Raw genomic sequence first — 72,089 nt, forward strand, 5'->3', positions numbered from 1 at the left:
GTAAATCAGGTCGACAAGATGTGAGCTATCGAAGATAGTTCATGCGGGTGCATGATAGAGGATGGCATATTATTCTGCTGTGAAGATATTAAACATAATCCAGCAGTCATCCCGGGAACAATGTCGGGAGAAAATCGGTTGTGTATCCCCCCCTCCAACAAAGAATTTCAAGAAAGCGATGCACAGCAGGAACGTGAGTGCAAGAGTGACCTCGAGTCCATACCAGATATATGATCATTATTATATTGATGGGGAAAACACTAAACCCACAAGGCTCATACAGTGCCTGGGAAATCACAGTGGAATTTTTGGTAGTCATTTTGACGATAGCATTGTCATGGGTACTGTGTAGTAGCCAGGGGCAGTGTAGACACTGTACTTCCCACCTCCAGGCAGGACTCTAAGTCTGACTAACCACTTTCCATTAATCTTGCCATATCAGGTTCACTAAAAAAAACACTAAAGTTGTCCTTGTGTAGTTATTTCTGTATTTCCAAGACCCTTCACTAGTTCTTCCTTAGGCTTGATGCGAGTGATAATATAACAGTACAGTGGACCCCCAGTTAGCAATATTTTTTCACTCCAGAAGTATGTTCAGGTGCCAGTACTGACCGAATTTGTTCCCATAAGGAATATTGTGAAGTAGATTAGTCCATTTCAGACCCCAAACATACACGTACAAACGCACTTACATAAATACACTTACATAATTGGTTGCATTCGGAGGTGATCGTTATGCGGGGGTCCACTGTACTTATTCTTGTATTGTTTACATTGTCTGATATCCAGCTATGTGTTCACTCTTTTATCCCCACCTCCATCAATTATTATTATAATCAAGGGGAAGCGCTAAACCCGGAGGATTATGCAGCGCCTGGGGGGGGGATGTGGAAGGCATTCAGGCTTAATTCGGGGAACTGGAGCACAGATGGAGGGGCCACCTCCATCAAGGGTTCCTTCATTCTGGCGAGCAGCGCTCACTCGCTCTCTCTTTTGAGGGTTCCTTGATGCTTATGAAGGGCTCTATCAAGGGTTCTTTGACAGACAAGAGGGGGTCTCGAGGGTTCCATGATGTTGGCAAGGGAGGTCTCTCAAAAGGGTTCCTTGATGTTAGCAAAGGGTCTGTGAAAAGTGTTTGATGCCAGCAAGGGGATCCTTCTTCCTCAAGGGTGCCTTGATGCCAGTGAGGTGGTCTCTCTTAAACTTAATCTGTTTTGTTTCACTTTAGAGGAATTCTCTTACGTGTGGTGACTTATTTTTGCAAGTAATTCACTATATTCAGTATAAATCTGCCCATAAATCATCTAAACCCAGCACCAATTGACTTTTAACTATATCACATGAAATATTACTAAACTTGTGTATATAAACTTATAACACTGCAATAAACCTACTGGCCAGTAGTATTAGGTAAATCCTACTCTTCCTAACCATACCAATAATGCATGTTTCCTTAAGACACCTGCTGTCCATGTTCACCTAGCAGTAAGTACATATCTGGGTGTTAGCTGACTGGTGTGGGTCACATCCTGGAGACAAAATTAACCCAATTTGCCTGAAATGCTGTGCATAACAAGGGGCTTTCTATATAGTAGTATATTATTGATGTCAGCTAGGCCTGTATACCTTGTGCATGTACTTGTAGAAATAAAGATTATTCTAGGTAGGTTGGTTAACAGCAACTGCCCAGGGAGTTACTACCGTCCTGCCAAGTGAGTATAAAACGAAAGCCTGTAATTGTTTTACATGTAAGATGGTAGGATTGCTGGTGTCCTTTTTCTGTCTCATAAACATACAAGATTTCAGGTATGTCTTGCTACTACTACTTTAAAGCCACACTACACATGCATATACATGCACACCCTTTTGGGTTTTCTTACAAGTTCTTGTTCTTGTTTATTTCCGCTCATCTCCATGGGGAAGTGAAACAGAATTCTTCCGTAAGCCATGAGTCTCGTAAGAGGCAACTAAAATGCCAGGAGCAAGGGGGCGAGTAACCCCTTCTCCTGTTTATATTACTAAATATAAAAGGAGAAGCTTTCATTTTGGGCCACCCTGCCTTGGCAGGATACGGCCGGTGCGTTGAAAGAAAAGACTATTATTAACTCTGCTAAAGCACAGCTTTCTAAAAGAATAAAGGAGCACTGCAGTGGGCTTGCTGGCTCATGCTATGCGAGTTTTACTCATACAGTATAATGAAAACCAGTTCTACTTTCAACCACACATTAACAACTTGCTAAACCAAAGTTTTCCTAAATGAGAATAAAAGGAGCACTGCAGTAGTCTGCTGCTCTACACAGTGCAGAAACATTGCCCAGTAAAAGCTTACAAACCACGGTACAGTACAGGTGGAGCTCGAACTCGGTGTCGTAAAACTCTAGGTCGGTACGTTCAAGCTCCACCCATACCATGGTTTGTTTCAATCATGTTATTAAAATTTCATGAGTCAGTAAATGCTTGTAGAGCTAAATGTCTTTACTTCACTATTATTATCAGCAGTATTTTATTTGAATCCATCATTTTTCTGCCTGTAATAGCAGATAGTATAGGACGACCAGCAACAAGCAGCAACTGGACACATTATTTAAGACAATGTTTTTAATTCACAGCAAGCTTTTAAAAGTCTCACAAATTATACTTGGTAATAGTGCAACATAAAGGCAGAAGACAGACATTTTCAGGTGTGAATACAAAAATTTAAGAAATATTGAGCACTGCAGGATCACTTATCCATGTTAGTTAAATCTTGTTATATTGAGTAGCAGTGTCATAGTATATTAGTAGTAGTAGTAGTGTGGTTCACAACAGTGTTTTATTGCTTAACTGCATTTCTAAGGGTTTGGCCAACTGAAACCCAACTTAGTTCTTGTGTCAGTTGTTGTGACAAGTGTTGCGTCATAAAATTTTCTACTATATTTGTTACTACAGTGGACCCCCGCATAACGATCACCTCCCAATGCGACCAATTATGTAAGTGTATTTATGTAAGTGCGTTTGTACGTGTATGTTTGGGGGTCTGAAATGGACTAATCTACTTCACAATATTCCTTATGGGAACAAATTCAGTCAGTACTGGCACCTGAACATACTTCTGGAATGAAAAAATATCGTTAACCGGGGGTCCACTGTAATTCTATTTATTTATTTATTATTAATTTGGACATGATACATAGATGTACAAAGAAATACAGTGGTTAAGTGTAACATGCCAAAAGCTCCTTGTATGCAGAGCAGGCTTAAAATCAACTTAAGATTAACTAAGCAATGATATATTCAGTGGTAAAAATTATAGTAAACAAATAACAATTAAGCACAAATGAGTATTTCAAAGACAGGTCATATGGCCATTTGCTGAGTTGCTGTGCATTAGGTAATGTAATTAAAAAAAAAAAAGTTTCATAGGGTCACAGGTTAAACATTTATGAGATACAATTCAGTATTTATTTAGTTGTGGGTAAGTGATTTTTAAGAAGAGACTTGAATTTATAAAGAGCATTTCTTTTATATTCACAGGTAATGAATTCCAGATTTTTGGGCCTTATGTGCATTGAGTTTTTGCATAGTGTGAGATGGACATGAGGAAAAAAATCAAAGAGTGATATGTGCCTTGTGTTATGGTCATGTGTTCTGTTGAGGTTGGTAAGGAGACGTTTGAGGAGAGGGTTTATATCCGAGTTCAGTGTTCTATGTATGTAGTAGGTACAATAATAAGTATGGATGTTTTGTATGGTGAGTAGGTTTAGTTCTGAATATTGGAGGAGTGTGCTGCCTATAGTGGAAATTTATCATTCTGACTGCAGCCTTTTGTTGGGTAATTAATGGTCTGAGATGATTTATTGTTGTTGAGCCCCATGCACAAATTCCATAGGTGAGATAGGGGTAAATAAGTGAGTGATATAGGGCCAGGAAGGTTGACTGTGGAACATAGTACCATATCTTCGATAGTATGCCTACAGTCTTGGAAATTTGTTGTACATGTGTTTGAAATTTGAGTCTATTATCAAGGTGGACTCCTAAGAATTTTCCCTCTGAGCTTTGTGATAGGTGATCCATTTATCATTATGTTAAGAGGGACATCTGTAGCTGAATGAAGTAGGTTTTGTCAATGTTGAGAGTAAGTTTGTTGGTCATCATCCAGGTAGATATTTTCTGTAATTCGGTATTCACAGTATTGGCTAGCATGACTGGGCTTGGGTGAGAGAAGATGTATGTAGTGTCACCTGCAAATAGTGTGGGTTTGAGTAGTTGCGATGCATTTGGTAGGTCATTTATGTCCCACACTTCCCTGTGGGACACCAACTGTAATTGGCTGTGCAGAAGTTTGCTCCATTTGTGTACACATATTGGCTTCTGTTGCTGAGGTATGACTTTAGGTAGTTGAGGGAGTGCCCTCTTATACCATAGTGCAACAATTTTATGTGGAGCAAATCATGGTCAACTGTATCAAAAGCTTTACGTAAATCAATGAAGATCCCCAGTGGGACTTCTTTTTTCTCTAGTGCAGTGTATATTTGTTCTAGCATGTGTATAATAGCATTCGTATTTTTATTAGGCCTGAACCCAAACTGACAGGGGTTGATTATGTTGTGGGAGATGAGGTAGGAATAGATTCGCTAATGAATTAATTTTTCGTAGATTTTAGAGAGAGGGTGTAAGTTGGATATTGGCCTATAGTTATTCAAGTCTGTTTGGTCTCCTCCTTTATGGATCGGGGTGACCCCTCGCTATTTTGAGAACTGTAGGGAAGGTAGAGGATTCGATGGATTTGTTAAAGAGTGTTGCAATGATTGGTGACAGCACTTGCGATGCTTTTTTGTATATAAAGGGTGGTAAGGTATTTAAATTTCCTGTCTTGTTTTTTAGCATGTTGATAATAAGGGAGACTTCTGTTGAGTTAGTCAGAGCTAGGAACAGTGTGTTTGGGTAGGGCATTTAAGCTTGGGATTTTATTGGCAAGGTTTTTTCCTATGGTGGAGAAGAAATCATTGAGTCTGTTTGCTGTTTCAGTTGGGGTTCATCTGGTTTTGTTAGTTCAATTGCGCTATTTCCTGATATCTTTTTTATTCGTAGAATTTCTGATAGGGTTTTCCAGGTCTTTTTTATATCACCTTTTAAGTTGGATAATCTGTTCTCATAATACAATTTTTTAGCCCTTCTTATCAGGCTGGTTAGGATTGACGAGTAACGTTTTGTTTGGTCTCTGGTTATGTGGCCCATTCTGTACTGTTTTTCGTATAGGTGCTTTGTATTTATGGGTTTGAGGATGCTGGGTGTTAACCAGGGACTGTTCAGTTTTTTAGGGCAGCGCTTGTTATAAAGGTATTGGGTCTTTTTTAGAAAATTTATTTTATTATTAGCACACTGGCCGATTCCCACCAAGGCAGGGTGGCCCGAAAAAGAAAAACTTTCACCATCATTGTCTTGCAAGGGTGCTTTACACTACAGTTTTTTAAACTGCAACATTAACACCCCTCCTTCAGAGTGCAGGCACTGTACTTCCCATCTCCAGGACTCAAGTCCGGCCTGCCGGTTTCACTGAATCCCTTCATAAATGTTACTTTGCTCGCACTCCAACAGCCCATTAAGTATTAAAAACCATTTGTCTCCATTCACTCCTATCAAACACGCTCACGCATGCCCGCTGGAAATCCAAGCCCCTCGCACACAAAACCTCCTTTACCCCCTCCCTTCAACCTTTCTTAGGCCGAACCCTACCCCACCTTCCTTCCACTACAGACTGATAGTCTTGAAGTCATTCTGTTTAGCTCCATTCTCTCTACATGTCCGAACCACCTCAACAACCCTTCCTCAGCCCTCTGGACAGCTATGATTAGTTTTGAATCAGAAACTCTCATGTACTCAATGTATGCATTGTTCAGTTTAATGGTTTGGGTCACACAAGGTGTTCAATTCTTGGCGGTGTCATATGGATTTTATAGACTCCAGCATCTGCTATTTTTGTGCCTTAGTGTTGTGAATGGTAATGAAAGCTGTAACAGTGACTTACTGCCAGTTTGACTAAGCATTTTTATGTTAGAAGTTACTGTAAAACGAAAGCCTGTAATTGTTTTACATGATGGTAGGATTGCTGGTGTCCATTTTTCTGTCTCATAAACATGCAAGGTTTCAGGTATGTCTTGCTACTTCTATTTACACTTAGGTCACACTACACATGCATGTACAAGCATATATATACACACCCCTCTGGGTTTTCTTCTATTTTCTTACTAGTTCTTGTTTATTTCCTCTTACCTTCATGTGGAAGTGGAACAGAATTCTTCCTCCGTAAGCCATGCATGTTGTAAAATGCCAAGAGCAAGGGGCTAGTAACCCCTTCTGTATATATTACTAAATGTAAAAGGAGAAACTTTTATTTTTCCTTTTGGGCCACCCCGCCTCGGTGGGATACGGCCGGTGTGTTGAAAGAAAGAAAGAAGTTACTGTATTAGGGAAGACTATGTTTTGCTTTCAGATCTAGAGATCTCAAGATATTTTTTGGTCACCTGCAGTGCTCCTCAATTTATTAATTATTTTATTAACACACTGGCCGATTCCCACCAAGGCAGGGTGGCCCGAAAAAGAAAAACCTACACCATCATTCACTCCATCACTGTCTTGCCAGAAGGGTGCTTTACACTACAGTTTTTAAACTGCAACATTAACACCCCTCCTTCAGAGTGCAGGCACTGTACTTCCCATCTCCAGGACTCAAGTCCAGGACTTGAGTCCTGGAGATGAAATTTGTGTATTCACACATGGCACTATGCCTGCTTTCTGCCTATATAACACCACCACCAGGCATAATATATCAGGCATGAAAAAGTCTGCTGTCAAGGTAAAACGTTGTCATAGTTTCCAATTGCTGCTTGTCTTGACGAGCTGCATCTTTCATCAGCACCAGACATCCCCTGTCTATTAACACTTTTTTTATAATGAAAAAAAAAAAAATGGGGGGAATTTACTTGGTACAGGAGCGCCCAACTTATACAGCGGGTCAGGTTCCAGGCTACCTCTGTAAAGTGAATTATAACTTTTTTTTTTTTTTTACTTTCAAATGCATTTAGAAGCCTGATAACATGTTTACACTATCATATATTGAGAAATAGAGCTAGGCCTAAAACAATTCATATACAGTACACACATTACGTATCTTAAAATATTTTCGTCTTTAGCTGATAGCGAGTTGTGAACATATTTATTGTAAGAAGTCTGAATAAATGAAGAATGGGTATAATTAAGAATATGTACCTATATTAGCAAAAATGCTCTAAAGTGGGAACCTCTTGTAGCTTTTAATTAGTCATGCAAAGTTTTAAGGTAAAAACTAAGTATGATGTCAACAAGTTGAGGAAACAACACGTGTCAAGACTTAAAACATTGACCAGGAAACTTTTCAATCTTGGGACCTTATTCTTATGATACAAAATGTATAGCAATACTATAGTATGCACTTTGGCTTTATATACTATGCTTCTTGTATCCTTCGTATCGTAAGTGTGAACAAAAGTCCCAAGGCCAGAACATTTACTAATATATTTTTTTTAAGTACATGTATTTGCATACAAAAAACCATTAAGCTTGTGAGAGTCAGTAGTACTATTAGGCAAGCACAGCCATTTTTAAATCATACCAGTTACTGAAATGTGATTAAGTGAAAATTATATAAAGTTTTGAAAGGGAAATGTACCAGGATGAAATATAAGTAATAGATACAATTGCAGAACTTTAATGTTCTGCCAAAGGGGAAAGGAAACAAGAGTGAATATAAGAATTACAGGGGTATAAGCCTAAGTATACCAGGTAACATTTACGATAGAATTATCGAGTTATGGGTATGACAAAAAGTAAGATGCAGAGGAGACAGGAGAATTTAGGAACGATAGGGGATGTGTAGACCAAATGTTTACATTGAGGCACTTGAGTGAGCAGTACTTGCATAAAGGTAAAGAGCTGATTGTTGCATTTAATGATTTAGAAAATGCATGTGACTGGGGGCAGAAAAGGAAGCAAAGTTACAAATGTATGGAATAGGTGGTAGGTTACTAAGAGCAATTAAATTTTTTTATGCAGTGAAGCTTAGGTTAGGGTATGTAGGAGGAAGTATTTCTTCATGAAAGTAGGAATGACAGGGGTATATGACATGGCTATTTAACATATTTATAAATGGGGTTGCAAAAGAAGTATGCTGCAAAGAGATGTTGAAGCCAATACAATGCGAGTCATCCTGCCTGCTCTTTGCTGATGACATGGTTCTTGTTTTAGGGGCTGTGATGACCAGTTTTAAAGGTTGGTGGATGAATTCAGGAGGGTATCTACAAGAAGGAAATTAAGGGTAACAAATAGGCTAGGCAATAACATATTAACTATCAGGATGAAGGGAATGAGTATGAATATATATTTTGGAGTGTACATGTCAGAACTCTGAAGGACAGGTAGGGATGTTACAGAGGGTTAATATGAATTGTAATATACACTTCTGGAAAGACAGCAGTTGAGTGAATGAGTTTCCTTCTTTGGGTCAGCCTGCCTGGGTAGATGATGGCCATTGAAGAAAAAAAAAAAAAAAACTAAATTCCCTATTAGTGGCTCTTTCTTCCCTAATATATGAAAATATGGTTGCCAATCTACTACAGAAAAAACTAAACTATTATGTTGTTCCTTTACTGCTGATGGTACTTATTACTAACAAAATATTGTCAGAATCTGCAAGGAAATTCTCTAACCAGAAAGAAGCAAATAGCTTCAGATAGGAAATTTGAAACAATTTTTTTTTTCTGCATTATGTATCTGTTGTCAAATTATAAAAGTGCATGATGTATATAACCATTTCAAAACTTATACATGGGAGCATTATTTCTTTTAAAACAACAGTACACAGACCTCAACAACATACTGCAAGAAGCTGCGCTATAAACACTGATGAAGTGAGAAACCACTTGGACATCTGCCAGTGCCTCTGAGGCAAAAATACACAGATCTCTTTCATCTTTTGTTCAAGTGGTTTCTCACTTTTTCATGCTGCAAAAGCTTTTTTTCTTTTTTTTTTTTTTAATGAAAAAGGAGTAAACCTGTTGTGGTGTCAGTCACAAAATTTTTGAAGGGGAAATATTCTCTCCATTTAAATAAAAACACTAGGCTCTTCGTCCATGGACTGTGCTTGAGAGAGTGGTCAGCCAAGCAGTCCACAGAATCCCCTCCACCACGTAAAGGTGGCCCAGCTTCATTACAGAGGGGGGAAAAAGGCAAAAAGCTTAGTCATACAAAAATGAACCATGCATACACCTGTCAGGAACTGTTTCAGAACTTTTCTGCATATATTAAACTTGCTCACATATGTATTCATTTTTAATTGCCCACCATGACAGACCACACTAAGCTTGAAACTTACCATCGTACTCACAGGTGTGTTATTTAAATTACCGACTATGCACAGAGCATTTACAAATTAACCCATGATTCTGATATCTCACATTACAAACAGGCTTAAAAAAAAAAAATGAATTTTCCCATTGATTCCTTGAGGAGACAACATTGAAAGGATAATGCATGAATATTGTGAATTAATTTTAATTAATTACATAGATATTAATCATGGGTAACACAAAATGAAACTTAGGTAGAGGTCTACACAAAATGAAAAATCTATTAACTAACACTGACCATAACATACATAAATAAGGAGAAAAATCTTTGACAAAGTCATTAAACAACATAAATGACTGAAAAGAGATCAAGTATTATGATGTGCATTTTTGACCCTAAAAAAATTATATAAAAAATTCATCCAGCATATCTACAAAAATATAGGAGACAAAACATGAAATTAGAAAAATATTTAAGCACAAATACTATTAGTGTAATAGCTCAAAGGTATATAGTTATAAACCTATTTAGGAATCCTGTATGTGAAACAGCATGTCCAAGATTACAAAAATCCCTGAAGCTAAGACATGTCGCAGAATGAGCGTCTACCGAGACGAGGTTTAGAGTTTCCTTTTGATAATTCTGCCAAGACAGCTGCATGACCATTCCCCCCCCAAAGGGATTCAGTGTTCCCCACATCATTGTAGTAATAATTTTATTGGGAATGTTGTCAAAGATAAAAAAAAACATCCCAATAAAAACTCATTCTGTAATGTGCCTCACCTTCACTATTGTTGGAAGTATGTCATTGTGATCCATGGAAACACTTGTATGTACTTCAGCTCTGTAAATTCAATTTTCAATTATCTTAAGGTTGAGGAAACCACATTTTAACATCAGTCATTTACCACTAATCTTCACATACATTTTATTGACTAAAAAATAAAAAAAAAATTCATGAGATAAGAGCATCTAAATTAAAAAGTATTGCATCTATACATAAGGAATTTGACATATATACTGTGTAGTTGAAGATTTTTTCTCAATTCTTTACAAATGCACATTTTTTCCTGTTAAGCACCTCAGGTGTGGCAAAAATCATGTTTTATTCTTACTGATTACAAATTTGTCTATCCTTATACATGACCTTACTGAAAATCAAGGCATACAAAGACCATGGAAAAATTAGTGCCAGTTTACTACATTTTTGTATTCTAGGCTTATATACTATTATGATAACATGTACACAGAAAATATTCAAATTCCTTCCGCGCACTGATTGTTCCTGTTATACGATTTCTGTGAAACAATTTTCAATTTTTTTTTTTACTTTATGAAAAAAAAAAAATTAAGGCTCCTTAGCTTAGTAGACCTACACTAATTTTGAGGAGGTAACAAAAGTAACTTAATCTTTTATATATTTTGATGTTAATTAAATCAAATATATAATTTCTTAATAAATAAAAGCAAAGAAAACAATGCAAAATTCTTGTTAAATAACAATCATAAAATTTAATTGCAACAGCAATGCAGCACATTCAACTGGGGTGATGCAGTTTAAAGTGAAACTGCAATGCTTACTGTGATTTCTTGAGTTACCTTACAACAGCTAAGCAAATTAGCCATTTAAAAATATAACAGATTTAGAGCCTTGCTCCTTCCTGTCTGCACATATCCTCACTTCTCTGTATACAGTATGGGCAGTTGATTTATGAATCAAGTAATGCACACAGATTGACAAAATTCACAAAACTCAAAGAGCAGAATGAGGCACTTTATCCTTACCATGATATTCAAACCTTCCTCATTCACTATTCATGACTGGCCAAAGACCCAACTTCTTGATGATGGAAGACCTTGTCCATACTCCATAGTGCAGTACAGAAAAAAAAAAGTAAAAAGCCTATTAAGGCTTATTTATGGAAAACTATGCATCTTGTATAAAATGTCACACACATTGTAGAACATGATATTCATGTTTTTGCTGCCATGAGTACTATTTTTACATATATGCATGCTGCAAAAAAAGCTTTAAAAGAGGAAGTCTTTTTCAATTTAAAACATTATATTAAAAATTTATGCCAAATTCAGGGCTCAATGACCGGAATGGAGTTAGCACATTTTTTCTATTATTATTATAATCAAAAAAGAAGCGCTAAGCCACACACTTTTTTTTTTCTAGCATGTCACATCAATGTTTTCTGTACAATAAAGGAAGAAAATATATCAACCATCTTGTTGCCTCAACAGAATATAGCACTCTGAGATAATCCACTTCTAGCTTACACTAGTTTCAAATAATAAATACATAATATTGTTTCAGTTCAACAGCAATATTTTGTCTTGACAAAGGAAAATATATTAACATGACTAGAGATCTATGTTGACAACCTTTATTGGAGGCCAAGATAGTTGTTAATGCCTTGAACGAGGAAAATAATCGCTGGCTGCCATGCCACTAACAATCTGATCCAGTCTAGTAACTGCCCATAAAATACATGAGGCTTTTCCCATGGGTTGCAAAACATTTTCTTGAGATCCACCTATAAGAAAAATCATGATTAAAAAAGTTATTAAATTGCACTACAAATAAGTCCACAGAGGAAATAAGAGATGGTAAAAGAACATGGGTTGTAAACAAAGACCATCAGACTGATGAAGTCCTCAGTGTGATAACAAAATATACAATACCAGTATTCATTCCTTCAGCCTTCTTTAAAGTTATCTATTGTTTTTTCTCCATGTGGGTTTGTTTGTAGGTAATAATTGTAATCAGAGTTTATCAGTACTTAATATTACATAGGAAGAAAGTTTAAATAGGTAAACTTGCTTCATATAATTACAGTACTGTACAGTAGGCATCATAAATATGCACGCACATACAGATTACGCAGAAAATGAGACTGCTTACCACAGCCTATTGTTTTAAATATTTAATGTTGAAATATGTACATGTTCCTCACCTAAACTAGTATTTCACAGGCTTACCCTTCCTCTTGATGCACTCCTCAGGTCTCCTGATCACTGATAAGGCCACCTTATGGAGGACAGAAGTCAATACCCTCTCCATATTTAATGGCACTCAATATTTTGGAGTTACAGGGCACATCCATGCCATGAAGCTTATACTTAACCCTTTCAGGGTCGACAGGCCCTCTCAGAAACTTGTTCTCAGGGTTGCCCAAATTTCAAAAATAAAAATTATTTTTTCGTATGAAAAGATAATCTTTTCCCGATCATAATGACACCAAAAGTATGAAATTTGATGGAAAACTTACGGAATTATGCTCTCGTGAAGTTAGCAGTCTCGATGATGTTTACGCATCAGCGATTTTGCCCACTTTGAGCCCTATTTTTGGCCAATTCCACTGTACTAGTTGACAAAAATCATGAATATTTCGCTAGAACTCCATTTTTTCTATCGAATGAGTGCAAGAAACCACCCATTTATCGATTTTAACTATCCAATACAGTGGTCAGAATTTAGCAATTTTCAAATAGGGTCCAGAATAAACAAGAAAGACATTCCTCGCACTAAAATGACATTTCCTCTGTTCATTAGTCATGTCCCAACACCCCTCTGACATTCTTTTGCTTTCCACTTTGAACTTTTATTCTCACAAAAAATAGAAGATTTACTGTTATGCAGACTACTGCATTAGTGTAAGAAATGGTATAAATAATATCGGCGCACTTGTGAAAGAATATTAGACTCACCAGTTGATGTGTATTGGACGCTTAGCATGATTTGTTTACTTTTGAACTTTGGTAAAAATCGAACATTTCTGCTACTTTGAGCTCAATTTCAAGGTACTTTTCATTGTAAAATCAGTCAAAATCATCTCAATTTCTGCAATATGTCTTCCATTCTATAGAATGAGACCAGGAAAACCAGAATATAACAATAAATACCATACGAAAATACAGTGCAAAGTCGCTGTTTTAATCCAAAAACACGGTCAAAGTTTTTTTTTTCTCATTAAGCACTGTGTGCTGCAGGATTTTTTTTTTTATACTGACCACATAGACCCATTCTTTCATATGCAGGCCTACCAGCTTTCTCTCACTAGATTTGAGGGCACTAGAATTTAGCCGTACTAGTACGTCAAAAACCCTGGTGCGTAAGCCGTACTAGTACGGCCTGAAAGGGTTAATAAGCTTCAAAATGTTCCCTATTGGATTTAAGTCTACTGAGGTCCCAGGCCAGTCATTAAGCATGAATCACAATTTATCTAATTTTTTGTCTTTGGCAGTATGGCAAAGACAAAAGTCTGCTGAAGGTGCACTTACAGACGTGCACATTTATATGCTTACTGTATTACTAAACAAAAATTTTACTGAGTGTTTAGAAATTTGTCAAGCAAATTTAAAATAAATACTGGCTAAATTCTTTATAGTGTAAACCCTTGACTTAATGTATTGTGGAAATACAAGACAAAATCTGGGGGTTACATTATTTCTGTTGTTAGAATAATGGCAAAACAATTTCAGCTTTATCCCCCATAATTGTCAATACCAGCCATCCACTAAGCTCTAATCCATTAAACTAATGATTTACTATAGTAAAACTATTGCAGGCAACACAAATAAGTTTAGAGTGAATAGTGCTACCTCTGCGACAATGTAAATATAATTATATCTTACCTTTTCTTTACAGTATGGGCAAGTCTGTTTCTTGCCAACAATGCACCAGCCTCGAATACAAAACTCATGGAAGGTATGACCGCAAGACAGGCGATAAGTGTTTTCAATGATGCCCTCCTCACCCTCTGGGACTAACTGTGGATTACCACACACAGCACACACTCCAGGTTCAAGAGTGCGAGTAGGCATGCCATGTGGAGTATAATACTGAAAATAAAGGTACATTACTACGTCTGCTCTCCTATGCTAAAGATTTCTTGCTAATTAAAGTATTTTTTTTTTATAAAAGCAGGATAGGTTTACCAAGGTGGTTTATAATTTCAAAGGAGATGGATAGTGTAGGGAAGTCCTAGAAAAGACTGGAGAAAAGGATATTTTTAGTAGTAGGATCTTGAGGATCCAGCAGGATCACAGTGGAGACCAGTAGTTTTAGGAAGTTAACACTGAGTGATAGCAAGGTAATACTTATGAAAGGATTCAGGAAAACCAGTTAGCTGGATTTGAGTTTTGGAAGTGGAAGTACAGTGCCTGCACTCACATGGATAGGTGGATAATCTAAATTGTGATGTCTATGCACTAAATGAGTGATGGTGAATGAATTTCCTTGTTACCCCGCCTTAGTGGAAATGACAAATGTGAAAAAACATAGCTACTCATTTCTTATAGCAATTATTTTATCTATTATTTTCACCTATCTTTTCTTTCTTGATTTTCTTTTTATGATTGCTAAAGAAGTCCTCAATTTTTCCAGATATTTTTCGACAGGTGGTGACTGCTTAACATTTGCGATAGACAAACTAGCACATGAATTATATTAATCGTGGAGAAGCATTAAACATATAAATGCCATACAGTGCCTTGGGAATGGTAGGTAATCCAGTCTGATCCATGGAAGGGAAACATCACTCCAATATCTTTGATTAGGAACCCTTCACCTGAATAAAGGCACCCACCTGCAAGGTGGGATTGCTCAGCAAATTCTTGAAGTCTTGCTCTGAATCATAATGTCTGGGCCGTTTCCTTAAGGAAAACAAAAATCAAGACTGGAGAAAGCAAAACTGTTAGTATTAAAAGATTACAATATCAGCGCACTAACCCCAACATGGGAAGCCATCTTGTCTGCACACACTTCAGCAATATCTCGCCCAAGAACCCCGTAATACAGTCCATAGAAAATAAATAGAAGTCCACTGTCCATCCACACATTGGGCTTGACTCCAAACAGGAAGTTAAAACCCATCATAGTTATCATTATGATCACGTAACCCACCACTCCGAGGCCACAGCAGATCTTGTAGATGAGAAGAAACCATTTATATACTTGTCTGCAATAACAAAGCAACATTATTAATAGCAAAGAAATGTAATTTACTATCAGTAATGGATAAATGATTATCAATGCATCCAAAGTAAAAAATAAAAAAAGGATGCAGCTTCATACAGAAACAGACTTAGTAATAAACATACTTAGATTCAGCACTTTAATACCTAAATTCTCTCATATTCTTTACTGATTATCTTTCAGGGTAACAAGTATGATATTGTTCATTTCTGCCATGTAAAGAAATCTAAGGTCACATTTATATTTTCAAATACTTACCAAAACTTTTTGTTCTCAACCTTTTTTATACAAGTAGACAAAGAGTAATCACAACATTTTCACACCAAACCTCTCCTGTCTCCAAATAAAACTACATTCTTTCTTAAGCCTTCATTTTTCAAAAAGTCTTGTGTATATTTATTCAATAAAATCCAGTATCCATTTATCCCTTCAAGATAGGCACCTTGACATCAGTGAAGGGCTCTTGATCCAAAGAGTCCTTGGTTGAACTTAAAATTGTCTGGCTCTCAAAGCCACTATCAGGAGTGTGTTCCAGGGTATAATGTAATGGGACAATGCAAATGACACCTTTCACTTATTGGTATTTGAGTGTATTTCACTCATTGAACAGACGACAAAGTATCATTTTGTAAATAAAGTATTTATAGGGATAAGCCTTGTGTATATGATAGTGTATGTTAAAGTACATAAATACTAGTGAGTGATAAAATGAGTATCCAAACTACTTGACTATATTTTTAACCAATCTCCCACACAGGGCTCAAATGATTCACAGGGTAAAAGGAAGGCCAGGCCAGTAGGTACTGCCATCTGTCACCCAGACTTAGAATCATTGTACAAAAAGCAGTGAATGTACATGCCACCGTGCTTAGGCTTGCAATACACAAAAAAAAGAAAAGCTTGTAGCCGAGCAATGGACATGCACATCATGGAAAAGAAGCAAAGAGTTGGATTACCAATCAGCTGTAAACTTGATGGAAGAAGCATTATATGCAAGACACTAAAACAAGGTTCATGTAGTTATCAGGAGGAAAAGAAACAAATCGCATGTATCCTGACATCACCCCTCACACTTCATGTGTATCCCTTTAACTTTTTAAATACCTCCACATTGTTTTCAATATAAAATCACTATAATCACTGGTAAATTTAATACTTAATTATTACAATCAAAGAAAGCACTAAACTGATAAGGGTTATGCAGTTAATACTTACAGAAATATCAACTACTACTAGAAGAAAGGTAGACAAGAATACAGCTAATGGAGATGAAGAGGTATGAGGAAGATTTAAAACTGCAGCACTATAGTGAACAGCAGAAGTTCATGAGTTTAGGAGGGTAGGTGTTGGTGGAAAGAGGAATGATAGGTGGAATAAGATAAAGAGGATGGTGAGAAAGTTAGCACATGCGAGGCTCTTGCAATGTAAAAATGATATACGAAAGGCAGAGTGAATGGGGAGGAAATGAGAGGTAATAAGAGCGGTGAGGCAGCGCATAAGGAAAGTGAATGAGAAAATAGGCAAGTCTTTATCAGCAAATTTTGATGAGAGATTAATAAGTTGAGAAAGCCTGCAGAGCAGACAGAAGTGGAATGTTAGATGGGAAGTTAGAAGTACAGTATTGGAAAGATGGAGAAAACATTTTGAGGAGCTGTTAAATGTTGATGATGTCCGAAAGGCAGTAATTTCATGCATTAATAACATAACAAAGGAGGAACACTGCAATAGGCCTCGTGGCCCATACTATTCAGGTCCGTCACAAATCCAACCCACTAACAGAATAAATGATACCCAAGCAATAAGCTTTGAGAATTCTATTTACTCACATGCAAATCCCACTCAAATCCAACCCCCTCTCACTTATGTATTTATCCAACCTAAATGTGAAGCTACCCAAGGTTTTAGCTTTGATAGGACCTTGGGTAGCTTCAAAAAGAGATTGGACAAATATATGAGTGGGAGGAGCATGTACATATATACATGTACATACATACATTATTTTATTATAATTCCCTACAATATATTGGGGCACCAAACATTCGCGAGGCTCTTGATCTCCTAACCCTCGCGAATATTGAGGGAGACTTGTATATATATATCTCCTCCATGGGGAAGTGGAACAGAATTCTTCCTCCGTAAGTTATGCGTGTCATAAGAGGCGACTAAAATGCCAGGAGCAAGGGGCTAGTAAACCCTTCTGTATATATTACCAAATTTAAAAGGAGAAACTTTCGTTTTTTCTTTTGGGCCACCCCACCTCAGTGGGATACGGCTCGTACGTTGAAAGAAGAAAGATATATACATATATAGGTAGTAGGCTGGTAGACAGCAACCACCCAGGGAGATACTACTGTCCTGCCAAGTGAGTGTAAAACGAAAGCCTGTAATTGTTTTACATGATGGAAGGATTGATGGTGTCTTTTTTCTGTCTCAAAAACATGCAAGATTTCAGGTACGTCTTGTTACTTATACTTAGGTCACACTGCACATACATGTACACGTTTATATATACACACTCAGATGAGTTTTCTTTGATTTTATATTAATAGTTCTTGTTCTCATTGCTTTTCCTTTCATATCCATGGGGAAGTGGAATAAGAATGGGCAAGAAGGAATAACAGCTTGTAGGAAGATGTGAGGAAAATGCACTAGGCAGTGGGTAGAATCAAAAGGGGTACAGCAGCTGGGACAGACAGGATTAAAGCTGAGATGTTAAAAGCAGGTGAGTATATGGTTCTGGAGTGGTTGTTGTATTTGTTCAATACATATACGAAAGAAGGAAAGGTACTTAAGGACCGACAGTGTGTGTGCTTACTTCCTTTGTATAAGGCACAAAAGGTAACATAAAAGTGTACGAATTATAAGGCAATAAACCTGTTAAGTCCACCCAGTAAAATGGCAAAATTACCGAAAAGAGTTTAATAGCAATTGCAAGGTACAATTATGGCAATATTTATAGCCAAAAGCACTGTGTACATGCTAGTGCTTGGTAAAGCACATGTACAGTGGTAATTACCAGTGTGTGTGATAAATGAGTATCATATAATTTAAATAAAGAAAAACTGGATATCACATTGGAGAGAGGGAGTATGGAAGAAGTGAATGTTTTCAGATATTTGAGAGTTGACTTGTCAGCAGATGGGCTTATGAAGGATGAGGTTAACCATAGAATTGATGAAGGAAAAAAGGTGAGTGGTGTGTTGACGTATCTGTGGAGACAAAAAAACGTTATCTATGGAGGCAAAGAGGGGAATGTATGAAAGTATAGTGGTATCAACACTCTTATATGGGTGTGAAGCTTGGGTTGTAAATGCTGCAGCGAGGAGGTGGCCAGAGGAGGGAAGATGTCCTAAGGGCAATGTGTGGTGTAAATATTATGCAGAGAATTCAGTGTGTGGAAATTAGAAGGTGTGGAGTTACTAAAAGTATTAGTCAGAAGGCTGAAGAGGGGTTGTTGAGGTGGTTTGGTCATTTAGAGAGAATGGATCAAAGTAGAATGACTTGGAGAGCATATAAATCTGTAGGGAAAGGAAGGAGGGGTAGGGGTCATCCTCGAAAAGGTTGGAGGGAGAGGGTAAAGGTGGTTTTGTGGGCGAGGGGCTTGGACTTTCAGCAAGCATGTGAGATAGGAGTAAATGGAGACAAATGGTTTTTTGGACTTGACAAGCTGTTGGAATGTGAGCAGAGTAATATTTAGTGAAGGGATTCAGGGAAACTGGTTATTACAGATTTAGCCAGACTTGAGTCCTAAAAATGGGAAGTACAATGCCTGCACTTTAAAGGAGAGGTCTGGGATATTGACAGTTTGGAGGGACCTCTAAACTGTCGTATCTGAGCGCCTCTGCAAAGACAGTGATTATGTTTGCATGAGGTGAAAGTGTTGAATGATGATGAAAGTATTTTCTTTTTGGGGATTTTTTCTTTCTTTTTGGGTCACCCTGCCTCAGTGGGAGACCGCCGACTTGTTGAAAAAAAAAAGTCTTTAAACCTTACCTAACATATGAATTACATGCTGTACATACACATTACAAAGATATCAGCTACAACCTTTTTATGGATTTTAACAGCAATTTTTGTCTTACAAATTTTTCATTGAAACTTGCTCTTATAGTTACTTGTGAATTTCAGTCAGATACTCTGAACTCATTATTATTATTACATTCAAAGGGAAGGGGGAAGCACTGAACCTATAGGCATCATAATGCCTGGTGGAATGCAAGGCAATCAGGTTCAATCTAGGAAAAGCTAGATCAGGTCCAATTTCTTGAAAAGACCCAACATCAAGGAACCTCCCTTGAACATTCAAACATTTCCAGTCTAGACTGAGCCAACTGTGCAGTGTTCCACTGTCCATTCATGAGAAAGGGATCAGACACCATTCACTAGCATCATGGCAGCTCCTATGAAGTACTGAACTAACAACAACCCACTTAATTACAACATGTCTACCAAACTTGATGTATGTTATCCAACACTGCATACCTAATTTTGAAAAGAATAAAAGGCACACATGGAAAATAACAATAGGGAATTGAATGATAGCTCTAGGCCTTTTGTATCATAATCAACACATCATCAGAAGCTTGCAATGTTGCAGAAACACAGTAGGAAATCCAGGCAGATTCATTCATGGAAATGATTCCCCAGAATCTGGAGAGTGGTTCCACTGAACGAATTTGCTTGGATTTACTACTCTATTTCTGCAGCACTGCAAGCTCCTGATGTGTTGATTGCAACACATCAGGAGCTTTTATTCAACTCCCCCTGTGGTTATTTTGCATTTTTTTATTGCTCATTCACGATTATTGCATAAAAGGCATACGTTAACGTGCAGAAAAATAAAAACACGTAACTCACCTGGGTGTAGTTTGTTCTAGTGGTCTCTCGAGTGCTTTCTTTACGACAATAATGGTGATGGAAGAGAAAAGCAGCCAGATGAAGATGAAACGCCACCAGTGGTTATGCAGGCATAAGATGAAGGGAATTACCCAAACACCTATCATGCTCACTAGCTGCAAAGAGTAATGATTATGAGCTGAAAATTGAAAACGAGCAAATGGAACAATTTAATGGAGGTCTAAAGTTACTTGCCCACCATGGTGCAGTGATTAGCGCAAAAGGCTGATAATTTCAGATCAGTTCGAATCATGTTATTCTAGTGAACTAATGGTCATCTACCGTATTCTACGGCAAACAAGATGCTCCGGTGTCAAAGATTCCCCCCTCCCCCCATTCTGATTGGCTAAATTTTGGTACTTCAGCCTCCAAGATGCTGGGAAAATATTCGACTTATTCTGGAAAAAAATAAAAATAGCATCTTCGACGCTATAAAATACAGTATACCATAAGAGAATTACAGTCATAATGAAGCAACTGGATTTTTTTTTTTTTTCAACAAGTCGGCCGTCTCCCACCGAGGCAGGGTGACCCAAAAAAGAAAGAAAATCCCCAAAAAGAAAATGCTTTCATCATCATTCAACACTTTCACCACACTCACACATAATCACTGTTTTTGCAGAGGTGCTCAGAATACAACAGTTTAGAAGCATATACGTATAAAGATACACAACATATCCCTCCAAACTGCCAATATCCCAAACTCCTCCTTTAAAGTGCAGACATTGTACTTCCCATTTCCAGGACTCAAGTCCGGCTATATGAAAATAACTGGAAATATTCACAGTAATTAAAAACTTTAAGAAAAGACTAGGTGAGATTTCAGTCCATCTTGGACTGTCATCAAGTTACAACCTTATACAGTAATAATCTAGATCAGACCAAAACGCTGTCTAAGGTTTCCTCTTGAAATTGTGAGTGTGTTGTGAAATATATACCTCCAATAAAACAATTCAAGGAATGCCATAGTTTTTCCTTAAATTACCTTATACATTGCACTGTATGACCCTTATGGGTTCAGCACTTACTTTTGATTGTAGCAGTAGTACTGTATATACTGACATTAAAATATTTATACAGCTGTTTAACACAACACTGTCAACCATTCCTTCCAACAATTCTTTACTCCCACAATATGCTTTTTTTTTTCTTTTTTTGCAGATGAGCCAAAACAGGACAATTCTTACACAAGAGTGACAGAACTGCAAATTATAATACAGACAAATGTTAATGAAGCTTTCTCCCACCTGATATGATTTGTAGTGATTTTTTTTCCAGGCCACGAGTCCAATTTGTGCTATAATAGTGACCACCATTAAGATGAGGACCATTTCTGCGTGCATCTCATCGTGGCCCTTATGTTTCTCATGTAGCCGTAGGTGTTCTAATCTACCGGTAAAATCATATTAGCCAAAGATACAAAATGTTGCAAGCGAAACAAAACAATACAAAATCCTACAACACTTATTCTTCTTAAGACTGTTAATAATATTTATTTCTATAAGTACAAGGTATACAGCCCTAGATGACATCAATGACATACTACTATATATATATAGAGAGAGCCCCTTCTTGTGTAGAGCATTTCAGGCAAATTAGGTAAATGTTGTCCCCAGGATGCAACCCACTCTAGTTGACTAACACCCAGGTACCTATTTTACTGATTGGTGAACATGGACAGCAGGTGTCTTTAGGAAACACATTCCAATGTTTCCACCCGTACTGGGGAACAACCCCTGTGAGGAAGGACTAAACCAGTAGAGGCCATACAGCACCTGTGGAATGGGAAGTAATCAGGTCTTATCTATGGAAGGGGAGTGTTACCTGTGATATACTTCTGACTGGTTTCCCGAGTTTTTCTACCCTTGCAGAAAATCTCTCGAATCCAATAACAATTCGATGGGTCAAGAACCCTTCACCAGGATCAAGGCCATTCCCCCACCTCCAGCAGGGACCCAATTAATAAATCTAAATCATAGCACTACACTTCAACTTTTGTAAAAAAAAAAAAAAAAAAAAATCTAATACAGCGATAACTATTATTCATGGACCCCAATGACAAGAAGTCACATTGTCTGACTTTAACTGGTAATGATAGGATAAACATAATGAATATTTTGTGCCCATAATACCTGTGTATCCTCAAGAACATTGTAAAAAAGTTTATATTACATACGAGTAGAATAAATATGAAAGTTTTTCGTAGTAGAATTTTTTATTTTTATAACTGAAGCAAAGTTCGAGACCCGAAGCAAAATTTCACACAAAAAATGGTCTGAAAACCAAAACGTCCAATAACTGGAGCATGTAAAAACCGAGGTTAAACTGTACAGTCCCTCCTCACTTAGTGACATGCTCATTTACTGATGCCTCGAACTTACGACAAGCTCTGACCGGTATTTATAACTAAATAATGTATATTAGAGCTGATTTCCTCAATTCTGTTTATTACAATATACAGTACACTGCTATATAAACATTCAAAAATATACCAGAAATGTTATAAATGGTGTAAAGGTGACATTAAAACAATATCAAAGATGGCGGACACAAATCCACAACCATTATAGCATGCTCCTCGTTTAGCAACGGGGTCTTAGGTCCCTATCTCCGTCGTTAAGTGGGGAGAGGATGTATGTATGTATATATGTATATAACACACACACACACACACAGGTGTATTTTTTTTTTTCAACATGTCAACCGTCTCTTTTTGGGTCCCCCTCCCGAGGAAGGGGGACTCGATAAGAAAATACAGTGGACCCCCGGTTAACGATATTTTTTCACTCCAGAAGTATGTTCAGGTACCAGTACTGACCGAATTTGTTCCCATAAGGAATATTGTGAAGTAGATTAGTCCATTTCAGACCCCCAAACATACAAGTACAAACGCACTTACATAAATACACTTACATAATTGGTCGCATTCGGAGGTAATCGTTATGCGGGGGTCCACTGTACTTTCATCATCATTAAACACTGTCACCTCACTCATACATAATCACTGTTTTTGCAGAGGTGACCAGATACAACAGTTTAGAAGCATATATGTACTATAAAGATATACAACATATCCCTCCAAAATGCCAATATCCCAAACCCTTCCTTTAAAGTGCAGGCATTGTACTTCCCATTTCCAGAACTCAAGTCTGGCTATATAAAAATAACCGGTTTCCCTGAATCCCTTCACTAAATATTACCCTGCTCACACTCCGACAGCTCGTCAGTCCCAAAAACCATTTGTCTCCATTCACTCCTATCTAACACACTCATGCACGCTTGCTGGGAGTCCGAGCCCCTAGCCCACAAAACCACCTTTACCCTCTCCCTCCAACCTCTTTGAGGACGACCCCTACCCCGCCTTCCTTCCCCTACAGATTTAAACGCTCTCCATGTCTTTCTACTTTGATCCATTCTCTCTAAATGACCAAACCACCTCAACAACCCCTCTTCAGCCCTCTTGACTAATACTTTTATTAACTCCACACCTTCTCCTAATTTCCACACTTCGAATTCTCTGCATAATATTTACACCACACATTGCCCTTAGACAGGACATCTCCAACTGCCTCCTAGCTGCAGCATTTACAACCCAAGTTTCATATATAATGAAGCTCTAGTAACAAGCTTAAAAAATTAGCTAGTAAAGAATAACAAGAGCCTCGTACATAACTGGTAGCTATAACCTATAGACAACTTTTACCAGTGAAATTAAAAATAATTTCTACCAATGTTCTTACCTCCATCTTTCTTCTTCAGATAAATGCAACTCCTGGTCTGTCTGAAAGAGAGAAAATAGAACTGTAAATATAACTCTGGTTTAGGTTATGATTTGAAAAATAGGTTATGCAATGTATACAGCCTCTCCTCACTCATTTACCAATGACTCAGACTTACGACAGGCTCTCTGACCAGTATGCAAACCTAAGTAATGTGTATTAGAGCTGATTTCCTCTACTCTATTTTTTTTTTTATCACACTGGCCGATTCCCACCAAGGCAGGGTGGCCCGAAAAAGAAAAACTTTCACCATCATTCACTCCATCGCTGTCTTGCCAGAAGGGTGCTTTACACTTCAGTTTTTAAACTGCAACATTAACACCCCTCCTTCAGAGTGCAGGCACTGTACTTCCCATCTCCAGGACTCAAGTCCGGCCTGCCGGTTTCCCTGAACCCCTTCATAAATGTTACTTTGCTCACACTCCAACAGCACGTCAAGTATTAAAAACCATTTGTCTCCATTCACTCCTATCAAACACGCGTGAGCGTGTCTGATAGGAGTGAATGGAGAGTGAGTGTCGTATGAGGCGACTAAAATGCCGGGAGCAATGGGCTAGTAACCCCTTCTCCTGTAGACATTTACTAAAAAAGAGAAGAAGAAAAACTACTCTGTATATGTATTACAATATACAGTACACTACTCTATAAACATTTAAAATTACAGTGGTACCTCGAGTTTCGAACAGCTCCCAACTCGAACAATTATGTAAGTGTATTTTTGTAAGTGCTTTTGTAAGTGTATTTTTGGGGGTCTGAAATGGACTAATCTAATTTGCATTATTCTTTATGGGAACATATTTGTTTGGTATCGGCACTCGAACAGCTTTCTGGAACGAATTAAGTTCGTAACTCGAGGTACCACTGTACAGTGGAACTTCGAGTTTCGACCATAATCCGTTCCAGGAGCTAGGCCTAAACTCGAAACAGTCACAAGGTGAAGCAATATTTCCCATAAGAAATTATGTAAATAAAATTAATCCATTCCAGACCTACAAAAATACATTTTTTTTTAAAGAATAACTATAGTTTTACATACACACAACACAGATAAATACGTACATATATGTACTAGTACTATTATACAATATATAAGTTAAAATTTAAATAAACATTTAAAATAACATTTACTTACCTTTATTGAAGAGACTTGCTGACATCTGGAACATAGGGAGGACTTATTGTTTGGAAGGGGAATCCCCTTCCATAAAGACGTTTGGTACCAAGTCCTTTTCTGGGGTTACTTCTGTTCTATGTCTTTTAACCCTTTCAGGGTCCGTGCCATAGATCTATGGCTTTACATTCAGGGTCCAAACCGGAGATCTACGCCATGAGCTCATCTCACTCTGATAAGCTGTGAGTGGTAAATTTGGGCCTAGATATGAGAGAATACATCTATGTGGTATGTGTGCACCACATAAAACAAATCCTGCAGCACACAGTGTATAATGAGAGAAAAAAACTGAGACCGTGATTTTCGATTAAAACAGCGACTTTGCAGTGTTTTTTCGTATGTTTTTTATAGTTGTATTTGCGATTTCTTGGTCTCACTTGATAGAATGGAAGACATATTACAGAAATAAAGATGATTTTGATTGGTTTTAGCACTGGAAATGGCTTGAAACTGAGCTCAAAGTAGTGGAAATGTTAAATTTTTGCTGATGTTCAAGAGTAAACAAACTACCTCACACGTCTAATACACGCTTGCTGGTGGGTCTAATATACATTCACAAATGTGGTGATGATATTTATACAATTATTACAATATTGCATAACAGTAAATCTTCTATTTTTTGGTTTGAATAAAAATTCATTATGCGAATAAAAAATAAAAATGGAATTCATTTGTAAAGCCTCAAAACGTAACTAATGAACAGAGGAAATGTTAGTTTAGTGCCAGGAATACCTACATTGTTTATTCTAGACCCTATTTTGAAACTGGAATATTTTGAACTTTGTATTAAATTGGCCAAATTACCAATTTCCGATCACTTTATTTTGTAGTTGAAACAGTTGACTCGGCGATTTCTTGTGCTCAATCGAAATAGCTAAGAATTTGGTCAACTGGAATAATGTAATTGGCCTAAAATGGGAGTCAAAGTCGGCAAATTCGCCGATTCGTAAATATCGCTGACACATCAAAATTCGCGAGAGCTTAATTTCGTAAATTTTCCATCAAATTTCGTACTTTTTGTTTTATTACCTTCAGAAAAAGATTCTCTACCATTTCATAAGAAAAAATAACCAAAAAAATTGTTTTTGAAAATTCTTGGACCCTGGTGCACACTTTGAAATTTGGCCTCTGGACCCTGAAAGGGTTAATGGCACTAGGACCAGCTTGAGAGTCACTGGACCCCTGTCACACAAAATAACTGTGAAGAGTGCTCTGTTTCTGGCATATCTTTAAGGTTTCCCTAAAATTTGACATAGTTCTGTCACTGAACTTGTTGCAGAGATGGTTTGTTTCAGCTTGCTCAGGGTGGTACTTCTTGACAAAACTTTGCACAAATCTCCTTAATCAATGAAGAAGGCACCTCCTTCACTCCCTCTTCCTCCTCCTCTAAAGCAAGTTCCTCAGCTGTGGCCTGTTGCTGTTCCAGATGAAGCTCTTGCAGCTCTGTAGTGGTTAGCTCTTCCCTGTGGTCCCCCACCAACTCTTCCACATCCTCGCCACTCACCTCCAACTGCATGGACTTGCCCAATGCCACAATAGTCCACAGCAGGCAGAGGGTCGGCAGGGTCAGGGTCAGCCTCAAACCCTTCAAAATCCCTCTGGACGACACATTGTAGCCACAATTGTCTCCAAGCAGAGTTCAAAGTCCTGAAAGCAACTCCCTCCCAAGCCATACACAATGGAGGATACTGAAGTGCTTCCTCCAGAAATCTCTTAGGGTCAGCTGAGTGTCTGAGGTCACTTCAAAGCACCTTTCAAACATTGCTTTGGTGTAGAGTTTTTTGAAGTTAGAAATGACCTGCTGGTCCATAGGCTGGAAGAGAGGGGTGGTGTTAGGAGGCAAGAACTTCACTGTTATAAAGCTGAAGTCCCTAGACAATAGGTCTTCCAAGTTTGGAGGCACCAGGAGGCACATGAGTTGCAAATTATTTTCCAGGAGGTATTTTTTCACACTGGGGCCAAACACTTCATGGACCCACTCTTTGAAAATTTGCTTCGTGACTGAGGCCTTATTATTTGCTTTCCACAAGACACACAATTTATTCTTGATGACATTGTTTTTCTTGAATACTCTGGGATTTTCTGAGTGATACACTAGTAAAGGCTTCACTTTAAAATCCCCACTAGCGATAGCACAGAATAAGAGTTAGCCTGTCTTTCGTAGGCTTGTGTCCTGGCAGTGTCTTTTCCTACTGAGTAATGTAGGTCCTCTTTGGCATTTTCTTCCAAAACAGGCCTGTTTCGTCACAACTGAACACTTGGGGTTTTAATTTTTCAGTCTCTACGTACCCTTTAAATTCATGCACAAATTTTTCAGCTGCCTGTTTGTCTGAACTGGCTGCCTCACCATGCCTTACAACACTGTGTATGCTCCTATGTTTCTTAAATCTGTCTAACCAGCCTCTGCTGGCCTTAAATTCACTAAAATCAGCACTGACTCCAGGCATTTTCTTTATAAGATCAGCATGCAAGTGCTTTGCCTTCTCACAAATGATCGACTTTTGAAACACTATCACCCACTATCTGTTTACTGTTGATCCACACCACCAACAACTTTTCAACCGTTTGTGATCTATTTTTGGCTAACATGTCAACACCTTTTGCAACATCAGCTTCCTTGAATTCTTTTCTCTTCACCAGGATAGAAGTCATAGTTGATTTATTTTTGCCGTACATCCTGGCAAGCTCCCCCACACGTACGCCACTCTCATATTTTTCTACTATCTCCGTCTTCACTGCTATGGTGTTCCTCACTTTCTTTACCACAGGGCCCATGGTGGCTTATTTCACAGTCACAATTAATGAAGAAGCATTGGCTGGCTGGCTGGATGGCTGCCTGGCTGGCTGGATGGCTGCCTGGCTGGCTTCCTGGCTGGCTGGCTGGATGGCAGGATGAGCACACAGCGTAATGTTCACTCAAGGATAAACAATGCTAGAATCGCTCACGACGCCTGCGTGGGGGGGGGTGCAAGCGTGGGCAGATGGACAGATCTGGTACATCAGCTGGAACTCAGGGCAACGGGCGAAACTCAGGACAAAATTTGGCCGAAAAAAGAGGTCGATACTCGAAGCGGCCGATACTCAGGGTGGCCGAAACTCGGGGTTCCACTGTATACTAAAAATGTTATAAATGGTGCAAAGGTGACAGTAAAACAATATAAAAAATGGTTGACACAAACCCACTACCATGATAGTATGCTCCTCACTTAGCGACGAATTCATTTACTGATGTGGTCTTAGGAACGAAACTCTGTCGTTAAGTGAGGAAAGGCTGTAGTTTAAAAATCAAGTGAAGCCAGTGGAAGTTATTCAGTGTCCCAAGTCAGTATTTTTTTTTTTACACAAGACTTAGAGGATGTTAATTGTGTTGCTGTAGAGCCACTAGTTGGGGATCCCTACTGTACAGTATACTGTATAGTACAGTAAATCCATGATATAATGGACAAATAGGGAGGATTGTCCGAGTGTCCATTAAATTAGAATGTTAAAAAAAAAAAAATTATGCCCTTTACTGTATAACTATAAATTACGTTCAGTATGGAAGTAAACACAACTTATAGTTATATTGCAATAAATACTGAAAATATGATAGTTAAAAGCAGTCTAATAGGGGTGTGCCAAAGTATCATTATTAGTGGGTATCAGTAAATTTTGATGGTATTGGTATAGACCTAAAATTTGCCCAAAGAATCTTTCCCATTACAGTGGACCCCCGCATAACGATTACCTCCGAATGCGACCAATTATGTAAGTGTAATTATGTAAGTGCGTTTGTACGTGTATGTTTGGGGGTCTGAAATGGACTAATCTACTTCACAATATTCCTTATGGGAACAAATTCGGTCAGTACTGGCACCTGAACATACTTCTGGAGTGAAAAAATATCGTTAACCGGGGGTCCACTGTATTTAAAAAGCCCATTTTAATGAGAGTTTACTGTACACATGTATGATGACAAAATTTGTTCAAAAACTAGAATGTAGATAATCACTCATTTTTGTTTTCAAAGAATTAGAAATTACTTAACAGAGATTGTTATTATTTTGATATTACAAATTAAAGTTTGCTGTTGAAGATCCAAATACTGAAATGTCATGAAGGTAAGACAATACTTGTCACACTACATTTATGTAACCTCTTCTGGTTATTGATAAAGCATAAATGTATATGGAGAGTAAAAGAAAAGTGAAGAGAGTGCAAAAGGAGAGCAGATGAAAGAGTGGGAGAGGCACTGTTAAGAAATTTTGCTGAAAATAAGAAAAAATTTTGGAGATAAACAAGTTAAGAAAGCCTAGGGAATGAATGGATTTGTCAGTTAAAAACAGAGTAGGGGAGTTAGTAGATGGGGAGCTGGAGGTATTGGGTAGATGGCGGGAATATTTTGAGGAACTTTTAAATGTCGATAAAGAAAGGGAGGTGGTAATTTCATGCACTGGTCAGGGAGGTATAACATCTTTTTGGAGTGAAGAAGAGCAGGATGTGAGTGTGGGGGACATGCGTGAGGCATTACGAAGAATGAAAGGGGGTAAAGCAGCTGGAACTTACGGGATTATGACAGAAATGTTAAAAGCAGGGGGGAAGATATTGTGTTAAGAGTGGTTGGTATTTTTGTTTAATAAATGTATGAAAGAGGGGAAGGTACCTAGGGATTGGCAGTGTGTGTGTATAGTTCCTTTATATAGAGGGAAGGGGGACAAGAGAGATTGTAAAAATTATAGGGGAATAAGTTTACTGAGTATACCAGGTAAAGTGTACAGTAGGGTTATTATTGAAAGAATTAGAGGTAAGACAGAGTAGGATTGCAGATGAGCAAGGAGGCTTTAGAGTGGGTAGGGGATGTGTAGATCAAGTGTTTACATTGAAGCATATATGTGAACAGTATTTAGATAAAGGTAGGGATGTTTTCATTGCATTTATGGATTTAGAAAAGGCATATGATAGAGTGGATAGGGGAGCAATGTGGCAGATGTTGCAAGTGTATGGAATAGGTAGTAAGTTACTAAATGCTATAAAGAGTATTTATGACAATAGTGAGGCTCAGGTTAGGGCATGTAGAAGAGAGGGAGACTACTTCCCGGTAAAACTAGGTCTTAGACAGTGATGTGTATGTAATGTCACCATGGTTGTTTAATACATTTATAGATGGGTTTGTAAAAGAAGTAAATGCTAGGGTGTTGGGGAGAGGGGTGGGATTGAATTATGGGGAATCAAGTACAAAATGGGAGCTGACAGTTACTTTTTGGTGATGATACTGTGCTTATGGGAGATTCTAAAGAAAAGATGCAAAGGTTACTGGACGAGTTTGGGAGGGTGTGTAAAGGTAGAAAGTTGAAAGTGAACATAGATAAGAGTAAGGTGATGAGGGTATCAAACAATTTAAAGAAAAATGGGATATCACATTGGAGAGAGAGAGTATGGAGGAAGTGAATGTTTTCAGATATTTGGGAGATGACTTGTCAGAGGATGAATTTATGAAGGATGAGGTTAACCATAGAACTGATGAAGTAAAAAAGATGAGTGGTGCATTGAGGTATCTGTGGAGACAAAAAAATGTTATCCATGGAGGCAAAGAAGGGAATGTATGAAAGTATAGTGGTACCAACACTCTTATATGGGTGTGAAGCTGGGGTTGTAAATGCTGCAGTGAGGAGGCAGTGGAGATGTCCTGTCTAAGGGCAATGTGTGGTGTAAATATTATGCAGAAAATTCGGAGTGTGGAAATTAGGAGGTGTGGAGTCACTAAAAGTATTAGTAAGAGGGCTGAAGAGGGGTTGTTGAGGTGGTTTGGTCATTCAGAGAGAATGGACCAAAGTAGAATGACTTGGACAGCGTATAAATCTGTAGGGGAAGGAAGGAGGGGTAGGGGTCGTCCTCGAAAAGGTTGTAGGGAGGGGGTAAAGGAGGTTTTGTGGGTGAGGGGCTTGGACTTCCAGCAAGTGTGTGTGAGCATGTTAGATAGGAGTGAATGAAGACGAATGGTTTTTGGGACCTGACAAGCTGTTGGAATGTAAGCAGGGTAATATTTAGTGAAGGGATTTAGAGAAACAGGTTAGCTGGACTTGAGTCCTGGAAATGGGAAAGTACAATGCCTGCACTTTAAAGGAGGGGTTTGGGATATTGACAGTTTGGAAGGACTTCTAAACTGTCATATCTGAGCACCTCTGCAAAGACAGTGATTATGTATGAGTGAGGTGAAAGTGTTGAATGATGAAAGTATTTTTTCTTTTTTGGGATTTTTTCTTTCTTTTTGGGTCACACTGCCTTGGTGGGAGATGACCAACTCGTTGAAAAAAAAAATATACATGTACAGTGGACCCCCGGTTAACAATATTTTTTTCATTCCAGAAGTATGTTCAGGTGCCAGTACTGACCGAATTTGTTCCCATAAGGAATATTGTGAAGTATATTAGTCCATTTCAGACCCCCAAACATACACGTACAAACGCTCTTACATAAATACACTTACATAATTGGTCGCATTGGGAGGTGATCATTAAGCAGGGGTCCACTGTATATATATACATGTGTATATAAAAATTACTAAATTTAAAAAGAGAAGCTTTCCCTTTTTCTTTTTGGGCCACCCTGCCTCTGTGGGATACGGCCGGTTTGTTGAAAAAAAAAAATATGTATATATGTATGTATATATGTATGTGAGTGTAAAACGAAAGCCTGTAATTGTTTTACATGATGGTAGGATTGCTGGTGTCCTTTTTTCTGTTTCATAAACATGCAAGATTTCAGGTATGTCTTGCTACTTCTACTTACACTTAGGTCACACTGCATATACATGTACAAGCATATATATACACACCCCTCTGGGTTTTCTTCTATTTTCTTTCTAGTTCTTGTTCTTGTCTATTTCCTCTTATCTCCATGGGGAAGTGGATCAGAATTCTTCCTCCGTAAGCCATGCATGTTGTAAGAGGCGACTAAAATGCCAGGAGCAAGGGGCTAGTAACCCCTTCTCCTGTTTATATTACTAAATGTAAAAGGAGAAACTTTCGTTTTTCCTTTTGGGCCACCCTGCCTCGGTGGGATACGACCGGTGTGTTGAAAGAAAGAATATATGTATGTATGTATGTATGTATGTATGTATATATATATATATATATATATATATATATATATATAATATATAATATATATAATATATATATATATATATATATATATATATATATATATATATATATATATATATATATATATATATATATATATATATATATATATATATATATATATATATATATATATATATATATATATATATATATATATATATATATATATATATATATATATATAAAACCAGCTGTTGGTTTAACCCTTAAACTGTCCAAACGTAGATCTATGTTTTTTTCAACATTTGAAAGTATGTAAAAAAAGTAGCGCTTCTTTTTCTTTTTTTACATTTGAAAACGTGTAAAAAAAAAACTTTGATCTACATTTTTTTTTTGCTATATTTGAAAATATGTTAAAAAATGTAGATCTACTTTTGGAGCACTACGCATGTGAACGTAGATCTGTTTGGACAGTTTAAGGGTTAACTACCTAAACAGCTGGATAGTTATTGTAGCTCAAATGGTAGTGCTTTCAGTTCACAACTAAAGGACTCTGGCTTAAATCCAAGATCACTGAAAATGTTGGGCATGTTTCCTTACACCTGATTCCTGTTCATCTTGCAATAAATTGAGACATGGTGCAGAATGCATCCTGGGAAAGAAGAAATAAACCACATTTTTTTCATAATAGAAAAGGTGAATATGTACTTCATTCCCAGGTCGAACTTCAGCATTATGTTTTGAGCTAAATCACTTCAAGATGTAGTTGAGCATTTAAGGTAGTTTTTATTTGTGCAAATAAAAAACCCAATGTGCCCTAATTGAAGCAAATGTAACCCAACCTAATGTGTAATAATGACACTCACATTAATATTAGGACGAAAACACTGACAGAGACTTTCCTGTTATGGATATTACTAGTGGTAATTATACTGTGTAATGGAAAAAGTCAAGGGCCCCAATAAAAATAAGTCACATTGTCTAACTTTTTTGGGTTATCCTAGGTAATTTATACTATGTATGATGATTGTACTTATGTGTACCTGTGCCTAAATAAACTTACTGACGTACTAATGTTGACAGGTTCTGACCCGGAAATAAAGCACACAGTGACTGATGGTTTAACTGCCAAAAGCCAGTTAGTTACCATAAGAGAAAAGATAAAATTTTGTTCAGATTTTTAACCCAGGAGGGTTAGCCACCCAGGATAATCCAAGAGAGGCAGTGTATCATCAAGGGACCTTGTCTTATTTCCATTGGGGTCCTTCAATCTTATCTCCCAGAATGTGACCCACACCAATCAACTAACATCCAGGTACCTCTTCACTTGCTAGGCATACAGGACAACAGGTGTAAGGAAACACACCCAATGTTTCCACCCTTGCTGGGGGATAAAACCACGGACACTCAAGTATGCGAGGTGAAAGCATTGCCTACCAGGCCCACGGCCTGGTATGTTTCCCTACACCTGTTGTGTGTTCACCTAGCACTAGATTGGTACATGATGTAAGTTGACAGCAGTGGGTTTCATCCTGGAGAAGAGGATGAGACGGCTCCCATTGAAAATAAGCCAGATTTTCGAGAAAAATTATAATGGTCTTGTGAACACACGTCATGGACACATAAGTGCATTAAGTATATGACTTTATTTGAATTATTAACACAGTTACCCAAGATAACCCAACAAGGTCAATTAATGTGGCTTACTTCCATTGGGGTTCTTCTGAGGTCCTTCCCCAGGATGCTACCCACAACACTCACGTAACTTCCAAGTAATTAAGTTTAATTAGGCACAGGTATACATAAGTACAGTTATGATACATAGCGTAAATTACCTAGAATAATCCAAAAAACTCAAAGTGACTTATTGCCACTGGAGGCTCTTGACTTGCGAGGAAATGGAGCTAAAAGACTTGCCTAAACATCCCATCTCGGTCGTTAAATATACATTTTTTAGGTCTATTTAACCTAACCTATAGTCTCAAGAACATAAGAATGGAGGAACACTGCAGCAGGCCTACTGGCCCATACAAAGCAGGTTCTCAAAATCGATCATTCACATTCACCCACTTGTCCAACCCATTCCCAAATATTCCCAAAAATTAGCTTCAATACTTCAGTCATCATTATTATTATAATCAAGAAGAAGCGCTAAGCCACCTTCAGTCATCAAACCCAGCCATTCTCTCACATATTTGCCCAATTTTTTTTTAGAGCTATCATCCGGCTGGCGGGTGATTATTATTATTATTATTATAGTCATGGGGAGCGCTAAACCCGTAGGATTATATAACAGGCTGGCGGGTGAACGACTCTAAAATTTCACACAAAACTTTCTCAATTACAAGAAACCACCTATTTGTCCCATTATTTAGAGTATTTTTCCCTCCAAACGGCTTAAATAAAGCCAAATCATCTACCATAAGGAGAGAACAGGTAACGTTCTGAGGTAGAAACATTGAACTACCCACCAATTCTCTTCAAAATAAATGGTAAAGGAAACGCTGGAAAACGCCGCATTTTGCAAAACTCCATACACAAGACACTCACCAAGTTTTCCCTGATGATTCTAAGTAGTTTTTCATCCAGGGGGTTGGGAATGTGGCCCCGAGGTATGTGCTGGTGGCCGTGGTGGTGATCCAGTCCGGCCATTTTTATTGTTGTGAGAGAGACAGCTGAGAGGTGCATGGAGGGTGAGGCGTGGAGGAGCCTCACTACCTCCATGGAGGAGCCTTACTCTACCTCCATGGAGGAGCCTTACTCTACCTCCATGGAGGAGCCTCACTCTACCTCCATGGAGGAGCCTCACTCTACCTCCATGGAGGAGCCTCACTCTACCTCCATGGAGGAGCCTTACTCTACCTCCATGGAGGAGCCACACTCTACCTCCATGGAGGAGCCTCACTCTACCTCCATGGAGGAGCCTCACTACCTCCATGGAAGAGCCTCACTACCTCCATGGAGGAACCTCACTCTACCTCCATTGAGGAACCTCACTACCTCCAAGGAGGAACCTCACTCTGCCTCCATGGAGGAGCCTCACTCTACCTCCATGGAGGAGCCTCACTCTACCTCCATGGAGGAGCCTCACTCTACCTCCATGGAGGAGCCTCACTCTACCTCCATGGAGGAGCCTTACTCTACCTCCATGGAGGAGCCACACTCTACCTCCATGGAGGAGCCTTACTCTACCTCCATGAAGGAGCCTCACTCTACCTCCATGGAGGAGCCTTACTCTACCTCCATGGAGGAGCCTTACTCTACCTTCATGGAGGAGACTTACTCTACCTCCATGGAGGAGCCTTACTCTACCTCCATGAAGGAGCCTCACTCTACCTCCATGGAGGAGCCTTACTCTACCTCCATGGAGGAGCCTTACTCTACCTCCATGGAGGAGCCTTACTCTACCTCCATGGAGGAGCCTCACTCTACCTCCATGGAGGAGCCTTACTCTACCTCCATGGAGGAGCCTTACTCTACCTCCATGGAGGAGCCTCACTACCTCCACTTAGGAGCCTTACTCTACCTCCATGGAGAACCCTCACTCTACCTCCATGGAGGAGCCTCACTCTCCCTCCATGGAGGAGCCTCACTCTACCTCCATGGAGGAGCCTTACTCTACCTCCATGGAGGAGACTTACTCTACCTCCATGGAGGAGCCTCACTCTACCTCCATGGAGGAGCCTCACTCTACCTCCATGGAGGAGCCTCACTCTACCTCCATGGAGGAGCTTTACTCTACCTCCATGGAGGAGACTTACTCTACCTCCATGGAGGAGCCTCACTCTACCTCCATGGAGGAGACTTACTCTACCTCCATGGAGGAGCCTCACTCTCCCTCCATGGAGGAGCCTCACTCTACCTCCATGGAGGAGCCTTACTCTACCTCCATGGAGGAGCCTCACTCTACCTCCATGGAGGAGCCTTACTCTACCTCCATGGAGGAGCCTCACTCTACCTCCATGGAGGAGCCTTACTCTACCTCCATGGAGGAGCCTCACTCTACCTCCATGGAGGAGACTTACTCTACCTCCATGGAGGAGCCTCACTCTACCTCCATGGAGGAGCCTCACTCTACCTCCATGGAGGAGACTTACTCTACCTCCATGGAGGAGCCTCACTCTACCTCCATGGAGGAGCCTCACTCTACCTCCATGGAGGAGCCTCACTCTACCTCCATGGAGGAGACTTACTCTACCTCCATGGAGGAGCCTCACTCTACCTCCATGGAGGAGACTTACTCTACCTCCATGGAGGAGCCTCACTCTACCTCCATGGAGGAGCCTCACTCTACCTCCATGGAGGAGCCTCACTCTACCTCCATGGAGGAGCCTTACTCTACCTCCATGGAGGAGCCTCACTCTACCTCCATGGAGGAGCCTTACTCTACCTCCATGGAGGAGCCTCACTCTACCTCCATGGAGGAGCCTTACTCTACCTCCATGGAGGAGCCTTACTCTACCTTCATGGAGGAGACTTACTCTACCTCCATGGAGGAGCCTTACTCTACCTCCATGAAGGAGCCTCACTCTACCTCCATGGAGGAGCCTTACTCTACCTCCATGGAGGAGCCTTACTCTACCTCCATGGAGGAGCCTTACTCTACCTCCATGGAGGAGCTTCACTCTACCTCCATGGAGGAGCCTTACTCTACCTCCATGGAGGAGCCTTACTCTACCTCCATGGAGGAGCCTTACTCTACCTCCATCGAGGAGCCTCACTCTACCTCCATTGAGGAGCCTCACTCTACCTCCATGGAGTAGCCTCACTCTCCCTCCATGGTGGAGCCTTACTCTACCTCCATGGAGAAGCCTCACTCTGCCTCCATGGAGGAACCTCACTCTACCTCCATGGAGGAACCTAACTCTACCTCCATGGAGGAGCCTTACTCTACCTCCATGGAGGAACCTTACTCTACCTCCATGGAGGAGCCTTACTCTACCTCCATGGAGGAACCTTACTCTACCTCCATGGAGGAGCCTTACTCTACCTCCATGGAGGAGCCTCACTCTACCTCCATGGAGGAACCTTACTCTACCTCCATGGAGAAGCCTCAATCTGACTCCATGGAGGAACCTTACTCTACCTCCATGGAGGAGCCTCACTCTACCTCCATGGAGGAGCCTCACTCTACCTCCATGGAGGAGGCTTACTCTACCTCCATGGAGGAGCCTTACTCTACCTCCATGGAGAAGCCTCACTCTACCTCCATGGAGGAACCTTACTCTACCTCCATGGAGGAGCCTTACTCTACCTCCATGGAGGAGCCTTACTCTACCTCCATGGAGGAGCCTTACTCTACCTCCATGGAGGAGCCTTACTCTACGTCCATGGAGGAGCCTTACTCTACCTCCATGGAGGAGCCTTACTCTATCTCCATGGAGGAGCCTTACTCTATCTCCATGGAGGAGCCTCACTCTACCTCCATGGAGGAGCCTCACTCTACCTCCATGGAGGAGCCTTACTCTACCTCCATGGAGGAGCCTTACTCTACCTCCATGGAGGAGCCTCACTCTACCTCCATGGAGGAACCTCCTTCTACCTCCATGGAGGAGCCTCACTCTACCTCCAAGGAGGAACCTTAGTCTACCTCCATGGAGGAACCTTACTCTACCTCCATAGAGGAGCCTCATTCTACCTCCATGGAGGAACCTCCCCCTACCTCCATGGAGGAACCTCACTCTACCTCCATGGACGAGCCTCACTCTGCCTCCATAGAGGAACCTCACTACCTCCATGGAGGAGCCTCACTCTACCTCCATAGAGGAGCCTTACTCTACCTCCATGGAGGAACCTTACTCTACCTCCATGGAGGAACCTTACTCTACCTCCATGGAGGAACCTTACTCTACCTCCATAGCATGGAGGAACCTCCCCACTACCTCCATGGAGGAACCTCACTCTACCTCCACGAGCCTTCTCTCCATAGAGGAATAACATGATTATTTCCCATTCTCCAGGCAGTGTCACCCTATGTAGTTAGCTTCCACATGAAACTACATATACATATATATATATGTATATATACATATACATATACATATATATATATATATATATATATATATATATATATATATATATATATATATATATATATATATATATATGTATGTATATATGAAACATTGTCTCTACGTCCACAGCAGGACTCAAACCTGTTAACTCTGTATCAGAGTTAACAGGGCTTTACCACGGGTCTAGCTCCGTGGTAAAGTACCGTGGACTCTGATACAGAGTTAGCAGGTTCGAAGAAAACCCAGAGGGGTATATATATGCTTGTACATGTATGTGTAGTGTGACCTAAGTGTAAGTAGAAGTAGCAAGACGTACCTGAAATTTTTCATGTTTATGAAATAGAAAAAGGACACCAGCAATCCTACTATCATGTAAAACAATTACACTCACTTGGTAGGACGGTAGTACCTCCCTGGGTGGTTGCTGTCTACCAACCTACTATCTCTCTCTCTCTCATATATATATATATATATATATATATATATATATATATATATATATATATATATATATATAAAGACCCAGACTGTTACTGCTGGCCACACACAGTCCAACTTACGAGCCACAGCCCGGCAGATCAGGAACTGAGTTGAGAATGTTATCGAGTTCCTCTTAAAGACAACAATGGGTCTGTTGAAAAATGTTTGACCTCTTTCACTAAGTGTTATCTATTCGTGTACTCATGGCGCCCTTGCTTTTCACTGGGGATATTTTGCAGCATTTGTCAAGAATTTTGCTTTCGTAGGGAGTAACTTGTTGCAGATTTGGGACCAATCCCTCTGGAATTGTCTAGGTGTCAATTATGATGTATTTTTCACGTCTGCAGTCGCAGGCGTGCAGGTTAAGTGACTTCGGACATTCTCAGTAATTTAGAGTTTGACTTGAAATATATATGTGCAGTGTAAGTTCTTTGTACATTCTCTAGGTCTGCACTTGTATCTGCCGTAACAGGGGCTCCTGAGTACAACACTATTCTAGTCTAGAGAGGACAAGTGGCCTAAAGAGGACCATAATTGACTTGGCATCATTCTGAAGGTTCTCATTATCCCATGATTTTTCCTCGCAGTGGTGACAATGACACTTGTGAGCCTTGATTATTATTATTATAATCAAAAAGAAGCGCTAAGCCACAAGGACTATACAGCTTGTGAGCCTTGAGAGTTTAATCCCCTGATATTATCACTAAGTTTCCTCGCTCTGTTGAGCTGTTAGGGTTAATTTTATTCCTAATTCCCACTTTAATTTCCTTAAGTTTTCCATAACGGAGTTACTGAAATTTGTCTTCTTAAAACATCACAGTGTTGTCTGTGGTCCGCTGAAAGACTTGGTTTATGTCCTCTTGGAGGTTTACTGCGACCTTTTAGCTGTGAGTAGAAAGCTGCGGCTGATAAACAGCATGTCACAGTAGGAGTTACGAGCAGCAGAGAATGCCAGGTGGCACTGATCGTAGTGCTAGAGAAAGTAGGACGTAATAACCGCACTTATTTTTCAAAGGAGGGAAGAAAGGGTTGTCTAGATGCCGGTTAAGGACTCTTGATTACAGGAACCGAAGTTATCCTCCTCTTCAGTGGGTTAGTCCTAAGGGTTTAGCGCTTTCCCATGATAATAATAATAAATGGAAGTTATATTTTCCTTATTTTTTCTCCTCCTCCTGCTCCTCTGCCTCCTCCTCCATATATATACATACGTACCCAGACATGAGAAGGTCCTTCAATATACGGAGACGTTACACAAACCCACAAAAACGTTCATTTATCTACGAATAAGCAAATATTACACAACACCTGAGACCCGTCTGGCAGCGCGTCGTCTGGCCAAACTCAGACAACGTGCGAATCACCAAAATATAGTGAAAGGATTGTTATTGCGCTGTATGTCTAGGATCATACAGCGTGATATTGTGAAAAGAACCAATCTAATTGTGAAAAACGTTCAGAAATGGACGTTTGAAAAAACTGTGCATACAAAAAACGTTAAATGATGATACTAATAATAATAATTATTATTATTATTATTACGGGACGTAAAGGTGTCCAGTTCGGTAGTCACTTGACCCATATATGAGAACTGGTATATGCAAATACAGCTGGAGTTACATTCTTATCCACCACTGTCTCCAAACTTTCCCTCAGCTATTTATAGCTCTGTTTACCTCTGAAACATTAGCCTATCTGTTTGTGCTTTCAATAACTCTTACGATATATTCGTAGATTTGGGTTTTGTATTAGTCACAAGCATATGTAATTATTTTTTGTGTAACGTGTGATAATTTTGGTCACTTGCTGTGACAGCAAGTGACATTAACCAGAGGCCGAGGTGACCATCATAACTGGACCGGAAAAACACGACTAAGCAAACTATGCATGAATGGTATATAATACTGACACGAGGAATTACATGTGCAACATCTTGGTATCTTTATTGTAGACGTTTCGCCATCCAGTGACTTTATCCATACAGTACAAGTACATAAAACGAAATCTGTAGAACTTTATACAAAAAGTAAGGTAATCAGTCCCTCAGCCTTCAAGGCTGAGGGACTGATTACCTCATCTTTTTTTCTGACCTGCCCGTGTATTTAACTTGTTTATGCCCCCCCCCCAAAAAAAAAAAAAAAAAAAATCCTCAGTTTACCATGCTTAGAATTAGCTCGTGTATATAAACTGTAAATTAGCTTCACTGTATATGGACTGAGAAATAACTGCCAATGTATGCATACACAGTGCTCACTTGTCTGTCACAGAATGGTTTACTATCATGGACCGTCACACAGAATGGTTTTACTATCGTGGTACATTACATGGGATAATTTTACCGGCATACTCATTCACTTACGTTTTTACTGTCATAATGTTTTCTGCCAGGTCCATATTCGAGTATGCAGCACCAGCGTGGAGCCCTCATCTACTAAAACATGTTAAGAAGCTGGAGAATATGCAAAGGTATGCAATGAAACTAGTCCCAGAGCAAAGGAGGGAATAAACGAAGCTGAAGAAAATTGACCCTGACGACATTAGAGGACAGAAGAACCAGGGGAGACATGAAAACGACATAATATACTCAGAGGACTTTATGGAGTGGAGAGGATGGACAGTTCGAGACAGGAAACGGTAAAAAGCGAGCAAGGTTGGAAGTTAAAGACATAAGAGTAACAAGGATGTCAGGAAGCATTTCTTTACCCTCAGAGTGGCTAGGAAGTGGAATGACCCAGACAACGTAGTAGTGGAGCAAGACTCCATACACAGATTTAAGAATAGGTATGACAAGGTTCAGGCTAGGAGAGAGTACATTCGTTAAGTGGCGAGTCTAGAGGCAGTACCAGGAGCCTAGACTCGAACCCTACACAGATACAGATATATATAGCTTAAAGACGAGCTCAATGAGCAGATAATAAAAAAGCGCTAAATCACAAGGGCTCCATGGAGCAGAGAGAGAGTGGACCTAGTACTGACCAGCGAAGAGGCGGAGCCAAGAGCTGTGAATCGACTCTAGCATTCACAAATAGGTGAATCCACACACCGTCAAAGGTATAAACAAAAATAAGTTGAAACTAAAAAACATTTTATTAAATGACCAGTCTTGTGTATCAATAAAACCGAAAAGCAAATCTCACTTTTGTCACACACGAACCTTTTAAATTTGGCACCATCTTCTCCCCAACCTTCCCTAGTAGAAAAAAAATCACAGCCTCAGCATCCCAGCGAATATCTTAAGATATAAAAAAATCATATATAGATCCGAATCATTCTAAGCTGCATATTTTAACAAACTCATATTAGTATCTTGTTAAATTTAGTTTATTTGAAGATATATTGGTTTCAGAGATGAGCTGATGTAGGATAGCAGCTCTTGTAGGATAACAGCTCTCAGCTGACGTAGGATAACAGCTCTTGATGCAGGATAACAGCTCTCAGCTGATGTAGGATAACAGCTCTTGATGAAGGATAACAGCTCTCAGCTGACGTAGAATAACAGCTCTTGATACAGGATAACAGCTCTCAGCTGATGTAGGATAACAGCTCTTGATGAAGGATAACAGCTCTCAGCTGACGTAGGACAACAGCTCTCAGCTGACGTAGGACAACAGCTCTCAGCTGACGTAGGACAACAGCTCTCAGCTGACGTGGGACAACAGCTCTCAGCTGACGTAGGACAACAGCTCTCAGCTGACGTAGGACAACAGCTCTCAGCTGACGTAGGACAACAGCTCTCAGCTGACGTAGGACAACAGCTCTCAGCTGACGTAGGACAACAGCTCTCAGCTGACGTAGGACAACAGCTCTCAGCTGACGTAGGATAACGTTAGGTTGTCAGCTTAATTAACGTTGTAAGAAAAACCTTGCTATTATCATCCCATCATAAGGATTTTTGAAATTTATTTTCCATGGTTTTCCTTTCAATTCTCAATGAAAGCATCAGTCTGGGAAGTTGATTAGTTGCTAACCTTTGTATTATTATAGTTACAGGGAAACGCAAAACCAGCAGGGGTCAGACAGCGCCTGGGGAATGGGAGGTAATCAGGTTTGATACGAATAGAAGGGTAGCTTCGATTCCTTGGATCAAGAGTCCTTCACCGGTATCAAGGCACCCCTTGAAGAGACTATGGTACCCAGTATAACACCATATATAAGGCAATACAGACGGATATTAGCTATAAACACCACATATAACTGTGATGATATGCAACATGTATTAGTCTGTATTGTAAATAAAATTAAGTCCGCAGTTACACACCTCGTTAACATTTACATTAGTTGAATTATATATGACTCTAAATAGTCATAACTATGATCGTAATTTTTAAAAAGGGGTGGACAGGTAAGCCAGCGGAAGGCCTCGGTCAGATGGCCAAATACTACAACGGTGGGTCATCATTTAAGACCCGCGTCAAGAAACACTTGTCCTGTTTCCTGACGAACCTAACCTAACCTTAAATCATATAATAAAGGAATAATTATATATTAAAGGTATACTTTATTATATAAAGTATACCTTTCATTTTATATACATTGAGAATTTACTGTAATAGTTATAATAAGGATTAAAATATTCTTCACTTGTGATGAGCAAGTTAGATACAGCTGTAATGATCGTCCAGTAGTCAATGAACTTTCAACATGTTTACTCAACCAACCAAATTACACTAAACTTAATAATAATAATAATAATAATAATAATAATTATTATTATTACAATCAGAACTAAAAGCTAAATTCACCAGGGTCATACAGTTAATTAAATTAATTATTGGTAATATTAATACAACAAATTGTTATGGACATTTAGAAAAATTATTGTAACTGAAATTTGCCCTGTAATATAATATATATATATATATATATATATATATATATATATATATATATATATATATATATATATATATATATACATACATACATGCATACACACACACACACACCCCGTTTCCCACTAGGCAGGGTGACTCAAAAAGAAAAAAAAAACTTTCATCATTTAACACTTTCACCATCCCTCATACATAATCACTGTCTTTGCAGAGGCGCTCAGATACGACAGCTTAGACGTCCCTCCAAACAGCCAATATCCCAAACCCCTCCTTTAAAGTGCAGGCATTGTACTTTCCATTTCCAGGACTCAAGTCCGGCTAACCGGTTTCCTTGAATCCCTTAACAAAATATTACCCAGCTCACACTCCAATAGCTCGTCAGGTCCCAAAAACCATTCGTCTCCATTCAACCCTAACATGCTCACACACGCTTACTGGAAGTCCTATCCCCTCGCCCACAAAACCTCCTTTACCCCCTCCCTCCAACCTTTTCGAGGACGACCCCTACCCCGCCCTCCTTCCTCTACAGATTTATAAACTCTCCAAGTCATTCTTTGTTCCATTCTCTCTAAATGACCAAACCACTTCAACAACCCCTCTTCGGCCCTCTAATACTTTTAGTAGCTCCACACCTTCTAATTTCCACACTACGAATTCTTTGCATATTTACACTACATATTGCCCTTAGACAGGACATCTCCATTGCCTCAAGCTGCCTTCTTGATGCAGCATTTACAAACCAAAGCTTCACACCCATATAAGTGTTGGTACCACTATACTGTCATACATTCCCTTTTTTGCCTCCATGGATAACGTTTTTTGTCTCCACAGATATATCAACGCACCACTCACCTTTTTCCTTCATCAGTTCAATAACCTCATCCTTCATAACCCCATCTGCTGACAAGTCAACTCCCAAATATCTGAAAACATTCACTTTTTCCATACCCCCTCCCGCCAATGTGATATCCATTTTTTTTATCCAAATCGTTCGATACTCTCATCACCTTACTCTTATCTATGTTCACTTTCAACTTTCTACCTTCTACACACCCTCCCAAATTCGTCGACAAACCTTTGCAAAATTTTCTTTAGAATCTCCCAAAAGCACAGCATCATCAGCAAAAAGTAACAACTCCCATTTTGTATTTGATTCCCCATAATTTAATTCCACCCCTCATACATACATATACACACAATAATGAAAACTTGGTTGATATGCCTTCTCTTCTTAAGACTTTTAATATTAAAGTTGATACAGTAAAAAAAACTTTTGATAAAGAATTCCCCACAAAATGCTGATGGATGTGTCTCTAAGATTCCTTGTAAAATTTGCGATAAAGTTTATTACGGTAAAACTGGTAAAAATCTTGAACTAAGATTAAAACAACATAAATATAGCATTAGAACTGGACAAGATTCCAATGCTCTATTTATTCATGTAAGAGATTTTAACCATCCAATTGATTTTCAAAAAGTTGAGAAAGTAGTATCAAGTAAGTCCATGGTCGACAGGAATATAATTGAATCTTGTTTCATAAAAAGCAGTTTTGACAATAATATGAATATTTCCTTTGGTTTATATAAATTAGATCCATTTATAATTAATAGAATTTGGGAAGAATTTAATAATACACTGGACAAATAATAATTTTTTAAATTTTCTTGGGTAGAACAGTTTGTTGGTGGGTTGTGCAAAGGACCTGTCCAGTTGGGCCGGCACGCGTCAGGTATTTAACCATTGCGGGATCTGATAGTGAGGTGTTGGCCAGACCCCTTATATACCTTCCTTGTATGCTTTACTTTCATAGTTCCTTGATAATGTGAGTAGTCACAAAAGCGCTTGGAATTTCTCTATTATTTCAGAGTGGTTGTTTTGCATATTCTGAGATCACCTGTTTACTGTGATCTTATTGCATAATATATATATATATATATATATATATATATATATATATATATATATATATATATATATATATATATATATATATATAATTACATACACACACAGATGCAAGATAAGCCAGGGGGGATGGGAATCTTTAACTCGACCTGCACTGCGCTACTCTGAGGAAAACATTTCCCCTCACTCCTCCTCTTGCTGCCTTGAAACTTTGCATAGGTCCTGAGGACGCACTGAGAAGTGTGAAAGTATCTGAGCTAAAGATTCCCCCCCCCCTCCCCCGTGGCTTGTCTTGCATTGTTAAGATCCCCTGTCTGCGTTTGCATATATATTGACATATAGGCCCTGGCTGATGTTTAGCATATACGCTAATCTGAAAGGCATTTAAAGCATACAAACTAATAATAAGTCTATACAGACATATGAATTTTATAAATGATTACATAACGAATCCATGAAGTTGTTAGTTAATCCGATTGGAAAAACCACCACAACACCTGACACGAGTCTTGCCCAGGAAGTTGGCAGTTACTGTATACATTTATTTGAATCTTTTAATAAACTGTCTGCAAGTTTTCCCCAAGTAATTATACATTTAATTATTATTATTATAATAAAAAAGAAGCGCTAAGCCACAAGGGCTATACAGCGCTGCAGGGTAGGGAAGGAAGCGAGGGTATTGGGAGGCAGAAGGGAGGAGGGATGATCAGTAGGTTACAGAAAACAGCGGGGCAGGGGATAGTACGGGGGTAGAGGGTAGCAAGAGATTGAGGTAGAAAGGGCTGAAGGTATCAGAATTTGTGAAGTCAGTTGTTGTCAAAAAGTCAGTGAGAGAGTCCGGATGAAAGGTGGGTCCATCAGCGAGAAGGGAAGGTAGAGAGCAGCGGAGCGAAGACGACGACGGAGGTAAATTCTGCGTGCTCGTTGATAAAGTGGGCAGTCCAACAGAATGTGGCTGACTGATAATGGAGCCTGGCAATTCTCACAGAGAGGAGCAGGGCGCCTCTCCATGAGATATCCATGAGTAAGACGAGTATGGCCAATGCGAAGACGGGAGAGTGTCTCCCAACCTCGACACTGGTGATAAGACGACGGCCAGTAACCTACACTCAGTTTAATAGATTGAAGTTTGTTACCGAGCATAGTAGACCAACGTTGTTGCCAACGGGTGGGAAGATCCTGCAGCAAAATAGTCCGTAAATGGAATACCTCTATATGAAACTGGTAGGTCATGTACTGCTGACCACGCAGCAGTGTCTGCCTATTCATTGCCCTGTACGTCAACATGACCAGGGACCCAACAAAAAACAATATCTTTATGCTTGGTAAAGATGCGGCGTAGCCAAAGTTGGATACGGAGGACTAAGGGGTGAGGTGTATCAAATTTCTGTATAGCCTGTAAAGTGCTAAGGGAGTCTGAGACAGCCACAAATGATGACACAGACATAGATGTAATACGGATAAGTGCTGCAAGGATGGCATACAATTCAGCAGTAAAAATACTAGCCAAGATAGTAAATGCCCTCGTACGACGCTGTCCGGAAACACTGCTGCGAATCCTACGCCATCAGAAGACTTAGAGCCATCTGTGTCCACAGCAATGGCATGAGAATGAGAGTGGAAGTGGTCAAGAAAAAGAGAGCGGGAAGCGACCATAGACAGTTGGGCTTTCGAGCAAGGGAGAGAAAGAACAGACTCGAACAGCTGGAACTTCCCAGGGGCGTAGGGAAAAGTGAGATGCTACATGAACATAGAAAGGTGGTAATTGAAGAGAAGACAAGAGCGAATGAAGGCGAAGAGAGAAGGGACGGAGTAAACAGGGGCGGCGAACAAATAAAGAATGTCTACTAATATCAGTGACCATTCTATAAATGGAAGGATTGCGGAGATCATGAGAGCGTACATAGTAGCAAAGGCAATGGGCATCATGGCGATCGGATAAGGATGGAATGTTCGCTTCTGCATAGAGGCTCTCAACAGGGGAAGAGCGAAAAGCACCAAGGCATAAACGTAATTCTTGGTGATGAATGGGGTTCAGGCTAGAGAGAGTAGCAGGAGATGCCGCTGAATAGATCTGGTCACCATAATCAAGTTTCGATAAAATGAGGGTGGAATGTAGGCGAAGGAGGGTTCGACGATCAGCTCCCCATGAAAGATGAGCAAGGGTTTTAAGAAGGTTCAGCCGGCTGTGACAAGTTGCCTTCAGAGAGGTAATGTGAGGTTTCCAGGATAACCTACGGTCAAAGAGGAGGCCCAGAAACTTGACTGTATCACGTTCAGGGATACGGGAGCCATAGAGGTACAAAGGATGATCGGAGATGCCAGAGCGTCTAGTGAAAGTAATTTGGTGGGTTTTAGTGCTGGAAAATTTAAACCCATGTGTGGTGGCCCAATAAGAAACACGGTCGACCGCATGCTGGAGAAAAACTGTAATGAGGTGACAGTCAGCGCCTGCACAGGCAATAACGAAGTCATCAACATAGAGTGATGACCAAATATTTGATGGAAGACTAGAGGCCAAATCATTAATAGCAAGGAGAAAAAGTGTTGTGCACAGAACACATCCCTGGGGCACACCTTCAGCTTGGATAAAGTCCGGGGAGAGCACATTATTAACCCGAACATGGAAATGTCTATCAGTTAAAAAGTTCTTAAGGAAGGATGGTAGATTGCCTCGGAGGCCTAATGAGTGGGTTTGGGCCAAAATATTATACCTCCAAGTTGTGTCATATGCCTTCTCAAGGTCAAAAAATATGGCAATAACTGAGTGGTTATTCGCAAAGGCATTACGAACATACGTATCCAAGCGTAGTAAGGGGTCTATGGTAGAACGCCCCTTACGAAAGCCATATTGACGAGTGGAGAGACTGTTGTGTGTCTCTAAGTACCACACTAAACGTCTATTTACCAGGCGTTCCATCACTTTGCAAACTGCACTGGTAAGAGCAATGGGACGATAGTGGGAGGCTTCATGTCCCGTAGTGCCTGGTTTGCGGAAAGGGAGAACAATGGCAGATTTCCACAGCTGTGGAAGAACTCCTTGTGACCAAATAAGATTGAAAAGGCGTAATAGGACTGCAAGGGCTGACCGATGTAAATGTTGTAGCATACGAATATGGATCTCGTCGGGCCCAGCTGCCGATGATCGGCAAGCTGAGAGTGTTGCCTCCAGTTCTTGAAGTGTAAAAGGCACATTATACTGTTCTTCTCTGAGAGAAGAAAAGTCCAAGGGTGCTAACTCTCTGGCAGACTTTGAGGAAAGAAACGAGGGGCATAGATGGAGCCCCTGAGAAATACGGACCAGATGATTGCCAATTTCATTGGTAACATCTAGTGGGTTTGCTATATCAACACCGGCAACCCGCAGAACAGGAGCCGGGTTAGGAGAATATTTACCACTCAGTTTTCGAACTTTTTTCCAGACTGCACTCACTGAGGAAGCAGAGGTGATGGTAGAGACATAATCTCGCCAGCAAGTGCGTTTAGCGTCACGGATAACACGGCGAGCGATCACACGCTTCTGCTTAAAATCAAGAAGTCTCTCCGTGGTTCTATTGTACCGGTACCTGCCCCATGCAGCGCGTTTCAAACGTACTGCATGAGCACAAGCAGGAGACCACCAAGGCATGCATTTCTGAGAATGCCTGCCCAAAGTTTGGGGTATAGAATGAGGAGCTGCAGTTAAAACGGAGGATGAGGAGTAAAAGCTCATCAATGGAGAACGAAGAAGGAACCTCAACAAAAACAGTTAGTTGTGAGTAAAGGTTCCAATTTGCCTGATCAAATTGCCAGCATGGGATACGAAGAGGTGGTGAATATGAAGGGGAAGTAAGAATGATTGGGAAATGATCGCTGTCATGTAAATCCGGGAGAACAGACCAGGTGAAGTCTAATGCGGCGGAGGAAGAGCAGACTGAGAGATCGATGCAAGAGAGAGTGTGAGTCCGAGGATCAAAATGGGTGCGAGTACCTGTATTTAAAACATGGAGGGGGTGGGTGGCAAGAAAAGCCTCTAACTGAATGCCACGGGAATCACAGTGAGACCCCCCCAGAGGAAATGCTGGGCATTAAAATCGCCAAGTAACAGAATCAGTGGCGGTAATGACGAAACAAGAAAGGTAATATCCAGAATAGATAATGCCCAAGAAGGAGAGATATAAAGAACAGAGCGTATACCACCTATGCAAGTGGATATGGGCTGCTGTGTAATGCAGTGAAGTATGAACAAATAGTTGATGGTACGGAATATCAGTGCATAGAAGGGCACTTTCATTAAAGGTCCCATCAGGAAAAGGATCTGAAGAATACAATAAATTATAGCCTGAGATGGGAGAGATAACAGCAGAGTGTAATTTTGGTTCCTGTAAGCAAACACCCAACAGGGGAAAACTGGGAGAGTAACATCTGAAGCTCACCCCGATTACCCCTGAGGCCGCGTATATTCCACTGTAAATAGGCCATGATTGGCAATGATAAAGATACTTAAAATCCGCAGGTAAGGGTTCCTACGGACTAGAGGGGTTAGAAAAGTCCACATGCGGAGGCAGTGGAAAACGTTCAAACAGCGAAGGAACGGTGCGCTGTGAAGAAAGGAGTTGCACAGATAGAGGAGAGGAGAGAGAAGGAACAGAGGGTGGATCAGTGTCCATTGATGGTTTGGTCTCTGCAATATATTCAGAGATTGCTTCAAGTGTTTCGGAATTCAGAGACGTTGTATGCGAGACAATATTGGAGATGGTAGGGGGAGGATGAGTAAAGATTGGAACTGTAATGGACTGTACCAAGGTAGGGGGGGCGAAAGGGTGGAGGGAACTGAAGAAGTGTGGAAGGGGACAGAAGAGGCAGAAACCTGGGAGGTGGCAGAAGAGGAAGAAACTTGGGAGGGAACAGGGGAGGTAGGTATAGTACAAGGAGGAGGGTGAACCTCTACACCTGTAACAGAGCCAGTGAGAGGGGAAGAACCCGGTACAGAGACAGGGAAGGTAAAATGAGGAGGTGGAAGAAGGGAAGGAGGGGTTAAAGGACCTTTTTTTGACTTCTGAGAAGTAGAGGGATGATTGGGAGGAGGTGTCGTACGAGGTCTCGTCGATACTGAGGCTTGTGAGGGAGAACACAAAGCGAGAACAGACCGAGGCATTGAAGTAGGGACGTTTGAGCCTAGGACAGCAAAAGAATTAGATACAGGAGTGACTATGGGAGAGGTAACCACAGAGGAGGTTGCAGAAGATGGGACCCCAGAAGTGGGGGGACGTTTTGAAACATGGGAATAAGAAACACGAGGTAGTCTCCCTTGGAGGCGGAGATGAGAAACTTCCATGGCATAAGGGAGACCTTCTGCCTCTTTGATATAACAGATTTCCCGCTCATTTAAGTAGACTTGGCAACAGCGAGAGTACGAAGGGTGAGCCTCATTACAATTAAGGCAAGAGGGAGGTCGATTGCAAGACGTATTAGAATGGTCATCGGCACCACAGACTGGGCATTCGGCTATGGATCTGCAATATTTCGCTGGATGGCCAAATAGCCAGCAATTTCTACACTGTTGCGGTGTAGGGATCACCTTTCGAACTTGTAACTGATGTCCTGCTACATAAACTGAGGATGGGAGTTCACGGCTGTCAAAAGTTAAACGAGCCACATTGCTAGGGTATCGTCTCCGCCCGCGAGCAGGAAGAACATAAGTGTCCACCTTGAGGATTGGGAGATCTTGGAGTTCCAGCTGTTCAAGAATGTCATTGCCCCATGTCTGGAAATTTTGTTGAACTATGGTATGGGGCAGAATGATGGTACCACTACAAGAATTGAGAGAATGATGTTTTTCAATAGTGACAGGAACAGTATCTATATGGGAAAGAAGAGAAAGATCATGAGATTGGGTAGCATTCTGTACTGTGATGATGCGCGTACCGCTCTTAAGAGCATGAAAAGAAATATCTTTACCAACATGGTGTAGGAGTGCCTTGCCAATACTGTGGTCGGAAAGATAGGCGGTAGAGGAAGTCGGTCATAAAGTGAAGAATTTAGTCCATTGTGCAGTCTGAAACTGAGAGTGGAAAGGTAGTGCAGGACGTGTCGATCTTTTCTGAGAAGAACGAGAAGGTGGAGAAGTATCATCAGCAGGTAATTGTCGTTGGCGTTTAGGAGTGGGACCAGAGTTGGTCCGACGTGGAATGGGCCGGCGATTCGAAAATTGCCGCACCATAGAGGGAGAGGCCGGAAGCATAGTCAAAGGAGAGCGGAGGTCAGATAAATTAAAGGAGTCAGTCGAGACCTCAGTACCTGAAGCGGGTGAGAAAACAGCACCAGCAAGAGGTACAGAGGCATGAGGAGTGTCCAAAGAGTGGTCCAAAGACGAGGCTGGGTCAGAACGGGGTGCAGTATCAAGAAGGGGCCTGGGGGTACCAGGTTCATGGATTGGGTTCTCCATGGTTAGGTTACTTCTTTTTCATTTTGTTTATAAGAAAAAAAAAGAAAGAAAATAAAATAAAAATAAAAAAAGAATAAAAAAAGGGGGAACCGGGGAGGGATAGTTCCTAGGAGGAATGAAAGGGCCAAAAATCTCCCTCCGCGCCCAAGAGGACCTCAGCACAGCAAGTAGCGTAGATGCAGCATGGAACCCATGCCATACCCTACCCATCATGCCAGTAAACCAGCAATCCGGGATAGCAACCTCACATCTGCCGAGCTACCTCAGTGGACAAAAGAGAGGGCGGCCGGATATCCGCCACAAAGCATACCTCCTTCGGCCACCACCCCCGGAATCCAAAAGGTGGTTTCCCGAGATACACCCGTCGCCCGAAAGACACCCAAAGCCACTCTCTGGGATACCGGAGAGGGATCGGGACATCCCCAGGCGATCCAGATTCCACGGCAAACTACGCCACCGCCAAGAACTTCAATGGAATGGGATGGACCCCAGTACCCTTTCCCCTACCTAGGAACTAGTGCGCCTGTGGGAAAAATCCGAAAGGCCAAAAAGAGGAAGGGCAAAAGGGAGGGGTGGGGAGGAGGATGAGGAAAGGGAAAAGGGGAGGATGGGATAGGGAAGGGGGAATTGGGGGGTAATTTGGTTCGGTCTGAGGAAGGAGACCGACAGGTCTAATTCCTCAGACCAAGAGCCTCTTCACCATGCCAAGGAGCCCCCCTTGAAGAGGTTTAATTAAATAAAAAGTGTGGATATTAAAGTATCCTTGACTGGTGTATTGCAATCCTATGATCCTAGTGCAGTCCATGGGTTTCAAATCAAACATATTAACCAAAAACTGGTAGGTTGTGAAATGAAATATTATAATGACTAAATTCTCGTGATTTGTTTATGCTGGGTTAGGTTAGGTAAAGTTTGTCTGGAAATAGAACAAGTGTTTCCTTACGAGGGTCTTAGTCATATGATGACCCACAGCTGGAGATTTTGGTCATCCGACTGAAAAATTCAGTTGGCTTGCCAGTCCACATCTTTAAAAACCATTAAATGTTACCAGTTAGTAGTAATCCATTACATTGTCAAGTCAGAAAACTGAAAAAAAATCTTTGATAATTTCTTACCGAATTAGTAATTTAATGTGAATTCAAGGGTAACTAAAATATATTAAAGATGCATATGTGACTATCTGAAAATAATATGAAATGGCATTAATTATAATACCAATCTTATTACATATTTGGGGAAGCACTAAACCTGTTCGTGCCTGGGAATAGTGTGGTAGTGCTGCTGGTGCTCTTACTAATGGTTGTTAACGGAGTTTAAAGTCTATGTCTACATTAGGATCATTAAAGCTGCACGGTAACCTTTTCATCACCCTACAACGGCGGGTCTTAGATAATGACCCGTCGTTGGAGGTTTTGGTCATCTGACCGAGGCCTTCCGCTGGCTTACAAGTTTAAAAATTTTGGTCATTTCATTAAACACACTCACAAAAGTATATAAATATATATACAGTGGACCCCCGCCTTACGATATAATTTCATTCCAGAAGTATGTTCAGGTGCCGTTACCGAACGAATTTGTTCCCATAAGGAATATTGTGAATTAGATTAGTCCGTTTCAGACCCCCAAAAATACACGTACAAAAGCACTTACATAAATACACTTACATAATTGGTCGCATTGGAAGCTGATCGTAAGGCGGGGGTCCTATATACATATATATTTTTAACAAGTCGGCCGTCTCCCACCGAGGCAGGGTGACCCAAAAAGAAAGAAAATCCCCAAAAAGAAAATACTTTCATCATTCAACACTTTCACCTCACTCACACATAATCACTGTTTTTGCAGAGGTGCTCAGAACACAACAGTTTAGAAGCATATACGTATAAAGATACACAACATATCCCTCCAAACTGCTAATATCCCGAACCCCTCCTTTAAAGTGCAGGCATTGTACTTCCCATTTCCAGGACTCAAGTCCGGCTATATAAAAATAACCGGTTTCCCCTGAATCCCTTCACTAAATATTACCCTGCTCACACTCCAACAGATCGTCAGGTCTCAAATACCATTCGTCTCCATTCACTCCTATCGAACACGCTCACGCACGTCTGCTGGAAGTCCAAGCCCCTCGCCCACAAAACAACCATTGTGAAAGAATAGAGAAATTCCAAGCGCTTTCGTGACTACTCACATTATCAAGGAACAATGATAATGTGAGTAATCACGAAAGCGCTTGGAATTTCTCTATTTTTTCACAGTAGTTGTTTTGCATATTCTGAAATCACGTGTTTCCTGTGATTTTATTGCATATATTTAATATATATATATAATCAGTAGTGTGTGTGTATAAATATATAATACACACACACACACGACTACTGATGCATCACCAAACAAGAATATTTTAATTCAAATACACCGATTACAGTAAATTCTCAGCATATATACACAGAGAAATAGACTCTTCAGGGTATACATCATGTGGATATTCCATAAAGTACACAAAGCGACTAGTTTTCACCTACGTCTTGTTTTCTTGGGAGTTCTGTTTTCTTTCTGCCTTTTTATCACGTCCTCTGAACTGATAAATATTATGTGTGGGCGAAATGTCGTCATTCACTCCATCTTGTCAATTCGTAAAATGCTCTTGCAAAACTTGAGGTTGTTACGTTCCACGTTTATTTTACTACGCAATATTTATCGAGGCTTTATATTATTTGGCACATGATTAGATATATACGCAGAATTTTGTCAAAAATTTTTTTCATACACTAAATAAAATGTTCATTTTTTACTTGGGTTCATAATTTAGAAAAATTTCTTTTGTAGTAATACATGAAGTCTGTAAAAAGATACATCTTTGCATTCCTTTACAGAATACACTGCAAGTGTGTTAAGGCTCTTGATCCAAGGAATTTTCAACCACCCTCCACTTTCACTGATGAAAACTGATTACATCCCGTATCTGTGGATTCTATCTACGATCTTTTTGATTTCTGCATATTTTGTACATGCAATAATCAGAAACATAGAATCTCAGTCACCCCTATACCACAGGCACTGAATACCCCATACGGGTTAAGCGTTTTTTCATCAGTATAACAATAATTCGGTCTGTATTCTAAGCGAAATTTCTTGCCCTCAATGCGTGTATTCTATTTGGTTTAGAAAAATCGATACATTGTTATCGCACTACACTTTTTTTTTAAATCATCAACTACTTCGTTTTTCCTCTCTTCGAGTTCTTCCTGGCACCGTCGACAGAGGCTTAGCATCTTTAGCACATCTGAAGTAGTCATCGGGCGAGTACTCGTACAGATCAAAGTCACTCTTGTACTTCTCGTAGAGCATGTGGACGTAGGGTAGTGGGAGCTGCTTGAAGTAAGAGCAGGCTACCTGGCCTGTTTTGACGCCCTGCGTTGGGTTGTCCCACCTGGGGCGGACGTCGCCAGTCCGGTTGAGATACTCCAGGAAGAGCTTGCCTTCCTCGGGAAGTGACTCGAACCTATGGTAAAGATACGGTATACGTTATACTCCTGGGTGATACCAGTATACAATGTTCATATCAGAGAACACCCGAGTTACAGCTGCTGAACACAACTTAGGCGTTGTGAGTGGCGACTAGCCGACATACTAGATTTGTAGTTTACAAATGACTCGCAGTTTGGAGATGAAACTGACACTATAATGGTCTTTAACCATTAAAAGTCACAACACTCGTTCACTTTCAATAGGCTTCTAGTAACTCTATACAAACTATACACATAATGGTTCCACCTTATCAGGTTCTGAGACCACTGTATCCTAGATTTATGTATAATAATAATAACAATAATAATAAATAATGCCTTATACTACGCATGATTAAAGACATTTAGATTATATTGTAATTGAGAGACAAGGATATATAAAATATGTCGAAGATATTCATTTAAAATCAGCACATATGGAAGTCTTATACACATTGAAAATTATGTGGATTACATCACACCCCATAAAGTTTCAGTATCGTAAGTCAATTCGTTATATAAAGTATAGTGGACCCCCGGTTAACGATATTTTTTCACTCCAGAAGTATGTTCAGGTGCCAGTACTGACCGAATTTGTTCCCATAAGGAATATTGTGAAGTAGATTAGTCCATTTCAGACCCCCAAACATACACGTACAAACGCACTTACATAAATACACTTACATAATTGGTCGCATTCGGAGGTGATCGTTATGCGGGGGTCCACTGTATAGTGATACAGAAAAGACGTGGACACCAGTGTACAGTTATGACATTTAATAAAGGAAACGTTTAATCACGAGTGGCTTCTTCAGTCCTAATTCAGAGCCACTAGTTACTCGCAAGAGTGACCTATGCACACGAACTTGCTTGGAAGTCGCCCTAATATGAGTGTCAAACAGCATGTCACAAAAATCAGGCACCTTCAGTGTCTCCAACTATTTGGCGAACAAATTACTACCCATCCCATTACCTGACACCAACCAACTCGCACCTCTTATTCCTTTTTGCCTGATACCACCTCATTATATATATATCTATTGTTTTAGGAATCCCTGTATGAAGAACAAAGAGGCCAACTTTTTTTTAGTAAATGCAATAACACCTGAGTACACCTCATAAAATGTTTAGAAACCTAAAATAAATTATTACAGAAAAAGCTAATATAGAGATGCACCTTAGGATGAAGTCGTAAGGCAGGATGCAGGGAGAGCAGTGGGCTTCGTACGTCCTCCAATGCTCATCGTCATGGTGTGCGTCCAGGATGTACTGCACGAACTCAGAAAAGGTCGGGCCCAGAGGTGTGGCGAAGGGGTTCTCTGGGAGTACCACAGGGAGGCCCCTCTTCACCTTAGACCTCACCTGTTCCTCCAACAGCGATATCTGAGGAGATGCAACAAATGTGAGTATGAAGGTAATAATATGGGTACGATTCACTCAACCTAATCTTAGACATCACTTACTCCTCCAACAGCGATTTCTAGGGAGGTGTCAGATATGAAGGTATCGAAAAAAAAGAAACAGTTGCAAAGCAAGATATTATTGAAATAATGTTTTGATCTGTGTAGAGCTCGATCATGTAAACCAGCGAAACGTTGTCACAACTGAAGCTTGAAGAATGACGTTAGTGATACTATATCTTACTTGAACCTGACCTGTTCCTCCCACAGCAATGTCTGTGGAGATGCAAGATATGTGGCAATAATGATAGCAGTTATGGAAAGCCTATATGCATGAACAGCTTCTGTTGCGAATAACAGACAGAGGGTCGAGGATCCATCAGTCCTTGCGCTGAATATGGACCAGTTCGGCGCTTCATAAACATGTAAAATCTGTAGTTAGTCAGCTCTATAGTTTTACTAGGCATCCTATATCCATTCTGTGGGTGGTAGTCACTCCACATTCGTTTTGTGGGCAGTAATTGAGGTGTATTTTTATTCAGGATGTAGCAGTGTCTCCTAACAAGAGTCTTGATCAGATGATTGAAAAAGCCCCTAGTGAACAATACGTTTCCTAAATAATCTGCTGGCCTAAGAGAACTAGATTTTCATCTCTAAAAATAATGATCATTACTTCATATTAAGAAATACAGAAATCCCAAGGTTATACGTAAATGTTATATAAAGTTGGTGAGGCCTCATTTAGATTTTGCAGCTCAGTTCTGGTCTCCAAAGCGCATAATGGATGCATATATGCTGGAAACAATCAATGTTTATTCATTGTACTGTATAAGTCCACGTAGTTGGCTTTATCACCATTGTCGGCAGGATGCCATATATACTGCTACTGGAGTCCTTATTGTTTCCACTGTGACCCTAAGTGTTTTCACGGAGGGTTCTATCTTTATCAGTCTCACGTGATTCACGAAATCGTAAAAAGACAACTGTAAACAAATCAGGGAACCGGTGGCAAGTGAATACTAAAGCTCACAAGCCAGCTGGCTCTTAAGATTCATCCAACTAGCTATATTTCTACACACCACAGGGAGGTTAGCATAGGCCACCACAGTGACCACAAATGCAGGGTTTTTTTTTTTACAGACGAATCCCACACCAGCATGGCTGTGGCTTACTCTAGCTCAAGTCCCACTCGTTCTGTGATCAGTCTTACCTGCTGCTGAGAGAGGCCATCGTGAAACTTCCTATAGCGTCGGACCATTTTCTCACCGTAGTGAAGGTAGTAGTAGCCCTTACTGGCATCCTGGAACTTGTCTCTGTAGCAAGAGACGAGGCGTTCGAACGGATGTCTCACCACCATGAAGCGAGTACAGTCGGAGGTGATCTGCCGGGGAGGTGGAAGTTAGGTGATGGTGGTGGTACAATGCAGTATACACAAACAACCTGAACGTAGGAAAGACGAGCTTACAACGACGTTTCGGTCCGACTTGGACCATTTACATCACTCCATCTCAGTTGTAACTATGAGATGCAGTTATGGTGATTTTAAATGATAATTAAGAGGTAGGGACCAGGAACAGAAACCCAGCAATAAAACACACACTCACCGAAGAAGCAGCAAAGTTGCTTATCCTAGGGAAGATCTGCTTCAGGAGGAGCTGTAAGGAGTTCTTTTTCTTGAGGCTCTCTCTCCAGTATCCTCCCAGTTCCAATAAGGTGATGGACCAGGAGGTGCTAGCAGCCTTGTACACGGGGCAGAACGCTAAGTGGTTGGCACTGGTGATAGAGAAGATGGGAGTAAATGTAACCGAAACTAACCTATGATAACCAAACCAAATCTATCCTAACCAAACCTAAGCTATCCTAACCTAACCAAACCTAAGCTATCCTAACCTAACCAAACCTAAGCTATCCTAGCCTAACCTAATAAAACCTAATCTAATTAAATGTAATTAACCAAATAACGTATCTCGAAAATTTTTTTTAAAGTTGTATGTGAAAAATCGACATTTGGTAAAGGTGAAATAATTATCATATTACCATTGTAGACATTGTAGACATTATTGTCACACTACACAATCTTATATTCATGGGAAAGCGCTAAACTAGTAGGGATCATACAGCGCCTAAGTGTACATTCAGTTTCCTAGATCAGGACCTCTCTACATCCCCAGTCTTCTTTACTACGATGAAAATCCTCCCCAGACCTCTTAAGTCCCCCTGAAGACCCCGGTCTTCTTTAGCCCCCTGCAAGACCCAGGTCTTCTTTAGCCCCCTGCAAGACCCAGGTCTTCTTTAGCCCTCTGCAAGACCCAGGTCTTCTTTAGCCCCCTGCAAGACACAGGTCTTCTTCTTTAGCCCCCTGCAAGACCCAGGTCTTCTTCTTTAGCCCCCTGCAAGACCCAGGTCTTCTTCTTTAGCCCCCTGCAAGACCCAGGTCTTCTTCTTTAGCCCCCTGCAAGACCCAGGTCTTCTTCTTTAGCCCCCTGCAAGACCCAGGTCTTCTTCTTTAGCCCCCTGCAAGACCCAGGTCTTCTTTTTTAGCCCCCTGCAAGACCCAGGTCTTCTTCTTTAGCCCCCTGCAAGACCCAGGTCTTCTTCTTTAGCCCCCTGCAAGACCCAGGTCTTCTTCTTTAGCCCCCTGCAAGACCCAGGTCTTCTTCTTTAGCCCCCTGCAAGACCCAAGTCTTCTTTAGCCCCCTGCAAGACCCAGGTCTTCTTTTTTAGCCCCCTGCAAGACCCAGGTCTTCTTCTTTAGCCCCCTGCAAGACCCAGGTCTTCTTCTTTAGCCCCCGCAAGACCCAGGTCTTCTTTAGCCCCCTGCAAGACCCAGGTCGTCTTCTTTAGCCCCCTGCAAGACCCAGGTCGTCTTCTTTAGCCCCCTGCAAGACCCAGGTCGTCTTCTTTAGCCCCCTGAAGACCCAGGTCTTCTTTAGCCCCCCTGAAGACCCAGGTCTTCTTTAGCCCCCCTGAAGACCCAGGTCTTCTTTAGCCCCCCTGAAGACCCAGGTCTTCTTTAACCCCCCTGAAGACCCAGGTCTTCTTTAGCCCCCTGAAGACCCAGGTCTTCTTTAGCCCCCCTGAAGACCCAGGTCTTCTTTAACCCCCCTGAAGACCCAGGTCTTCTTTAACCCCCCTGAAGACCCAGGTCTTCTTTAACCCCCCTGAAGACCCAGGTCTTCTTTAACCCCCCTGCAAGACCCAGGTCTTCTTTAGCCCCCTGAAGACCCAGGTCTTCTTTAGCCCCCTGCAAGACCCAGGTCTTCTTTAGCCCCCCTGAAGACCCAGGTCTTCTTTAGCCCCCCTGAAGACCCAGGTCTTCTTTAGCCCCCCTGAAGACCCAGGTCTTCTTTAGCCCCCTGAAGACCCAGGTCTTCTTTAGCCCCCCTGAAGACCCAGGTCTTCTTTAGCCCCCCTGAAGACCCAGGTCTTCTTTAGCCCCCTGAAGACCCAGGTCTTCTTTAACCCCCCTGAAGACCCAGGTCTTCTTTAACCCCCCTGAAGACCCAGGTCTTCTTTAAATATTTCAAATTGAGATATGATTTTTTTTAGAGTAAGGTTAAGACTCGGTGGGTGTGGCTCATAAGTGGATGGGTGACCATGAGAGAATAATATACAACCTGTGAAGGGTGCAAGTCTACAGGGCTGGGTATGAGAAAATCGCAGCTAGGGGGCAGCAAAGGTGCAGGTGGTGATAAAGTCTACCATTTACATAGGTGTTTGTTGCCCCACGCAGGTAAAGACTGTATACAGAACAAAAAGACACAATAGCGGGACTGGAACAATACAGAAATAACCCGCACAAAGTTGAAACTGATGATGACGTTTCGCTCTGACTTGCACTAAAAACTAGTTATGCAGTGTGTAGTCACAGTGTGTGAGTAGTTAACAACCAGGTGTATACACTTCTCAAAAAATAAACAAATTTAACGTCTCTACTGCTAGGTGGCATTTAATATGACTACCCCTGGACGGCATTTAATACGACTCTACCGCTGGACGGTATATAACACGACTCTACTGCTGGACGGTATTTAACTCGATTCAGTGGCTATCTGAGGTGTTGCTGTCTATCACTGGAACCTCAACAGCCTCAAGGGAGGTAAGAGGAGGTGCTGCATATCAAAACATTCCATGAGTCGTTCTCTTATACGACCGTTGTTCCATTCTCCGGGAAGGTTCGTCACGAAGTTCAACTTCTGAGCCAAGTGACACATCAATTTGTTGACTTCGACTGAGGTGTAAGGTTCCTCCCTACGCTCCAGCTCCAGCTCAATGACGCTTTGTTCCTGGTGAAAAGCGCGTTGTAGTGTTCCCTCTACTGACAATGTGTAGAGAGAGTTTCTCTCGGATACGCGGCACCGGAGATGTGATTTCATCTTAAAATTGGAATCTTCAGAATCATTGTAGTCCTGGGAGGCATCAGAGTCATTGTAGTCCTGGGAGGCATCAGAGCCATTGTAGTCCTGGGAGGCATCATGATCATCGTAGTCCTGGAAGGTACCAGAGATACTGCTGCTCTGAGAGTCATCAGAATCACTGCTGCCCTGAGAGTCATCAGAGTCACTGTAGCCCTGAGAGGCATCAGAGCCATTGTAGTCCTGGGAGGCATCATGATCATCGTAGTCCTGGAAGGTACCAGAGATACTGCTGCTCTGAGAGTCATCAGAATCACTGCTGCCCTGGGAGTTATCAGAGTCACTGTAGTCCTGGGAGGCATCATGATCATCGTAGTCCTGGAAGGTACCAGAGATACTGCTGCTCTGAGAGTCATCAGAATCACTGCTGCCCTGAGAGTCATCAGAGTCACTGTAGCCCTGAGAGGCATCAGAGCCATTGTAGTCCTGGGAGGCATCATGATCATCGTAGTCCTGGAAGGTACCAGAGATACTGCTGCTCTGAGAGTCATCAGAATCACTGCTGCCCTGGGAGTTATCAGAGTCACTGTAGCCCTGGGAGGCATCAGAGCCATTGTAGTCCTGGGAGGCATCATGATCATCGTAGTCCTGGAAGGTACCAGAGATACTGCTGCTCTGAGAGTCATCAGAATCACTGCTGCCCTGGGAGTTATCAGAGTCACTGTAGCCCTGAGAGGCATCAGAGCCATTGTAGTCATGGGAGGCATCATAATCATCAGAGTCACTGTATACCTGAGCGACATCAGGGTCAATATAGACCTGGGCGACATCAGGGTCACTGTAGCCCTGGGAGGCATCAGAGCCATTGTAGTCCTGGGAGGCATCATGATCATCGTAATCCTGGGAGTCATCAGAGTCACTGTAGACCTGAGCGACATCAGCATAAGAGTCAATATAGCCCTGGGCGGCATCAGAGTCACTGCAGCACTGGGAGGCATCAAGGTCACTGCAGCGAAGGGCAGCATCAGGGTCACTGAAGCTCTGGACAGCATCAGGCTCACTGAAGCTCTGGACAGCATCAGGCTCACTGAAGCTCTGGACAGCATCAGGGTCACTGAAGCTCTGGGCAGCATAAGGGTCACTGAAGCTCTGGGCAGCATCAGGGTCACTGAAGCTCTGGGCAGTATAAGGGTCACTGAAGCTCTGGGCACCATCAGCATTCCTGGAACTCTTCGCCAGATTTCCGACCATGAATTTGTCTGGAAACTCGTAATAATGCGAAATGTCGCATTCTGGGTGTCCTCTCACGTCTCGCCCGAAAGACGCTAGCTCTTGGATCCGCTCAGCGGTGACGTACTCCTCAAGCATCCTCGAGACGTGACCCTTAACTACTTCCTCGAGTCTGCTGTCCTTCACCAAGCAAGCAAGGTGATCCTTCACGAGGTCTTTAAGGTGTTCCCAGATGAAGTCACGAAGGTCATTCTCTTTAACCAACTCCGTGAAGCGCCTGAGTTTCTCGTTTTTAGATAAGCCACGAGGCTTCTCCCTGTTGCAGCTGGCAGACTTGAGGAGGCGGCCGGCTGGCTCCACCTCGAGCAAGACCATATCGTCCCACGTCAACTCGAACATCACGAGGAGCCTGTAATAACACCAGACTGTAGCGCCTACTACTGCTGCAGCCCCCAGGATGACGCTGAGGGTACCGACGAGGGAGGGAATCTTGACGAATTCTACGTTGACTTTCATGTGCTTGGCGTACTCCAGCAGCTGGACGACCTGGCCATAGTACCCGGCCAACTGGAACACTCTCCCGATGAAGGGAATGCCGCTGAAGTACACATCTGTGAGGACCATCGAGGAGTGAGCGTACTGGGGAGGACCCATGACAACACTCCAGACTGAGCGATGCCATGATAACTTACCTTGAACATGCTGCTTGACCACCATCATGATCTGGTGGTAGCTCTCGGCTAAGCTCTGGCTGAGGTTCTTCAGGTAGAGCGTAGTTCCGCACAACACTACGGCCACCACCAGTAACAACCACGAAGAAAACACTACGAAAAGTACTGTCTTTTTATTCATCGTGTTTTTAATATAATTGAATTTTATATTTTGTATTTTATCAAAGGATACGATGTTGAGTTTATGTACGAGGTAGACAGACGCCAGAGTCCCGCTGTTCTCCCTGATGTTAGTGGCTCCATGACAACTTTACAAGTCAAGTCCTTTATAACAAGGTTAAGCTCCTCACTTACCTTCCTAGTGAGTTTTATATCATAACGATTGTGTTTAAGTAATTCCCTCCCTCCTCATTCACTCTCCCTCGTTCCCCTCCATCTCTCTCCCCACTTTCCTTCCCTCCCTCCCTCCTCACAAACAAGAATTACTTTTAATGTAATTACCAATGAATGGTCCACATGGGTTTAGCGCTTAACGTATAAATTATTGTAATTGCCGTTCAGGAGATAAAAAAAGGGGGAGGATGCTGATTGGCATCCTGAGTTGCATTATATTATCATTATTACTGTAATCATTATTTTTACTGTAATCGTGAATAATAAATCATTTTTTTTAGTGCGGATTTTTAATGTCCCTCCAGAAGTTTCCTGATGAAAATTTTCCTGGTGAAAATTTTCCTAATGTGAATTTTAACGGTGAAAATTTTCCAAATGTAAATTTTCCCTGGTGTAAATTTTCTTGGCGTAAACTTTCTTGCTTAAATTTTCCTGACGTTTAGCGCATCCCATTAAAAAAAATAAGTTGGCAAAATTTAAACTTCTCGCAGTCTTAGTTCCCGGTGTGTGTTTTGGATAAAATATTTCCCGGGAGTATTTCTGGTACGAGGCTATTGTCTCATTTTTTTTCCCCTCCGAAGGTTGGATATCGGGCAGGGGATTCACAAGACATCCAAGGTCGCTAATCTATCTTGTCTATGATTATTAATCGTTATTAAGCGCTAAACCCGTTCAATTCCTCTGAACTGAACGGCGAGGTTTTGGTGTCCACTTATTCTGTACACTGAGTAACACTTGACCACTTGAATACTTCTATGCAACTTATATATTGTTTATATAATACTGGAAATTAGTGACATGTGATGCACATACTTGATAAAAACCTAATTTTTTTTTTTTGAGAAGTGATCATAGACGTGATAGAGCATCACGTCTTTGCAAATTATGTTCCAGAACACAGACTTGATTGCCCAAGACATCTTGACTTTGAGTGTCTGTCATCCCTATCTTGAATACTATGTACTTAACTGTCTACTTACTGAAGAATAAGGAGATAGACAGTATAATATCCTATGTGACATGTCAAGGTATCTTATTGATGAAAATAAGATACCAGATATATTAAGCAAATTTACTAAATTCCTAAATTTACTTGTAACAGTTAAGTGAGCTGTAGATATAAATCCAGATGTGAACATCTGGATATTGTTTCAGTCAACGGAACAATGCTCTTCTCCAGACTGAGGGACTGACCACCTCAAAACTTTAAGGGTGATGGACTGATTACATCGTCTTCAAGTATCTTCTGCTTCTATCAACTTTTCTGTACTCGACTGAAGAAGCCTACTGTGTAGGCGAAACGTTTCGAAATAAAGATACCTAACTGTTGCATATGTGTCTTACCTAACAAATCCAGATGTACACCTGTTAACCCTTTTGGGGCCTAGTTCCTAGGCCTTTTATATATCCATATGCTCTTGTAGTTCCATGCACAGGATGGATATGGGGTGCACAATAAACTAGGCACATCGGTGGTAAAATCTAGAATCTTATGTTATATTAATCTCCAGGGTTTGTTACCTGGACCTCAGCAATGAGAGTGGCTACTTTCACCGCTGGGCAGCGGCGACCAGTGCGGTAAAATCTAGAAATCTTATCTAAAATCTCCAAGCACTGCATCTGTGTCCGCGAAGAGGCTCTTTACGAAAGGAGGCAAAGAAAAGAAAGAAGAGTATACAGTATAGAGTACAGTTTCAACCAGTGATTTTGTTGTTTTATGCAGTATTGGTGGTAAGGTTAGATCGGATGCAGATGACTCGTATTGGAGTGACTTACCTGTACTCTTCGCTAGGCAGTGCTGTCCCGTCCTGTTTTATGTTCGTGGGTGTTAGTACCCAGAAAGATATAGACATCTGTCGTTGTTGAGATTTTTGGCCTTACCTGCCGTGTTTATTATAACTATATATAATGAACACTTAGCTGATAAATGACAGCAAATCGTCTACACAGCCGCCCCTGCAGACGAGGTCTAGAAGCTGTCGAAACCATCACAACAGTGGGCTGTCAAGAGATACAATTTGTAAGTATAAATTACCCCTAGGAGGTGTTATGTCAGCATATTTCATTCGATGATGGCTGACGAAATACTTACTTGTTTGGACTCAAAAGTCCACACCTTACTGCCGATTATAGGTTGATTACAAACTCCTTGTGACTCAAGAATTGCGCAATCCCCCGATCTACAAGAAATTCGTAACATACCTTGCTCTTTGTAACGTGAGCTATGGTGTTCTCAACACCTTCGACAGATATCAGTGACTTGATAGAAGCTGAAGTGTCCTTGGATGTCCACGTCTTCCATTGTCTAGGAAACGCACACTGGTACACTATGTTCCACAAGAATTGTCTTTATTGTTCACAATGTATCACAAGAGAAGCTGATCACACTTTTCTTATGTTTATCGTGTTTTGTAAGACACTTTGTCCACACTAACGCACAGATCAGTGTTCTTTGTTGGTTATCCTGGCGTCAGTGTCACTCGTAGTAGAGTCAAAGATAGTCTGCCAGACGCCACAGCGCTCCATGCCGTCACTGCCCCCAGCACAAAAAAAAAACGCTGACCTAGTACCTTGCATCCTTGTCACCTCCTCGATGAAGCAAAGCAGAATGTTTGTTTCTTGCTGTCTTAATCATAGACAACAATGTACACTAGTTTTACTATGGTAATAAAGTGGGAGCAGGATTTTCCTTAATTGTCCTGCTAAGTAAGAGATGTACTGTCTCTTATAAAAATACACGTTGCAACACCGCTGCAAGGAGCAGAGGTCATTTGACTACGTGGCATAGCATCTGTGATCAATTACTCACTCTAGCAGTAAACAAGACGCTCGCCCCTTCTGAGTGGCCCCTCAGGGCTGAAAGGGCTGAAGGGGGCTGATACCCCCCTCCTGGAGAAAATTTCTCCACAGTCGTCGTTGTATATGGAAATCTTTGGCTCAAGATTTTTCGCACTCTGTGCGTCGTCAGGAGCTATGTAATGTTGCAAAGCTAGCAACAAATAGGAAAAAAAGTCTCCGAGGCAAGGCAGAAACGTAATGCGTCAGGCCATGTCACAGGATTGCTCTGCATATGCATGCACACACACACATTATATGTATATATATATATATATATATATATATATATATATTATATATATATATATGTGTGTGTGTGTGTGTGTGTGTGTACTCACCTAGTTGTGGTTGCAGGGGTCGAGTCATAGCTCCTGGCCCCGCCTCTTCACTGGCCGCTACTGGGTCACTCTCCCTGCATCATTAGCTTTATCATACCTCTGCTTAAAGCTGTGAATGGATCCTGCCTCCACTACATCGCTTCCCAAACTATTCCAATTTCTGACTACTCTGTGGCTGAAGAAATACTTCCTAAAATCCCTGTGATTCATCTGTGTCTTCAACTTCCAACTGTGTCCCCTTGTTGCTGTGACCCATCTATGGAGCATTCTGTCTGTCCACCTTGTCAATTCCTCTCAGTATTTTTATATGTTGTTATCATGTTCCCCCTCTCTCTCCTGTCCTCCAGTGTCGTCAGGTTGATTTCCCTTAACCTCTCCTCGTAGGACATACCCCTTAGCTCTGGGACTAGTCTTGTTGCAAACCTATGCACTTTCTCTATTTTCTTTACGTGCTTGGCTAGATGTGGGTTCCAAACTGGTGCTGCATACTCCAATATGGGCCTAACGTACACGGTGTACAGGGTCCTGAACGATTCCTTAAGATGGCGGAATGCTGTTCTGTGGTTTGCTAGGTGCCCATATGCGCTCCAGCAGTTATTTGGGTGATGTGCGCTTCAGATGTGCCTGGTGTTATACTCACCCCAAGATCTTTCCTTGAGTGAGGTTTGTAGTCTCTGGCCCCCTAGACTGTACTCCGTCTGCTGTCTTCTTTGCCCTTCCCCAATCTTCATGACTTTGCACTTGGTGGAGTTGAACTCCAGGAGCCAATTGCTGGACAGGGCCTGCAGCCAGTTCAGATCCCTTTTAGTTCTGCCTGGTCCTTATCCGACTGAATTCTTCTCATCAACTTCACATCATCTGCAAACAGGGACACTTCGGAGTCTATTCCTTCCATCATGTCGTTCGCAAATACCAGAAACAGCACCGGTTCTAGGACTGACCCCTGTGGAACCCCACTCGTCACAGGCGCCCACTCTGACGCCTTGCCTCGTACCCTGACTCGCTGCTGTCTTTCTGACAGGTATAGGTAGGGAAATTTTCCTTGTATTTATGGATTTCGAAAAGGCATATGATAGAGTGGCAGATGTTGCAAGTGTATGGAATAGGTAGTAAGTTACTAAATGCTGTAAAGATTTTTCGAAAGGATAGTGAGGCTCAGGTTGCGGTGTGTAGGAGAGAGGGAGACTATTTCCCAGTAAAAGTACGTCTTAGACAGGGATGTGTAATGTCGCCATGGTTATTCAACATATTTATAGATGGGGCTGTAAAAGAAGTAAATGATATGGTATTAAGGAGAGGGGTGGGATTAATTAAATTATGGGGAATCAAATACAAAATGGGAGTTGACAGAGTTACTTTTTGCTGATGATACTGTGCTTTTCTGGGATTCTAAACAAAAGTTGCAAAGGTTAGTGGACGAGTTTGGGAGGGTGTGTAAATGTAGAAAGTTGAAAGTGAACATAGATAAGAGTAAGGTATCAAAAGATTTAAAGACAAATTGGATATCACACTGGAGGGAGTATAGAAGAAGTGAATGTTTTCAGATATTTGGGAGTTGACTTGTTAGCAGATGGGTTTATGAAGGATGAGGGTAACCACAGAACTGATGAGAAAAAAGAGGCGAGTGGTGCATTGAGGTATCTGTGCAAAGAACGTTATCCATGGAGGCAAAGGGAATGTACGAGAGTATAGTGGTACCAAGACTCTTAAATGGGTGTGAAGCTTGGGTTGTAAATGCTGCAGCGAGGAGGCGGCTGGAGGCAATGGAGATGCCCTGTCTAAGGGCAATGTGTGGTGTAAATATTATGCTGAGAATTCGTAGTGCGGAAATTAGGAGGAGGTGTAGAGTTACTAAAAGTATTAGTCAGAGGGCTGAAGAGGGGCTGTTAAGGTGGTTTGGTCATTTAGATACATTGAAACAAAGTAGAATGGCTTGGAGAGCGTATAAATCCATAGCAGAAGGATGGGTAGCGGTCATCCCCGAAAAGGTTGGAGGGAGGGGGTAATGGTGGTTTTGTGGGCGAGAGGCTCGACTTTCAGTAAACGTGCGTGAGCGTGTTAGATAGGAGTGAAGGGAGGCGAATGGTTTTTGGGACCTGACAAGCTGTTGGAGTTTGAGCAGGGTAATATTTTGTGAAGGGAAGTACAATGCCTGCACTTTAAAGGAGGGGTTTGGGATATTGGCAGTTTGGAGCGACGTCACGCTGTCGTGTCTGAGTGCCTCTGCAAAGACAGTGATGATGTGTGAGCTATGGTGAAAGTTTTTTCTTTTTTTTTTTGGATCACCCTGTCTCTCTGGGAAACATACTCCGTGGTCAAGTACTGTGGACTCTGATACAGTAGAGACAATGTTTGTAAATAATTTCGCCTATTTGCGAATTGTTAAGCATTTCAAATCTCTTTCGTTGTCCACTGCATGTGGCAGAATTTGATGAATAACTTTGAAAACAAGCCTGGTGGCCCGGGGTATGGGAAAACATCGTCTAGCTTCGGCTGGGCGCCCATACTTATATGGAGTCTGGCTCCGTGGTAAAGTACTGTGGACTGATACAGTTTGCAGGTTCAACTCCTGCTGTGGACGTAGAGACAAAGTTGGTAAATAATTTCGCCTGTTTGCGAATTGTTAATTATATATATATATATATATATATATATATATATATATATATATATATATATATATATATATATATATATATATATATATATATATATATATATGCGCAAACAATCGCAGACGGGCTATCTTAACTATGTAGGACAAGCCACTGGGGGTGGCAATCTTTAGCTCAAGTACTTTCACACTTCTCAGTGCGTCATCAGGAGCTGTGCAATGTTGCAAGGGAACAACCAAAGCAGGGAGAGAGGTCTCAGAGTAGCGTAAGTGTCACCTTCCAAGGTTAACTTGGTCCCAGTTTAAGAGTAACCGTGGGCAGGGACACCTACACTACTCAGACCTCTCTCCCTGCTTTGATTGCTCCCTTGCAACATTGCACAGCTCCTGATGACGCACTGAGAAGTGTGAAAGTACTTGAGCTCAAGATTTCCACCCCCAGTGCCTTGTCCTGAGATTATATATATATATATATATATATATATATATATATATATATATATATATATATATATATATATATATATGTGTGTGTGTGTGTGTGTGTGTGTGTGTGTCGAATAGGTAAAACTGGTCAGTTAGCAAGAACTCATTTAAAATTAGGTCCTTTCTAAAAAAAAATCTTATACGTTTAAAGATATATTAGTTTTTCAATTAGGTTAATGTAAAAATTAATATTTTTGTACCAAAAGAACCTTAGAAAACTTACTTAACTTTATTATAACAAGCGTAATTTAATTTAGCCTAATCCAACTAAATATTTTTTAGATAAATTTACAGTAATTAAATAATAAACACAATGAGATATATTTTTTTTCGTTAGGATCAGAAAGATTTTTGCGAAATTATTGCATACAGAGATTTTTGCTTGCCTTATTCAGCAAGAAGAGCGTTGCTATTTAAGCCAAAATCGCAAGTTTTACCTATTCGGCACGACATACCCTGGGAAATCTATTTTTCTCGGTATATATCCTGTGATATATACCTCTTGTTGTAAATATCCTGAAAGGTATACATCTCTTGGCGTACATATCCTCAGAAACACACACCTTTTAGTGTACGTACCCTCTCAACTGTGTTAAAAATACTTTGATCATAAACAGCCAAACGAATTTTAAAAATATATACTGAAATTATCGTAAATTTGCAAAATAAATGTAATATATAAACATATAAAAAAAACTGTTTAGTGAGTATTAATTTTTTTTTTTTTTTTTTTTTTTTATTCGCCGGTATTCTCCCGGCCCGGGTCTTTTCCAAGTAGTGGTGACCCGGCCTTGGCTCCCTATCTGGGGAGTGTCTCGAGACTTAAGTCTCCCATGGGAGGAGGTACAAGTACCTCCTCATCTTTGGGACCAAGTGTCCCCAGGCCTAGCCACATTCCCCGCCCTCACGGGGCTCGTAGGGAGAACCTAGGCCTCTGGTCTGCCATCTACCCCGCCTCAAATGGGCTCGTGGGGATGGCAGTCTTATGAGCTGCAGATGGTAGCAAGCTCAGGCTCACAGTTGTGTGAGTATTAAAAATAACTGTCTTAGTGTACATAAACTAAATGCGAGATTATAACTTTCTGAAGTGATTTATGTTACTGGCTGAAAGTGTGCTATTCACCTTTCACGATAATGGCGATTTTGTTTTCTTTATATATACAGTATTACAATATTGATTGATTTATCATTTTGAAAGCCTATCCACTACACAAAGGGTCATAAAGGCTATACATCACTTGTGGACAGGGAACAATGCTTTCATCCCTGTAATAAGGACTGAAACAAACACACTGATATATACTTCTCCTAGTGTGTATACACTGTTCTCATTGCATGCGCAGCAAGAAGATTTACAACACTACCTTTCTACTGACCATGCTATTGGAACCTTCAGTAAGGGTTCAGTCCTGTCTCATACTGGACTAAGTCACTACCTACGACCCCCTAGATTGCATGTCTGCAGAATTCTTCCGTTCCCACAATAACAAAACGAAAGATTAGACACATGTACAACATCTGGGTATCTTTACTGTAGACGTTTCGCCATCCAGTGGCTTTATCAATATAATGAGTGGATATAATGTGAAGAATGTAGAAGTATACCTGGAGTATACCTGGAGAGGGTTTCGGGGGTCAACGCCCCCGCGGCCCGTCCTCATGGTGAATCAGGGTCTGATCAACCAGGCTGTTACTGTTGACCGCACTCAACCCGACGTACGACCTACAACCCGGCTGGTCAGGTACTGACTTTAGATGCCTGTCCAGTGCCTTCTTGAAGACAGCCAGGGGTTTACTGGTAATCCCCCTTATGTATGCTGGGAGGCAGTTGAACAGTCTTGGGCCCCTGACACTTACTGTGTTGTCTCTTATCGTGTTAGTGGTGCCCCTGCTTTTCATTGGGAGGATGCTGCATCGTCTGCCGAGTCTTTTCCTTTCATGGGGAGTGATTTTCGTGTGCAAGTTTGGTACTAATCAAGTGTATATATATATATAATCGTGTATCTCTCCCGCCTGCGTTCTAGGGAGTACAGGTTGACGAACTTCAAGCGCACCCAGTAACTGAGGTGTTTTATTGTAGTTGTGTGTGTTATAAAGGTTCTCTATACATTTTCTAGGTCAGCAATTTCACCTGCCTTGAAAGATGCTGTTAGTGTGCAGCAATATTCCAGCCTAGACAGAACAAACGACCTGAAGAGTGTCGTCATGGGCTTGGCATCCCTAATTTTGAAGTTTCTCATTATCCATCCTGTCATTTCTCAAGAAGAAAAATGAGGTAATCAGACCCTCAGGCTTGGAGTCGAAGAGCATCATACAACACACTTCACCAGCTTC

The 72,089-nt window shown here is 40.9% G+C and overlaps 2 protein-coding genes across 3 annotated transcripts in view; both read right to left on the bottom strand.

Annotated features, from left to right (window-relative positions):
* Window positions 1–9,551: 9,551 nt before the first annotated feature.
* Window positions 9,552–34,959, bottom strand: LOC128698010 (E3 ubiquitin ligase Rnf121). Of its 2 annotated transcripts, XR_008408399.2 has the most exons (8): window positions 34,813–34,959; window positions 23,986–24,026; window positions 21,493–21,634; window positions 20,207–20,361; window positions 15,104–15,332; window positions 14,008–14,214; window positions 11,149–11,906; window positions 9,552–10,207 (listed from the first exon to the last, which is right to left on the bottom strand). XR_008408399.2 is itself a non-coding variant. In XM_053790010.2 (7 exons), exons 1-7 carry the CDS (start codon window positions 34,948–34,950, stop codon window positions 11,757–11,759), a joined length of 1,062 nt encoding a protein of 353 aa, XP_053645985.1. In that variant the 5' UTR covers window positions 34,951–34,959; the 3' UTR covers window positions 9,552–11,756. The 2 variants fall into 2 exon arrangements, 1 of the variants encoding a protein (XP_053645985.1); XM_053790010.2 differs by having other exon boundaries at window positions 9,552–11,906.
* A 16,518-nt stretch (window positions 34,960–51,477) lies between these two features.
* The window catches only part of LOC128698009 (carbohydrate sulfotransferase 11), a 51,003-nt gene continuing 30,391 nt past the window's right edge, over window positions 51,478–72,089 (bottom strand). The window contains exons 3-6 of the mRNA XM_070097457.1: window positions 58,435–58,603; window positions 58,041–58,211; window positions 56,608–56,813; window positions 51,478–55,426 (exon numbers count right to left, since the gene is read on the bottom strand). Of these exons, the coding sequence (XP_069953558.1) occupies window positions 55,135–55,426; window positions 56,608–56,813; window positions 58,041–58,211; window positions 58,435–58,603 (838 nt within the window). The 3' untranslated portion in view covers window positions 51,478–55,134. The remainder of the gene's footprint in view (window positions 55,427–56,607; window positions 56,814–58,040; window positions 58,212–58,434; window positions 58,604–72,089) is intronic.

The sequence above is a fragment of the Cherax quadricarinatus genome, chromosome 58, assembly GCF_038502225.1.
Source record: "Cherax quadricarinatus isolate ZL_2023a chromosome 58, ASM3850222v1, whole genome shotgun sequence".
Classification (NCBI taxonomy): Eukaryota; Metazoa; Arthropoda; class Malacostraca; order Decapoda; family Parastacidae; genus Cherax; species Cherax quadricarinatus.

Coding starts and splice junctions, on each gene's coding strand:
- LOC128698010 (XM_053790010.2), bottom strand. CDS start 34,950: ATGCACCTCTCAGCTGTCTCTCTCACAACAATAAAAATGGCCGGACTG. Junction 24,027..34,812: donor GAATCATCAGGGAAAACTTG/GTGAGTGTCTTG, acceptor TCTCTCTTTCAG/ACAGACCAGGAGTTGCATTT. Junction 11,907..14,007: donor GCCCATACTGTAAAGAAAAG/GTAAGATATAAT, acceptor TTTTTCTTATAG/GTGGATCTCAAGAAAATGTT.